General features: G+C 38.0%; 2 protein-coding genes across 2 annotated transcripts; one reads left to right on the top strand and one right to left on the bottom strand.

Moving 5' to 3' along the window:
* Positions 1 to 21,649: 21,649 nt before the first annotated feature.
* Positions 21,650 to 22,153, bottom strand: LOC142179789 (serine/threonine-protein phosphatase 7 long form homolog). The gene has a single exon (XM_075250665.1). It carries the CDS (start codon positions 22,151 to 22,153, stop codon positions 21,650 to 21,652), a length of 504 nt encoding a protein of 167 aa, XP_075106766.1.
* A 9,580-nt stretch (positions 22,154 to 31,733) lies between these two features.
* Positions 31,734 to 33,200, top strand: LOC107823035 (protein CDI-like). The gene is made up of 2 exons (XM_016649619.2): positions 31,734 to 31,886; positions 32,055 to 33,200. The coding sequence occupies exon 2, from the start codon at positions 32,075 to 32,077 to the stop codon at positions 32,906 to 32,908; it is 834 nt and encodes a 277-aa protein (XP_016505105.1). The 5' UTR covers positions 31,734 to 31,886; positions 32,055 to 32,074; the 3' UTR covers positions 32,909 to 33,200.
* Positions 33,201 to 72,089: the final 38,889 nt, after the last annotated feature.

The raw sequence follows: 72,089 nt of genomic DNA, 5'->3' as shown, positions 1-72,089 counted from the left end.
TTAATTGGGTTTATTGAATTTGTAGTTATTTCGATCCAATTGTGATTAGAGTGTGCTTGAATATTAATTGGAAGTTGTGGTTATATTTTGAATCAATTTGGTGGAAATTTTGAAGTAGATTTTAGAATTTTGGGTTGAACTAGCGAAAAAGACGAATTTATACTGTATAACAAAATGGTATATTATATATCATTTTGGTATATACTTAATTACAACAATATAATGTTATAGTATATAGTATAATATAATAGTATAATGTTGAATGAAGAACACGAGATATTATTTTGATATATTGTATAGTATTTTAGTATATAATATATAATTTAACAGTATATAATTTACTGATATTATTTCAGTTTAATAATTGAATGAAAAAAATCTTTTTTAAACTCTTTGCGTAAAATTGTATACCATGTTGGTATAGCTATATACTATACGGGTATCATATGTTAGTTGGAATATTTTTTGGTTGTATTAGCTACATTTAATTGGTATACTATTTGATTTTTCTTTAGTAATAATAGAATAGTACATTATCTTGATTTTTTTAAATTTTCCTTTATGCATGTGTATTATATAATTATTTTGATTTTTTATGCGTTTTTTTAATATAATAGTATTATAGTATAATATGTTGAAATACATTATTATATTAATATATGGTACACTATTTTTTTATTTTTCTCTTTATGCATGCGTGTTATGTAATAGTAGTATAGTCATATATAGTTGTCTGGAATTAATTAGTAGAACTGTATACCCTATTGGTATAATTATATGTCATATTGGTATCATATGGTAGTTGGAATATTTTGTTGTTGTTTTAGCTGCATTTTTAAGTGAATTTTATTCTGAAATGATTTATATGATCATGTTTTGTTGTGTTAGATTTTCTTGTACCTATGGACATAAATTTTGTGTATTATGTAATAGTTTTTATAGTTATATGCAGTTGTTGGAACGATCTCGTACAACTATATACCCTATTAGTATAGCTATATACTATATTGGTATCATAAGCTAGTTGAATCATTTTTTTGGTTGTATTAGCTGCATTTAATTGGTACACTATTTGATTTTCTTTTAATAATAGTAATATAGTATAATATCTTGAAATACTTTATTATATTAATATGTGGTACACTATTTTTAAATTTTTCTCTTTATGCATGTGTGTTATGTAATAGTAGATAGTCATATAGTTGCCGGAAATTAACAAGTAAAATTGTATACCATGTTGGTATAGTTATATGTCATATTCGTATCATATGGTAGTTTGAACATTTTTTTGGTTATTTTAGCTGCATTTTTAAGTGAATTCTATTCTGAGATTATTTTATATGAGTATGATTTGTTGTGCTAAAATATTTTTGTGCCGATGGACATAGATTATATGTATCATATAATAGTTTTTTTTTTTTATAGTTATAGGAATTGTTGGAACGACCCCATACAACTATATACCCTGTTAGTATACGGAATGAACAAGTTGCTTTGTGAATATTTAGCTTGCAATGCGAGCATGTAATTTTCTCATACTTTTATTGCATCCTTTAATGTTTTGGTACAATAGTATAGTCGCAGATAGTTGTAGCAATATTCTAGAGCAATCATATACTCTGTTGGTATACATGTATACCATATTGGTATCATATGGTACTACAAGTCTTTTTTTTTACTTATAATTTTATTGCATTTTCCAATATTTTATTATCATTTCTATTCTAACTAGTATATATAGAGATTTGGTGACCGTAGATTATGTTTTCTTACTCCATAACTGGTTGTGTTACTGCTAATGGTAGAGTGTGTACTGATATTTGTAGGGAAGGAGATCAAGGTTTGCATGGCAATCACGTATTGATTCTTAGAATCTGATTATGTAATTTATGGTGCTCAGCAGTAGTGAGTGTGATATTCAGTGAATTAGATCAAGTGACAACTGATATTATTTCAGTTTAATAGTTGAATTAAAAAAATGAGAAAAGGGTATATTATACTAGTTATATTAAAAAAAAAAGGTGAACAAATATTTACTATGTCAGTTATTTTTTCTTATTGTATAAAAATAAGAATATTAAAAAATAGTGAAAACGGTAAATGAAATTAGATTATGAAGAGAAAAAGAATTTTAAAAAAAGAAGTTAAATGAAATTAGAAAATGAAAAAGAAATAAAGAGAATAAAAGAAAAAGGGAGTTAAATGGAATTAGAAAAGGAACAAAAAATAAAGAAAATAAATAAAAAGAAAAAAATTAGGAGTCAAAATTGAGCGTGAAATAAGTTATGGTAAAAATAACAATAATACGATTTGGCCAAAAATAAATGAATAGAAAAAGAGAAAAAAAAAAAAGAATAAAACGAGAAAAAAGAAAAGGAGAAAAGAAAGAAAAAAAGGAAAAAAGAAAAGAAGCATAGAAATAAAAAAAAATTGGAGAAAAAAGAGAAAAATTCCCACAAAAACTACTATGGGTAGGAAATGTAATTAGTTTGATGAGTAAAAAAATAAATGGGCACGTAAGAGTAAATATAGACGTCAATGGCAAGACTAACGGTTTAAGGACATTTGTGGTCCAAAATATAAACGACAAGAATATTTTTGGTACCAAAAAACAAACGGAGGGCATTTTTGAGCTATTTCAAATAATTCAAGGACATTTTTGGCTCTTTTCCGAAAATTATTATCGTCTATACACTCCCGAGGATCAGTGATGGATGGAGCATACAGTCATACGGTTGAACAAAATTCACAATTTTCAACACAAAATATAAATATATACATTTTAAAAATTACTAAGAATTTAAAATATATTCAATTCTCACAGTTTCAAAACTGTAATGTATTCAGCAATAAAATCTAAAAATTTAAAATTAAACACAACAAATTTAAATTTTGAATCTTTCGCTAAAGACCCTACTAATTAATAATTATAACCCACAATGTCTTCGGGCCGCCAGCATCCTTGAAGTCCGCGTTTCACAAAGATGAAAATACTTAGATGACAGTCTTTTTAAATACAATTAAAAGAGTCAACAAAAATAATTGTGTTTACCCTTAAAATTGGATAACAATTAAACTTATAATGTGGGTTTAAGAATACGTGATTTCACTTAATACCAATTGAAATATATGAAGATTAATGATAGAATTATACAATAAAGTAAATCAAACCGGTATTTGAGTAGAACTCAACCCTTGAGTTAGAGTATCCTCGAACTGATTGATGCAAGGAAAATAAAAACACAATAAGTTGAAGAACAAGAGTGTGAGCGAGAAAGAAAATTATATTGCTTTTGTATCAGTTGTCCCTACAAATGGTTGGAACCCCCCTTTATATAGTAGAGAAATTCTATATATGGTACAATTCTAATTACAGAAGGAAATCCCATGATTAACTAAACAACCGTTCTTGATTCGATTCGTTCCGAGATTTCCGCTATGATCTTCGACCAGTCGCGGATATCTCGCTTTTTCGTTATTACGCTATCTTCGGTATTGCTCGATACCTGTTTCGTTTGGTCTCGATTGCTGTCGGCCTCGATCTTGGCACGTGCCTCGAATCTCGATCTCGGTACCTTGTCTTCGTGCTTCGATCCGATCCACTTCGGAGTCGTCCTTCGATGCAAACTTTCGGTCTCGGTCAAACAGTAAAATCGAGTGGGCTCTGTTTTAACCGTATACAGATAGTTCCCTCGTTTTTTTGGAGTGTAATGACAAGAAACGAACTGAGCCTTCGATTTTCTACCTCGACCTGTCATGACATCATCCTTGTGACGTAAGCGACGTAAACGACTGAAACGTCCTGTCTGTACAGTTTTCTAGGCATTAAATACGCGTCAGTCGATGGTCGGCCACCGCCAATATCAAACCGTCGTTGTGAAATTTATAAATAGCCCCTATCTCTACCATTTCGAACTTTCACTTTCAAATTCTTAATCTCCAAAGCTTTTATATCTTCTAACTTCTTCATCTGCAAATTCACGATTTTTACTGCTACCATCTTCTCAAAACACCAAACATTATCATCTTCATCTATTTTTAACTTCAAATCCATACAAAAATGGCAAAAACATCAAAGACTGTTCCTCAAAAGTAAAACGCTTCTTCACCGCGGCTGGCCGGCGACAAAACATCGGTGGAGCCACGACCTGAATAATGTGTTCCAGGGGGTGTGTTATCACTTCTGACTTCAAAATCGATAAAGCCTCGTCGATTCCTGGTCGATGCGAGCCAGTGTTGAGGTACATATGCTCGATAATTGAGGGGTACCTTAAGCAGGTAAGGAAAGATTGCAACTGGAAAGGCAAAGAAGTGGTGATCCCGACCTCGGAAGAAGACATTACCACCCATGTGAAAGGGTTTTTAAATGTTTACACTTACCCTTTCACGCTGGGCCCCCTCGACCCCGTCATCACTGATTTTTATCGTCAGTACCAAATAACCCTAGGCCAAATCCATCATTCTTTTTGGCGAATTGTTATTCTGCTCCGATTCTTCGTGAGCAAAGTCGAGGGGATGCCTTTCACCCTCAACCACCTCATCAGGTTATACAGCCCCCGCCTCTATCGAGGCGGGTTAATAAAACTCCAACGCCGGGCCACCAAAGTGCTGTTCTCGAGCATAGACGAGGACAAGGACCGAGGCTGCATGGGCCGGTTCATTCGAGTGAGAACTTCCGACCTAATCCAGGCCGAGAAGATGCCATTTCCTGAGAAATGGAATATGAAGCGTAAGTATAATCCCATTGTTAGTTCATATTTATTGTTTTACCCCTTTGCTTCTTCTTATCGATATCCTTTTCCGTGGTGTAGCGGTCGCTTGGATGCCCGGTGCAATTCCTAACCTTAAGAGCTGGGTTCGGGACCTGGCCTCGACCTTTACGTACGCGGAGTGCTCATGGCGCGATTTGTCAAAGGGTTGATGAGAGGCCAAAAATCATGGTAAGCCCCTTTCTCATGTCTTTGATGATTCGATCAAAATGTCTTCTTATACTTAAACCAATTTTCTTGCACGTAGGCCTGGGAAAAGATGCGGTCATGAGGCCCCCGTCTGGTGAGAAAGAGACTTCGGCCCTGGTTCCGAAACCGGCGAAAGACAACAAGAGAAAGAGGGCCTCAGTTTTCGAGGACCTAGAACTTAAGACAAGACCGGCTCGTAAGCCGAGGAAGAACACCATCCTTCTGACCGAAGAATCTGTTCGGCGTCTAAGGGATGAAGAAGAAGAAGAAGAAGCGCTGTCGGCCCAAACGAAGAAGACCACCAACGTTCCACAAGAAGCTGGATCGATGGTGGTTCATAAGCTCCGCTTCGAACTGAGGATACATCGGAGAAAGATTCGGGCGGAGTCCCCGAGTTGTTGGAGACCGAAGATGCTTCCCATCGAAGCCAACAGCTGGGGGATATGTCTGAAGGGGCTCTCCTCGAATCTCTTCGAACCGAAAAGAATGCTCCAAGTGATTCACTTGGGGCAATAGTAATCGGAGACTCGCCCACTCTCCCTACTTTTTCTGAAGGGGCAATTCGGGAAGCTCGAGTTTTGGGGACCTTCGAGGTAGACGGAGCTCATGAGGGAGAGGACCCCTTCCGTGATTTCTTTACAAGTATCGAGGATGCTGCCGGCCCAAGTGACGCATCGAGTCTTTTCTTCGAGGCTCAACGAGACCTGAATCGGGTAAGTCTCGATTCCCTTTGTTGATGTCATATTCTTCCATTTTATGCCTAACTTTTCCTATTTTTCATATAGACTTTAGCTCTTTATCAGGAGGAATTTTCCAAGTCTCGGGCAGAGCTGAGCCGATGTGAGGCTGACTTCTGAGGGCTTTCGGAGGTGAGAAATGCCCTCAAACTTCTTAAAGGGCAGAAAGAGGACGAGATGAAAGATCTTCGAGCCGAGTTGGCCAAGGCTCACCAAGATCAGACAGACCTGATCGAGCAGGTAATGAAAATCTTAAAAGCTCATGGGCTCGATTCGGGAATTGTGGCTAACATTTCAATCTCACAGCTGCAGCAGAAGATCGAGAGGATCGAGCAGTTCTGTGAGGAGTTCGACATGATAAAGGTGGAGTCCTTGGGGTGGAAAGAAGGTATGGACCGCTTTGCTGCAGAAAAAGAGACTGCTCGAGCCCAGTTATCATCGATCGAAAGTCAACTTAAAGGTATGAAGGAGAAGAGCCCGGCTCAAGCAAGGAAAATAGAGGAGCTCGAGGCTCGGTTGGCTTCCAAAGTTGCCAAGGCCAAATCCGAAGGCGAAAATGCAAATGCCGAGGCGGATGCGATCGTGGCCTTCTATCGGGCCGATGCTAAAGCCGCTCAAGTCCAAGCGAGAGAGACATCTGAGACCGCACAAACTCGAGCATATTGGATTGCTGAACTCCCCAGATGCCAATCTCGTAGGGAAACCCTCGAGGATATTCACCCTCTAGGTTTCGATCTTACCAATGAGATAGCAAAGGCTAGAGAGCATGAAGCTGAAGTTGGAGCGCTGGCCACTTCCGATGATGATCGCAGCAAGAGCGGGTCCGAGAATGAGGAGGACCTCGATGTAGAAGAAGCTTCCCCCGGAGGAGGTCAGGAACCTTAGGATTTTTTACTTTTGATATTTTGTATAGGATCCTGATCGGACCTTGTAAATATTCATATATATAAAGATCTCTTTACTTTCCGACTTGTCTTTATTTCTTTTATGCCTTGTGAAAGTTTTGTTCATAAGTTCGAGGCTTAGGCATTTTGATCGAAACCGAACTAGTGTAGTTTTTATAATCGAGTGAGTACTTGCTCGAACTCGGAATAGGGTGACCCTTAGGTTTTAATTGAGTGAAGATGATTTCTTCGAACTCAAAAATAAACTTGCCCTTTAGGCTCTGAAATTAGGCCGATACGGCTATAGCAAAAAGAATGGCTTTCTCCCCTTTTTCGGCTTGATAAGTTTATCATTTAATCATATAAATTATGTTGTGCCTTAACACGAAATAAAAGATTTGCTCGAGAGTTCGAACGGTTCCGTACCCATTAAGATTTTCAAGGGTCGATATTATCGAGACCCTTTGATTTGCAATGCCTTAGCATAAAATAAATAATTTTTTCAAGAGTTCGAACGCCTTTGTATCCATTAGGGTTTTCGAGGGTCGATATTATCGATACCCTTAGAAATTTAGCCGAGGGTAGCCTTTTTTAACCTGTTTATGAAAATATTCGAAGGCCTGTTTAATAACGAAAATCGGACGTCTCCGAACCGTGTTGATTTGGCCGTAGCCTTTAACTTGGGATTCGCCTTTTGGGCTAGTTCCCCTGTTATACTTCGAACTTGTTCGAAGTATCAGCTCCCGAGTGGGGTGCCCGTGGCCTATAAAATCGAGGATTGCCTTTTTAAGGTCTTACGATCTCGAGGTTTAGTAATTCAATCGTGTCGGTTTTTTGGACGGTAGTCCCCGAGTATCAGATAAATTGGTTGAACTTCAGTTGTGATCGGCCCTTAAGCTAGTTTCCACCATAGATCATAAGTATGAAATTGCAAAGTATAAATTTTTCTAAAATATGGAGCATCTGGTAAGGAAAAATACTTCTTCCAATAAATTATACATGCGTACATGTTTTGCCATTGGGGCTCGAGTAATCTACACGGACACGGTTCATTTGATCGTTTGGTCCTCTATAAAATTTACCTATCGAGACCCTGTCGACACAAAGTATTTTCCTTGTAACTATCCGAGGCTGATGCGCCCCCAGTATTCGAGGTTGATTGTAAAGGAGCCTCGGATACTGTTGAATTGCTCTAAGTTAGCACGAACAATGGTTGCCTCGTTAAAAACCTCGCCGAAAAAAATCCATTTAGGATAAAAACCGGTCTAAGGGAAAAAGTGTGCAATGCATGCTTTCATATCTAAGGACTGTGTTTGAAGAATCCTTTGATGTCTTTGATTAAACACCTGGAAACGGTTAGTATAAAATATAAATGAAAATGGAGAAGGTTGTACCTTAGCAGCAATATCGTTTGAGGAGTGACACGTTCCAATTATTTGACAACTGTTCGCGGTTCAACGTGCCGAGTTTGTAAGATCCTTTTCCGACGATATCGAGGATCTGATACGGCCCCTCCTAATTTGGGTTGAGTTTTCCTTCGTTTGGGTCTCGAGTATTGAGGGTGACTTTTCTCAATACTAAGTCCTCGGTTCTAAAATGTCGAAAATTGGCTCTTCGGTTGTAGTACTTTTCGATCTGTTGCTTCTGTGCGGCCATTCGAATGAGGGCGCTTTCCCGTTTTTCATCTAGAAATTTGAGACTTGTATTCATAGCCTCGTGATTCTACTCTTCCGTTGCATATCGAAACCTGACGCTAGGTTCCCCGACTTCGACTGGTATTAGAGCTTCAGTGCCATATACTAAAGAGAACGATGTTGACCCCGTACTGGATTTTGACATTGTTCGATACGCTCAAAGGACCTCGAGCAACATTTCTCTCCATTTTCCCTTAGCATCGTTCAACCTTTTTTTTAGATTTTGAATGATGGTTTTGTTCGTCGATTCTGCCTGTCCGTTCCCACTTGGGTGATATGGCGTTGACAAGATCCTTTTGATTTTGTGGTCTTCAAGAAACTTTGTTACTTTGCTGCCGATGAATTGCTTTTCATTGTCGTATATGATCTCGGCAGGCATTCCGAATCGACATACAATGTGGTCCCAGATGAAGTCGATAACTTCTTTTTCCCTGACTTTTTCAAAGGCCTGTGCTTCAACCCATTTGGAGAAATAGTCAGTCATAAATAAAATGAATTTAGCTTTACCTGGGGCGGACGGTAGAGGGACGACGATATCCATTCCCCATTTTATAAACGGCCATGGGGATATGATCGAATGGAGTTGCTCCCCTGGTTGGTGGATCATCGGTGCATATCTTTGACATTTGTCGCACTTTCGAACGAATTCCTTCGTATCTTTTTCCATATTGGCCCAGTAGTATCCTACTCTGATGACTTTGTGAACCAATGATTTGGCACCGGAATAATTTTCGCAAATTCCCTCGTGAATTTCCCGGAGGACGTAGTCGGTATCTCCGGGATCCAAACATATTGCCAATGGTCCATCGAACATCCTTCTATAGAGTGTTCCATCTTCGGCCAATGTGAATCATGCGACCTTCATATGTAGAGTCCTTGATTCCTTAGGATCCGACGGAAGCTTTCCGTTCTTTAGGTACTCGATATATTTATTCCTCCAATCCCAAGTCAAACTTGTGGAGTTTATTTCAGCGTGGCCTTCTTCGATCACTGACCTCGAAAGTTGCACGATAGTCCCTACACTAATTTCGTCGTCTTCGACTGACGACCCCAAATTTACAAGGGCATCGGCTTCACTGTTTTGCTCTCGAGGTACATGCCATAAGGTCCATTCTTGAAACCGATATAGTGTCACCAGTAATTTATCCAAGTATCTCTGCATTCGATCATCCCGAACCTCGAAGGTTCCGTTGGCTTGGTTTACCACAAGTAAGGTGTCACATGTAGCTTCGATGACGTGTGCTCCCAAACTCTTAGCTAGCTCGAGACCTACAATCATGGCCTCATACTCAGCCTCGTTGTTAGTTAACTTGGAAGTTTTGATAGACTGTCTAATTGTATTACCTGTGGGTGGCTTCAAAACGATGTCTAGCCCAGACCCCTTCACGTTCGAAGCGCCGTCTGTGAATAGGGTCCACACCCCCGATGTTGTACCCAATATTAATAATAGTTCTTATTTGACCTCAGCTACGAGGGCTGGTATAAAGTTTGCCACGAAGTCTGCTAAGATTTCAAACTTGCTGGCCGTTCGGGGTTGATACTCGATATCGTACCCGCTGATTTCGACGGCCCATTTGGCCAATCGACCCGAGAGCTCGGGCTTATGCAAAATATTGCGAAGAGGATAAGTGGTCACCACACAAATTGGGTGACATTGATAATATGATTTTAATTTCCTAGAGGTGCTTATTAGGGCAAGCGCAAATTTTTCTAAAGTGTGGGTACCGGGTCTCAGCCTCGCCTAGAGTTCGAGTAACATAGTAAACAGGAAATTGCGTACCTTGCTCTTCTCGAACTAGGACTCCACTTACCGCGATTTTCGAAACTACTAAGTACAAATAGAGTTGCTCGTCTGCTTTCGGAGTATGAAGCAGTGGCGGGCTCGAGAGGTACCACTTTAACTCTTCCAATGCTTGTTGGCATTCCGGGGTCCATGCAAAATTGTTCTTCTTTTTGAGCAGCGAGAAGAACTTATGACTTCTATTTGAAGACTTTGAGATAAATCGGCCTAGGGACACTATGCGCCCTGTTAATCTTTGTACGGCCTTAACATTATCCACAACTGTGATATCTTCGATCGCCTTGATGTTATCGAGGTTGATTTCGATACCCCGATTTGATACCATAAAGCCGATGAACTTGCCCGAGCCGACCCCGAATGCACACTTCTCTGGGTTGAGTTTCATGTTGTATTTCCTTAGTATATCGAAGGTCTCCTGCAAATGTGTCAAATGGTCCTCTACTCGCATGGACTTAACTAGCATATCATCAATATAAACTTCCATTGACTTACCTATTTGCTCTTTGAACATTCGATTTACTAAGCGTTGATAAGTGGCACCAACATTTTTTAGTCCAAACGGCATTACATTATAATAATAGGTGTCGCACTTAGTGATGAATGAAGTCTTTTCCTGATCCTCCGGGTTCATTTGTATTTGATTGTACCCGGAGTAGGCATCGAGAAAACTAAGGATCTCATGGCCGGCCGTGGCATCGATCATGCGATCGATATTCGGCAGAGGAAAAGAGTCTTTAGGACATGCTCTGTTTAAATCTTTATAATCTACGCACATCCTAAGTTTATTTCCCCTTTTAGGGACTACGACTATGTTTGCTAACCATTCAGGATATTTTACCTCCCGAATAGATCCTATTTTGAGAAATTTGGTTATCTCGTCCTTGATGAATGTATGTTTTACCTCGGACTGGGGTCTTCTCTTTTGTTTTATCGGGCGAAACTTCGGGTCTAAGCTCAGTCGACGTGTAGCGATTTCCAGCGGGATCCCTGTTGTATCTAAATGGGACCAAGCAAAACAATCCATATTATTGATAAGAAATTTAATGAGTTTTTTCCTAAGCTCGGGGGTTAACCTCGTTCCTAGGTATACCTTTTGATCGGGTAGATGCCCGATCAGTACTACCTGCTCCAGCTCCTCGATCGTTGATTTGGTGGCGTCAGAATCCTCGGGGATAATGAAGGATCGAGGGATCCAATAGTCATCATCCTCGTCCGTTCCCTGCTTCTCCGTTGAGTCGAGGTCGGCAGCTGTGGTTGCTATTTAGCTTCCTGTTTTCCTTTGGACTCCGATCCTTTTGTTGACGAAAGTGCCGATATCGGTATCACATCGTCGACCGAGAACATCTTTTTGGCAACATGTTGTTCCCCGTACACCGTTTTTACACCATCCGGTGTTAGGAACTTCAGAATTTGGTAAAGTGTTGAAGGGACTGTCCTCATATTGTGAATCCAGGGTCTTCCGAATAGGGTGTTGTATCTCATATCGCCTTTGATTACATGGAACTTGGTTTCTTGAATAGTCCCAGCTATATTTACTCGTAAAATAATTTCTCCTTTAGTTGTTTCGCTTGCCATGTTGAAACCAATGAGAACTGGAGCTGCGGGCATGATCTGATCTTGTAGGCTGAAATGTTCCACAACCCTCGATCGAATAATATTGATCGAGCTTCCTGTATCAATTAAAACACGTTTAACCTGTATTTTATTCACAAGGATAGAGATTACCAATGCATCATTATGGGGTTGTGGGATCCCTTCTGCTTCCTCATCGTTGAATGATAAAGTGCCTTCTGGTACATAGTCTCGAGTTCGTTTGCCCTTGGTGATCGATACCTTAGTGCATTTGAAAATGGGCCCTTGTGGAATATTGACCCCACCAACGATCATGTGAATCACGTGTTGTGGTTCTTCCTGCTCATTTTTCCTGTCTGCATCCCTGTCTCTAAAATGATTTTTAGCTCAGTCGCTCAAGAACTCTCTAAGGTGACCCTCGTTGAATAGAAGGGCCACCTCCTCCCTTAGTTGTATGCAGTCTTCGGTTCTGTGACCATGCGTACCATGGTATTTACATATTTGATTGGGGTTCCTTTGGGATGGATCAGTCTGTAGGGGCCTGGGACATCTAGTATCTTTGATTCTCCCAATGGCTGACACAATACCTGATGTGTTGATGCTGAAGTTGTATTCTGATAATTGTGGTGCCTCTGTGGGATCGGCACATTTATCGAAACCATTTTTGCTCATGATCACTCGAGAGCTCTGTCCTCGATCGTTTCTTCGATCATTTCGAATGGGATTGCGTCTGGGGCCAATATTTCTACGATCTGCATTGTATGGTTGATATCGGTCTCTGTTCGATCGAGGTTCTCTGTTGATATCTCTCTGAGTTCTTCCAACGGGCCTGATCGGATAAGCGGAACCGGAAGGGGTCCCTAATTGATCATCCTCGACCCTGATCTTTGACTGGTATCGATTATGTACATCGGCCCAGGTTACCATTGGGTATTCAATTAAATTCTATTTTAGCCGTCGTGAGGCCACTGAACTCCGATCGTTCAAACCTTGAGTAAAAGCTTGAACAACCCAATCGTTTGTGACTGGTGGTAACTCCATGCTTTCCATCTGAAACCGAGATACAAACTCCCTCAACATTTCGTTATCTTTCTATTTTACCTTGAAGAGGTCCGACTTCCTAGTCGCAACCTTTATTGCTCCAGCGTGTGCCTTTACGAAAGAATCTGCAAGCATGATGAAGGGATCGATGGAATTAGGTGGCAGATTGTGATACCATATCATTTCCCCCTTCGATAGAGTTTGTCCAAACCTTTTTAGTAGAACCGATTCGATCTCATTATCTTCTAAATCATTTCCTTTTATCGCACATGTATAGGAGGTGACATGCTCATTTGGATCGGTGGTCCCATTGTGCTTGGGGATTTTCGGCATGCGGAATTTCTTCGGAATGGGCTTCGGAGCCGCACTTGGGGGGAATGGCTTATGCACGAACTTCTTCGTGTCCATACATTTTAAAATTGGTGGTGCCCTCGGTATTTGGTCAACCCGGGAGTTATACGTCTCTACTTTCTTGTCATTTGCCTCGATTTTCTTTTCTCCCGTCTCAATTCGTTTAGTGATCTCCTCGAGCACTTTCATAATGACGGGGGTCAGTCCCCGATTCATTGGCATTCGACCTTTTCGGCACTGGCGCTCGATGTTGATTTTGTAATTGCGCTATAGCGGTTTGTTAAGCTTGTAACATTTCAAATATCAATTGGAGGCTGACTCCACCATCTCCTCCGCCCTGCGTACCTCGACCACCAGATCGACCTTCCCTGCATACGCTACCTTCGGGATTAGCGCCCAAATTTGTATTTTGGGAAATATGTGAACTGACGTCGATGTGATTTGCAATTGGTAATCCCTCGAGATCAGCCTGAGGCACCTCGATTCCTGGGGCAGCTATATTATCATTCTCCCCGTGAAATCTGAAACCATTGTCACCATGTGTGGGTGTTGTTTGTGAGTTTGACATGTTTTTTCATGAAAATAAAAACACTTACAAAAACAAGCGTAAAGTAGTGTGTGTTATCGGAATCAGTATTAAGCAATCACTATTATCCTTAGCCCCACGGTGGGCGCCAAACTGTTTACCCTTAAAATTATAAACAATTAAACTTATAATGTGGGTTGAAAGATACATGATTTCACTTAATAACAATTAAAATATATGAAGATTAATGATAGAATTATACAATAAAGTAAATCAAACCAGTATTTGAGTAGAACTCTACCCTTGAGTTAGAGTATCCTCGAACTGATTGATGCAAGGACAATAAAAACATAATAAGCTGAATAACAAGAGTGTGAGCGAGAAAGAAAATTATATTGCTTTTGTATCAGTTGTCACTGCAAATGGTTGGAACCCCACTTTATATAGTAGAGGAATTCTATATATGGTACAATTCTAATTACAGAAGGAAATCCCATGATTAACTAAACAACCGTTCTTGATTCGATCCGTTCCGAGATTTCCGCCATGATCTTCGACCAGTCGCGGATATCTCACTTTTCCGTTATTACGCTATCTTCGATATTGCTGGATGCCTATCTCGTTTGGTCTCGATTGTTGTCGGCCTCGATCTTGGCAGGTGCCTCGAATTTCGATCTCGGTACCTTATCTTCGTGCCTCGATCCGATCCACTTCGGAGTTGTCCTTCGATGCAAACTCTCTGTCTCGGTCAAACAGTAAAATCGGATGGGCCTGGTTTTAACCGTATACAAGTTCTTCGTTTTTTGAGCTCGACTTATATGATTATTATATCAAATAAAATAAAAGTGATAGTGAAAATAAATTAAATATATAAAAATAATAGTAATAATAATATTTAAAATTCTCTGACAAGTCTAAAATATATTCTCAATTAGTCGGTATCATTTGTATGGATCATTTTCTTAAATTGTGCCCGGCCTTTATTTAAGCTGCGTTTGATTTTAATTTATAGGTCTTTCGAAACAACTTTCTTACATTGTGAATTTAGGTCTACTCCCAATTTTTAAAATAGTGTAATTAAAAGAAAATTACTTTTGTTCGCAATTAGAAGGACGAACCAATTCGCTTAGATCTCATCTGCTAATCTGTTCCTCGAATGTGAATAACATGAGCCTACTTTAGTTGGTTGGGGGCATGCTACTTTCATTTAGGTACATTCAGGAGAATCAAAACTAGAGAAGGACATAGAAATATAAAATTCTAAATTTTTTTTTTGGTTCAATATAAAGACCAAGTGAAGCTACGACGAGTCCAAAATCAAAATGTGGTTCTTTTGGATTCAAAGAACCAAAATGTGTGGAAAATAATATAGTGATCAAAATATATATAACGCCCTTTTAAAGGGCGCTATACCTTAACGGTCGTTTGTCCGTTATGGTATAGCGCCCTAATATAAGGCGCTACATATATAAAGCCCTAACATACAGCGCTATATATATTATGTGGGCCCACCAATAATTCTTCTGGGCTTAACTGACATAACAATAATTCAACTGGGTATAGCGCCCATATTTAAGGCGCTATACCTCAAATAATTGTACCCCGAAATGGTTTTTGCTTTATTTAAAGAGGTTAAATATTTTGTAAAAATCCATTCATAAATATTTTTAAGTCTTCTGAAATATTTCTTCGTTTACAATATCCATTTAAAAAATGTCACTAATATTTAATAAGTGGTTCCTTATCGCGCTATACATATTATGTGGGCCCACCAATAATTCATCTGGGCTTAACTGATATAACAATAATTTAACCGGGTATAACGCCCTTATTTAAAGCGCTATACCTAAAAATATTGTACCCCCTGATTGATTTTTGCCTTATTTAAAGAGGTTAAGGATTTTCTAAAAATTCATTCACAAATATTCTCAAGTCTTCTGAAATATTTTATCGTTAAGTTGTTTTGCATTTTGTCATAATTTCTGAAGAGCGAAGAATAAGGGTTTCATTATATTGGAGGGGGTGAGGTTGTGGTGGCGAATAACTCAGTAACCTATAGTTTATCTCCACAATGTCATATTAAGTTGTCACTTACAATAGAGTACTATACATTGGTATCGTTGTTATGGAAAAAAATGAGTGTGAGCAAACGTTCGGTGAACCTTAAAGTAACCGGAAGATATCCGTATTCTGTCACTCCGCAAGGGGTTACTTGTTATGCTGAGTTTAACATTGAGGACGATGAAACTCTGAGAGATTTTTTGAGGACTCCGGATTAATACCGGGAATTTCTTGTGATAAAAATATTGAAAATGTACGTCAAGGTTGAAGACGTTCGCAATAATGAGGTTGCGCAAAGCAGGGATATCCCTAAGTCATCGGTGGTTATTTTGGAGCAATTTTAGCCGAACAGGTTCCGGCTAAAAGAGTTTGCCCTAATCTAAACTTATTTCCACGGGCGAATGAGGAGCGAGGAAATAATTTCTCTCCTGGTTTACATAATCCACAAGACGAGTGGTAAACTTTAATTTTCCTTTCCATCCGGGAGTCATCACCAACAGGATAATGTCCATCATGGGATGTCAACACATTACGATTGATAAGTGAAGTGATATAGCTATATGTAAAGTATTTATCAATTTGAGTAACTCATTATTTTGTTGGTTGTGCAGTGAAAACAAGCATCCTGAAGGTCCGGTCCTTACTCAATTGCCCAAAGACGACATATTTAATCGGGATCTAGCAGATGCACAGATTCAGGAAGAGAATAGTGATTATGACAACAATGCCGATGAGTCTGGAGATGACACACCCTTCCCTGATGAGGGTGATGATGAGGAGGAAGAGAATGTTGGACCTGATTTGACGAGGGAGTATGCTCCACCCCCTGTTAGACCAAGAGTGTACGAGTCCCACGTGCCATTTCATTCAAGGGAGATTATCTACCTTGATCATTTGCCAAGTATGCCGGATGCGGATGCCCTCACAAGAGATATTGATGAAATTCGGACAGCAATGTGGGATGAATCTAGAGCAACGATGATGTCAAAGGGCATTATTTTTCCCGATAAAGCGCGCCTAACCAGGGCGATGCTAATGTACAGCGTAAAAGAGTGTTGTGAGATCACGGTACGCGAGTCATCTCCAGATCTATACAAGGTAGCCTACCATAGATGGTTTACGGGTTGTAATTGGATGCTGCATGCGAGGAAGAAGAAAATAAATATGTGGGTTGTGGGTAAATACATTGGCACCCACAATTGTGAAATAGGCACATTCAGTGAGAATCATTTTAACTTGAATGTTGACTTGATTTCTCTTATCTTAATTCCACACATTGAAGCGTCCATAAGGTACAAGATCAAAGAGTGTATAACATCCGTCCACCAGGAATATGGGTGCACTATTACCAAAAACAAAAGACATTTCTCGGGCGCAAATGTGCGTTTGAAACATCTCTACCCAGGTACATGGCTGCATTGCAACACTTTAACCCCGAGACTGTTGTTAAATGGAAGCTTGAGCGGAGTCTGGGAATACCAGAACATATATTCAAATATGTGTTCTGGGCATTTAAACCAGCAATTTATGGTTTTTTGCATTGCCGGCCGGTAATATCCATAGACGTCACTCATGTCTATGGAAAGTATGATATTAAGTTGTTGATCCCTATTGCAGTAGATGCTAATGGAAGTATATTTCCTTTAGCTTTTGATATTTGTGCCAATGAAATCAAAGAGACGTGGACACTATTTTAAACCACTTGAAAGAGCATGTTATCAAAAAACGTTCAGGTATATGTCTAATATCTGATCGGCATGGTGGTATTTTAAGTTCTGTACCGAATTTGCGTGCATGGCAGGAACCGTATGCCTACCACTGTTACTGTGTGAGGCACCTGAAGGCCAACTTCCAGAAGGCATATCCCAACAAAGATTTGCATGATTTAATGTGGATGGCTGCAACAGATCACCAAGAGTGTAAATTCAGGAGGCGCATGGAATCTACCAGGAAGGAAGATGAGGGAGCTTATCATTGGTTGATCCGACATAAGCTTGACACGGGGACTTTGCATGCGGATGGTGGCAGAAGATGGGGAACTCTGACTACAAATGTGTTAGTCTTTCAACGGGTTATTAAAGTCTGCACGTGGATTGCCTGTCACTGCCATGGTGCGGATGTCATTCAAGTAGATGGCGAAGAGGTTTGTTGAAAGGGCTAGAGGTGCATCGTCATTGATGAAAAGGGGTATTGAATTTATGCCAATACCAATAAAAAGATTTGAGAAATATAGGCGGCAAGCACATTGGCATTCATATTTACAGTATTGCAACGAGCGAAATATTTTTGAAGTTCGCATCGCTATCCATCAAAACTGGGGGAATAATACACACACCGTAAATGAAGCCAAAAGGTTATGCTCTTGTGGGAAATGGTCCATCTACAACATGCCGTGCTCGTATGCCATCAAGTGCTTTCAACATACAGGTTTAGGGGCAACCAACTACATTGATAAGGAATATAGTGTTGCTGCATACTTAAACACCTATAGTGGGCAGTTACAGCCAGTAGGTGCTGAGCATTATTGGCCGCCAGAACCATTTAAAATGGTGTGTAACAAGGACTATGTACGTCAACGACAAGTGGAAAAAAGAACGCGTATACGGAACCAAATGGATGTTGGTGATACCGGTTATGCGCGCAAATGTGGCATATGCTCGCAAATAGGACACGACCGTTGTAAATGTCTTTCAGCTGGTTTGGGTGGCGGTGGTAATCCAGCTCCTGGTGGAAGTTCATCTAATGTGCCCAACTATTAAGGATACACATAGTGTTTTGTTTCCGTAATGTGGTTGTAATAAGTGTATGTACTTGTTTATCTTGCAGAATGTATGAAATAAAATTATGTTTTCATTGCTGTTAAATCTTATTGATATTTAACATTAATACTTCAGTACAACAATCTAACATAAACCCATTAAAAAAAACAATTGTCTTGTCGACCTGAAAAGCTGCTCGCCTGCAAAAGCTATCTTCTGGAAAAGCTGTATTATACCCGAAAGAATCTTTAACACGCGAAGCATAGCGTGGTGAAATACTACGTTATGTGTGTTGTCTTGTCGACCTAAAAAGCTGCTCGCCTGCAAAAGCTATCTTCTGAAAAAGTTGTTTTGTACACGAAATAATCTTTAACACGCGAAGAATAGCGCGGTGAAGTACTACGTTGTGTGTGTTGTCTTGCCTATAAATAACTAGCACATTTTAGTTATTATCTGCACTTAACCAAAACAAATAGCAAAACTTTCCATAAATTTTCCATTTTTCTTGCATTAACAAATGTCTGGACGCAATGACCAACCAAAGTGCTATTGTGGCAAACGTGCGATTTTGAAGGCATGTTGGTCAGATGGTAATGTTGGGCATAGATACTGGATATGTCAACAATTGTTTGGACGCAATGACGGAAATAAATGTATGTTTGAGGAATGGTATGATGAATCCATTAACCAGAAATACTACAAATCATGTTTGCAGTATGTTTGGAATATGAACGGTGAATACCAACGCCAGATCTCTGAAATGCAACGAGAAATTGCGGCAGTGCAGAAGAAACTAAAAGAGGCGGAAGAAGAAAAAAATAGGCGGGAAGAGAAATTTAAGTGGTTGGAGCATAGAATAATAGGCGCTAGTAACTAAACAAACACATGTATGTGTTGAGTGTAGTATTTTATCTTTATGTTTTTCGTATCATGTATTTTCATTAGTTGTACTGAATTTAAATTATGTTAGGTTGCTATGTTTGTGTTTGTGTTGCAGTATTAAAATAACGAAGAATCAGAGAAATAAAAATATAATGCGCATATAATGTAAACAATAAAAATTGTTGTTATTATTTACTGAATGTCATATGTACATAAAATACAAAAAAATCAATGTGTCCCACATCCTGTATGCTTTAATGCAGCCGTTGGCCTGAGGCGCATCCCATCCCGCCCGGCTACACTATCAGGATCATCCTCATCACATCGCCTCTTTATCGAAGGATGCGTTGCACCATGATCGTCAGTAAGGCTGGCAGGCTTGATAGAAGGGGTCGTCGATCCAGTAGTAACCTAAAGAATAATAAGATATTTTAGTATATGATATATTTATATATTAATAATGTACGTGTTAAGTCACAAAAATTTAAATTGTCTTACCATGGTCTCGTCGGACTCCTGAATATAATCATTCGTCGTAGCCAGGTCAGTATCGCACAAAGTGGCCTCCGTGACGGGCGAGGATGAAGCCTTAAAACAAAAATAAAGATAGTAATGCAAACAAACCTGCGCCTGTGAAAGATCCTCAGCATCCCTCGATGATGAGCCATAACTCAGCCGGCGCCCACTATCCACATTTCGTGTCAGACGATCATCAGCAACGGTCGATGGGTCTGGAGGATCAGGAAAATACTGATCCCAATCCTCTCGCATAATGGTCGTGCCCGCGATCAACAATAGAGCTGACGGGGTCACCTGCGAAGTCCATGGAGTAAGCTGAAGGCTGAATGACGGCATATCACTATGAGCATGGTCTGGCTCATGGAGGTCACCCGGCTATTCAACTCCAACATCCTCAACAGGTGCCTCAATGCCCCCTTAATGGGGACCACCTCCTCGCCGACCCCCACGACCTCGTGGGACATCCCTACTTCGTGGGATATCCCTACCTCGTAGGGAATCCCTACCTCGTGGGGGCACTCTTGCCACGTCGACCACGTTTCGGCTCCACTGCTGGCCCACGACGGTACTGCTCTGGCACCATATAATAATCTTGGTATCCTAAGTGCTCATCATTTCGGGCTCGCCTCAATGTCTGGGAAGCCAAATCGGTAACCTGCCGGCCATACTCGTGCGGCTGCTCCCTCGCTGGTATACTGCTATATCTGCAGCCCCAACTGGTGGAACAAATGTAGGCCAATAGCCTGCACAACATGTAAAATATAAATTATGGAACGCTAGGTTAACGTTATAAGTAAGTATACCAAATAACATACCAGTGCCTTGTGCCTCTAGACACCATCCACCGCCAGCGCGATAAACGGAATTCCCGACGAAAAGTCGGGTAACGCTGCAGTACCAGGCCATATACTCATGCTCACCATCCGTCAGCTCAGGTGGGGGGGGGGGAATCAGGTCATGTCGCTAGTCCCAAGTATCGATCTGCATCTCTAGACATGTCATATATGTATGGTCCACAGTGGAACGATCATCCCACTGGTAATGTGTCATATGCCAAGCGGGCGGTGGCGATACAAGTTGCGGGCGGCCAAACTGGTGAAGTACTCGCTCCGTGGCATGATGCTCGACAATATCAAGGCATATCAACGGGACGTTAGAGCTCCACATAATTTGGTCGGCCGAGCAATAATCGGGCAAACAACCTATTAGCTCGTCGTTGTATGCCTCCAAATTAACTATTAAGTAACAACAAAAAACGTGAGTATACGCAACACATATGAATCCAGGCCAAGTAAACTTAGGTATACATTTACCTGTGCGCCCTCCAGCAAATCCAACAAATCCCTGCAATAGGGGAGATTATGTCGAGCCTCGTACTCCCGTCCATATCCTCGCCTATCAACCCACCTCCTAGCTAAAGGGAGAAACGGAGGTGGTGCATCCGGAGCGATAGGTGGTAGAGGTGGCTGCAACTGCAGGAACTGCTCCCAGGCCCAAACCTAATATACAATGTGGACGTAAAATTTAAGGTATATTTTTACTATATATGTTATAATCATTAGAGTATTCGACTATGCTTTCACCGGTAGCAGCGGCAAAAATCCAGCAACATCTCGCTGGGTGCCCATGCTCACCCGGCACATCTGCTTGTACAAGTAACCGAGAACAGCAGCACCCCAGCTATAATGATGTAAATCATCTAGCCGCTCAAGATGATGAAAAAATCTCAAGCTGACTAAGTTCCCCGAAGTGTTTGGGAAAAAACCCTTCCAAACATAAGCAGCAACAGCAACCTCGTGTACCGGCGAATATGAAGCTTCGGTGTATCATCTGTGATGTCAGCGTTTATCGCCTCCAAATGCTGTCAGACGGGCGTCAACTGCAGATGACTGGCCCTAACCAATACAGTCTCATCCGGTGGCTGGAAACCGGTGAGACGCTGCAGCATCTCCAGGTACTGCAAACCCGTATACTCTCTAATGGCATTCGGCAAAGCAACAGGTTGTCCATCAACGGGCAGCCCATATAGGACCTCCACATCCTGAAGCATGATAGTGGCCTCGCCAATGGACAAATGGAATGTGTGCATCTCCGGTCGCCATCGCTCTATCAGGGTCGTGATCAACGACCAATCCAGCTGCAGCCGGCCGATCTCTACAATCCTATTAAAACCCGTATCCTGGAGGCATCTGACTATACGGGGAGGGAGATGGTGGGCCCTAAGAAAGTCCCACATATCGTCTACTCTCCTGGCGCAGAACGTCTGGGCCAGTATCTGTTCCTCCCATATGTAGGACGACATATTCTCGCCTTGTAGCAATAGTAGCTCTAGCGTGGCAGGTCCGGGATGCAAAGGCGGAACTTCCATGTCGGCTACTGTAAATTGAACAATATTAATTACATTATTTTACTTTAATATGTTAGTTTTATTATTTTATATGTTTGTTTGTTACTCACCTATTTTTGACTATAATAAAATTAAATAATTAATTTTCATAATTATACAAGATTTAATTATTAAATATTCACATATAGGTTCCAGGCTCGATATTTGAGGCCCAGTAGCACCAAGTGTAACGACCCGACTTGTCATTTTAAGAATTAACGTCTCGTTCGATGACTTAGGTGTTGAGCAACTTCGTAATAAGTATTATGACTCACGTGTGTGGTCAAGTTTGATTTTTTTGGAAGATTCGAAATTATTAAAATAAACAATCCTTAATTAGGAGCTTAAATGGAAAGAGTTGACCGGAGAGTTGACTTTTGAGCAAACAACTCCAGAATAGAATTTTGATGATGTCAATAGTTTCGTATGGTGATTTTGGACTTAGGAGCGTGTCCGGAAAATTATTTAGAGGTCCGTAGGAGATTTAGGCTTGAAATGCCAAAAGTTGAATTTTTGGAAAGTTTTACCGAGGGGTTGACTTTTTGATATCGAGGTCGGAATCTGCTTCTGGAAATTGGAATAGGTCTGTTATGTCATTTATGACTTGTGTGCAAAATTTGAAGTCATTCCGAATTGATTTGATGTGTTTCGGCACAAGATATAGAATTTGAAAGTTCAAAGTTCATAGATTTTGATTTGAGATGCGATTCGTCGTTTTGATATTGTTTGATGTGGTTTGAAGCCTCGACTAAGTTTGTATTATATTTTGGGACATGTTTGTATAATTGGTTAAGTTCCCGGGGGCCTCAGGTAGATTTCGGAAGGTTAACGGAATGGATTCGGACAAAAAGGAGCTGCTGGAAATTTTCTACTGAATCGCAGAGCCGATGTTGGAAGCTTATATCTTGAAATATATAAGGAATATGAAACTTTCAAAATATGAAAGCTGTAGCCCTTTGATTCTAGTTTCCAGAATGTTAAACCACACATCATTTGAACATTTTTAGAGAAAGTTATGATAGATTAAATGAAGGCAGGTAGGGCAGTTTCGCCAGAAATTACTGATGCGTGGAGCCGACTTTGGAAGCTTATATCTCAAAATATATATGGAATATGAAAATTTACAAAACATAAAGGTTGTAGCCCTTTGATTCTAATTTCCAGAATATTAAACCACATATCATTTAGACATTGTTACAAAAAGTTATGATGGATTGAACGAAGGCTGGTAAGGCAGTTTCACCAGAAATTTCGTCAGAAATTACTGATACGTGGAGCCAATTTTGGAAGCTTATATCTCGCAATTCATAAGGAATCAGAAATTTATCAAAACATGAAAGTTGTAGTATTTTAATTCTAGTTTCCAGAATGTTAAACCACTCATCATTTGGATATTTTTACAGAACGTTATGATGGATTGAATGAAGGTTGGTAGGGCAGTTTCGTCAGAAATTTCCGATACGCGGAGCCAATTTTGGAAGCTTATATCTCGCAATTTATAAGGAATTAGAAAATTATCAAAACATGAAAGTTGTAGTATTTTGATTTTAGTTTTCAGAAAGTTAAACCATTCATCATTTGGATATTTGTACATAAAGTTATGATCGATTGAAAGAAGGCTGGTGCAAGCAAGTTTTGGTATAGACTTTTAGTGACGGAAAATGGATTTTTAGTGACGGATGGGCAGAAACTTAAGGATCAAAAATGGTCATTTCCTTCATTTCATTTTGGATTTTTGGAGCACAATTCTTGGGCGATTTTTGGGCGATTTTTACGGGAAAATATTGGGATAAGTGTTCCTTATCCTATATTGATTATATTTCATGATTTCATACTCATTTACATCATGAATCCGTGAATTTATGGAAGAAAAATCAAGATTTTTGCAAAATCTTCCAAAAATAAAAATTTGAGATTTGGAGGTCGAGTTGTTATCGGAATTTAATAAAATTGGTATGGATGGACTCAGAATTGAATGGGTTATCCAATTTTGTGAGTTTCATCGGATTCCGAGACGTGGGTCCCACGAACAATTTTTGAGTTAAATTTCGGATTTTATTAAAAAATTAGTATTTTTATATGCAATTAATTCATATAATTAGTATTGACTAAATTGAATTAATTTGAATAGATTTGAACTGTCCGGAGATTTATTCAAGCAAGACGGCTATTTTAGAATATCGACATAACTTCAAAAAGGTAAGTATCTTACCTAACTTTGAGTGGGGAAAATTACCCCTTAGGCATTGAATCTTATGTGAAAATTATGTAATTAAAAACCATGTACGCGAGGTGAAGAGTACATACTTGTTTATATGTACATATTATATCGGTTGAAATTCGTAGACGCCCTTAAATATTAAATTGAAAAATTGTTGTACCTTATTATCCCTTATTTGTCATGCCTCATTCCTTGTTTGCTGAGGTTGTTTTTATATGATAATTTGGTGTGATTGTCACTTGACTTTTACGTGAATTCTGTGTTTGTTTGAGTTGCCATTTTTATGAAAAAACTTTCATTATTGATTTTACTTATAGATAATTTAAATGAAAAATTTAGTTAATAAAATGAATAAATCTATTTATTTCTTGAAGTTGTGATTTAAAAGAGGTGTTGTTCCTTGATGAATTACTTTTCAATTCACGTTGTTGAAAATTTAGTATTGAATTAAAAAGGCCGTGAATTATATTGAGGCAAAGTGCCAAATTGTGAAATATTATTCGGTTGAGTTGTTCACTCCCGAACATTTTGTTAAGATGTTGTACCCATTATGATCGAGTCGTGGGCTCCTTATTATGGAAAAATAATGTATTGTTGATTTCTGTGGAAAGTTGTAATATTTGAGCACTTGATGTGCAATTTGTGATATGTTGTAATATTTGAGCACTTGATGTGCAATTTGTGATATGTTGTAAGATTTGAGCACTTGATGTGCAATTTGTGATATGTTGTAATATTTGGGCACTTGAGGTGCAAGTTGTATTATGCTGTGATATTTGGGAACTTGAGATGCGATTTGTGAAATATTGTGATATTGATACGCATGCGGTGAGATAAGGGTGGCTTGAAATGCGTGGCTAGTAGGGGAACTACTAGAAGTCATACGGTGATATAAGGTCAGGGTGTTGAAACGCATGCGGTGAGATAAGGGTGGCTTGAAACGCGTGGCTAGTAGGGGAACTAATAGAAGTCATGCAGTGTGATAAGGGTGGCTAAAACGCGGGATGCTATTTCGGAAAAAATAATTTCTTTAAAATTAAATATGAAGGCTCCCGCGGTGATATAAGAAAATGAGATATTGTGAATTTATTTATGATTTTGGACTACGAGGCGGTACCTCGGGAGTGCCCTGTTAATATTTCTTTATTTATGTTCTTGTCTTGGGTGATTTTGTTTCATTTAATATGTAAATTCTTGTCTTCTTCCGTGATGTACTAGTTGACTTTATTATTATGTGTTTTGTGCTCCTAGTTGTATTGTGTTGGCTTTAACTTTTTAGCACGAGACTCTGAAGAAGTATATTTCTAGTTTAATTTTTGATGATTGAGTTGATTTAAATAAAAAATATTATTATTATATTTTACATTAAAAAGTTTTATATCCAAATCAGTAGTTTATCTGATACTTTAATTTAGGTACAATGTTATTTTCTTCACCCAAATAATTTCTAAAATAAATTCATTACTTTGTTGATTTCTTACTTGATTTAAAAATTATAAACTCACTTTAGTGAAAATAAATTGATCATGTGGATCTTATATACATTGATATTATTGGCAGGTGAGTTGTCCATGCAGTTTTGATAGAAATATGGGTACGAGTGTAAGCACCTAATTTTTTTACTATATTTGAATTTTTACCACCTTCTACTATGTAAATATTATTAGAAATTTAATATATAATTTTTTAGCTTTGTTACATTTTTTTAATATAGGGTAAGAATTAAAAATAATTTAAAAGGTCAAATTATTACTATTACTATTAGTATTATTTTTATTTTTTATCTTTATTTGTAAAATAAAAAACAATTAAAAACAAATGAATTAAATATTTTTTTTAATTTTCTGATGGGAATAAAATAACAGGAAAATTAAAAGTATGGAATAAAAAAGTAAAAGTAAAAGTAGGTGGAAATTATTTCTTTTTAAAAGTAAAAGAAAGTGGAAAATTAAAAAAATAAAAGAATGTGAAAATTTAAAAAATAAAAAATAAAAGAAAGTTGGAATTAAAAAATAAAAGTAAAGGTAGCAGAATTTATTTTTTTTAAAGTAAAAGAAAGTAGAAATTTAAAAAAAGAAAAGTAAGATAAGTGGAAATTAAAAAAAGAAAAGTAAAATAAGTGAAAAAAAAGTTTAAAAAAAAAGAAAATTAAAAAATAAAAGTAAAGAAAAATGGGGAATTATTTTTTTAAAAAAAGAAGAAAAATGGGAAGTGAGAATTCTTTTTAATTAAAAAATAATAAAATAATAAATTTTAAAAAGAAAAAATGAAAAAAATCCAAATTTATTTTCTATAAATAAAGAGAAATGTGAGGAGAAAGAGAGGGAGAAAGATAAGAGAAAAAGAGAGGAGGGAATTGAGAGAATTTTGTTTTCTTCTTCTATGCTAAGAGAATTTCTACTCGTGTCATTCTTTTTTTCGCTTCTTCTTTTCGAAAAATCTAGCTATTCATCAACCAAAACCCAACAAAAATACTTCATAACATCCCTTTTTACACGCCAAAAAGTGAAGTCAATAGTCGAGGTCGAGGATTCCGTTGGAGCTCCGTTCATTAGCTTTGATGTTCTTCTTCGCTTATGCTTGTTCGACGTTCGCCTGAGTTACTGTACTTGTTCTTGAAAACTCATTTAATTGAAAATTTTGCATTAAAGGTTTATTCTTTCCTCTATTCTTTTAATCTTATTTCATGTGATTTTATTTATTTGCCTTTAAACTTTATAAATAATAATGTAAATTAGTCCTTAAATGCTATATACTTAATCATGTTTCTAGAAATATGGTATTCAAACTTGCTTTAAAGTTGGAATGATTAGGACCCTAATAAGTTCGGGCTTCAATTGTTGGATTGTAGGGTATTGGTATATGACGGTTTATCTATTCAAATATCTAAAATCATACACTTCTTCTACAAGTAATTCCATAATTTATGACCTTACAATAATGTCAAATATATAGGAAGAATAATGAACACTGATAGAGTGCTTTAGGCACGCCTTTAATTAGTTTATCGCGATTATGTATACTTTCGCGTGGCATAATTGTGATTTTCAAAAATAAAACCGAAGTATGTGTTAACTATGGCCAAAACAATCTTAATAATAAAATTTTATTAATTATGTACACGTAGGCGTGGCAAGATTTTGGCATAATAAACAAAACGGATTCACGCACGTGATTCATTTCAAAGATAATTTTATATTTTAATAATTAAAAGCGTATAGATAAAACATGAAAACCAATAAATCACAGTTTATCCAAAATTAATTCAAGCCAAGTTGTAGTCAATAAAGCGACCGTGCTGGAACCACGTGACTTGGAGAATACCTTACACTTTCTCCCCGGTCAACAGAATTCCTTACTCAGATTTTGTTTTCGCAGACCAATAATAAAAGAGTCAAATCTTACTTTGAATAGGGATTCAAATACAAGGTGACTTGGAACACCCAAAAAATTAATTCCAAGTGGCGGCTCTGTAAATAAAATAATCCCTACTCAAATTTGTCACTTTAATTGGAAAAACTCTTTAACCGACAACAATCTATACACATATCTTTTGTGGGGTAAAAGGGGGTATGACAACGAGGTGCCGTGGAAATATGGAAGTGGGTTGAGACCCGTATTTTTATGATTATGAAATGAGGTGTCACACGATGACTTTTATTTGAAGGAATTATATTCCAAAAATATTATTTGAAAGAACTATAGTTGAAAGAAATTTATTTGAATGGAGTATATTCGAAATATATATTTATTTGACAAGGTTATATTCTAAGAATTTTTATTGAAAAACTTATATTTGAAAGATTTATACTTGAAGTATATACGTTGGAAAACGTATATTTGAGGGATTTGATTGATTGGTTGTATTTGTGTTCCTTATTCGTTTGAGCAATATTTATGGGGTTCTTGTTGCCTTGTTGTTTACATCATTTATTTATTCTTGTTGTCATCATTGCCATTTGTTTCTATTATTATTATTATTATTATTATTATTATATACTGCTACACTGCACAAGTTAATTGATTAGTGAGTGTCTTGATTGTACCTCGCCACTACTCCACCGAAGTTAGTCTTGATACTTACTGGGTACTGACCGTGGTATACGCATACTACACTTTTGCACATTTTGTGCAGAGTCAGGTATTGAAGCTATCGGACTCGGACAGAGTTAAAGTGTAATCGCAAGGATTCAAGGTAGAGCTGCTTGGTCGTCGCAGTCCCTTAAAATCTTTTTATTTTATTGTACTGTTAATTATTAATCAAACAGTATTAAGTATTCGATCCTTGAGATCATTTCATGTATTCAGTTAGAGTTCGTGACTTAGTACTACCAGTCTTGGGAGGTTGCTATATTCATATTTATTCCGCTGTTGGTTTTGATTATCTATTTAATTCAGTTTCGTTTATAAAAAAAATAGCTTCGAAATGTAATGGAAATCAACTTACCTAGTCTTAGAGACTAGGTGTCATCACGACGCCTGTGGTGGGATTTTGGGTCGTGACACCCAAGGTATCCTGAATTCTTGTGTTCATGATGAGAAAATTTTCCCGATTTATCACTCAATAGGTCTGTTATTTTAAATGCTAGTTTATTATTTATATGTTAGTTTAATATTGTATATGTTAGTTTTATTAATTTGTATGTTAGTTTTATTATTTTATATGTTAGTTTTATTATTATATATTTTTGTTTATGACTCACTTATTTTTGACTATAATAAAATTAAATAAATAATTTTCATAACTATACAAGATTTAATTATTAAATATTCATAAAACAATACTTAGTCCGGAAAATATTGTTGTTTTCTCATGTTATTTTCTTACGATCGTTGACTAGAATTGGACAGAGTTTGTGTTTGAACTATCAATTTTTTGACGTATTTTTGGGTATAAGAGATACATAAATGATTAATTTCAATAACTACAAGGATACTACGCTAAAGGACACTACATTTTACTATGCTAAAGGCCACTATATTACAAATACGAGCACTATATTAGGCCACAAGATACCACTACAGGGAACTAAACTAACAATTTATCTATTTTACTACTCATTTAGCAAATAAATAATCTAAAGCGGATAACAACAACAAATTAATTTAATAAAAAAAATCACGAAAATACATATACCACAGTAAAAAGTAACTAATTAATATTTTTTTAACAACTAATAACAATTTCTCTATTTTACTAATTTTTTTAGCACACTAATACTATAGTCCGGATAAAAAATAACAAATTAGTTAAATCGCAAAACAATCACAAAATAACATAGAGCACATTAAAAACAACTAATATGCATTTTTTTATACGAGTTTTAATAAAAATTAAGTCGGAATACCTCGATTTAAGGTTTTTGGAAAGTGGAAAATTTGGTGATTTGGAGCCGAAACGAGCAACCCACTACGAGATAACGCCTTAGTTAGGATGTGAGATCGAGAATCTATACTTTTTGTGAGATCGGGAATCTATACTTTGGGGGAGTTTCTGGTTTGGTGGGGAAGGGAAGGGGTATGTGAGTATAGCGACTTTTATCAAGACGCTATATTATAACGTCTTAATAAAAGGCGTTATACCTTCCTGCTCTTTTCATGTTCAAATATAGCGCCTTTTAAAAGGGCTCTATACTTAAATGGGCAAACGGCCGTTAAGGTATAGCGCCCTTTAAAAGGGCATTATATAGTATAAAATGATTATCAACTATTTTTTTTATACACATTATGATTCTTTGAGCGCAAAAGAATCACATTTTAGTTCCGGACTCAAGCTACGACTCTAGCATGATTTCTGTGCACGACTTATGTCATTGGAAAGTACATTTAACAACTATGACCCTGTTTATATCAAATAAAATAGGTAGGTAAGCTTTGATTCAAAAGTGCGGTAAAACCTACCAATTAGATATACAAACGTTGACAACGTTTTAAATAGAATTGAAGCTACTAAATAAAATTAGTACTTAGTTTGATAATTAGATCATATTATATCAATGAAGTATAAAGAAAAAACTACGTCTATACTATATAAACGTAATCAATTAATATACTTTAGCTCTATGAGAAATATATAAGTTATAAATTAAAATGATAATACATACTGATTTTGATTAAGTGACAAAAAATTATTGAAATACACATGTATATTTAGGTCTATGACAGAATAGATTAGGATAGAAAATTGAATTTGTTTGATCAATTATAAGTAGGTGTCTGGACATTTGGCTGACATTTACATAACATAAAAGAGAAAAAAAAAATTGAATTAAAAGTTGAAAAAGAGTCTATGAAAGTTTGCAAATAATAAGCTTTGATTGTTTTAAGTAATGAAATAATAGCTTAGAGCACATGGTTTCTATTTTTTTTGTACAGGAAACCTTATAGAGTGTCATTTCCACTGTTTATTTGTATGCTTTGTTTTGCAATAGATGGAAAAACAGTAAGTCAAGCACGTGCCGACACTCTCCATCTGCAATGAAAACGCTAAAACCCCGTGTCTTGCACACTACATTTTTAGCTGAATGGCCAAAGAATCTTTTTCTTTTTATCCCTTAATCTTTATTTTGCAATGTCAATCCGTTTCCAATATTTTTCGACAAGAGTGGAAGTATGAATTATGAGAAAAAGAATAATAGAGAAGGGAGAGTTATAAGCTAAGGGTAAGGGGTGAGAAGAGGGAGTGAGTTATATGAAACATCTCTGTTTTTCATTGAAATTGAGACACATTGATAGTTGTTTTTAATTCAAAAACTAATAAAGAAAAAGAAAATAGAAACATTAGAACCTTTATTTTTCTTTTATGACAATAACATCAAAGAAAATAAAGAAGAAGAAAAAGAAAATCCGATATTATTATATGAGATTAAGTTCGGTGCATGGACTCTGTAAAAATTACTATACAATCATGTTATTCATTATGTAATTATATGTAATTTTTTTGATAAGTATTAATTAATAATACAATAAAAATGATAATTAATATCTATCACAAATTAAAATGATTCGACTAATTTAGATATATGTCTTGTACGATCCATTATTGTAGAAGTCTTTCTATTAGGATTTTTTTTCATTGTTATGGCTCGATTCCAAATAGGAGTATTTGATTAAAAATAAGAAATTTCATATTTCTCGCCATTCCCACAAATCCTAGTTCCATCACCTCCTAATTGTAAAATCGGTTGGAGCATATTACCAAACAGCATAGCCGTACGAGAGCTTAATGCGAGATAAAACGTAAAATTACACAGATTAGGCAAAATTACTAAAGCGTAAATCCCTCTATTCATAGAATTTTTTTGTCGGTAGTGAATACAGCTGTAAAAGCCGCTATATATAAATACTCTTCCCCTCCTTCCCGGGATCCCTCACAATTACTGTACTCAGAAACAAATCTTTGACTCTTTTTCTTCCACAAAATAAGAAAATAGAAATAAGAATCCTTCTTGTTTCTCTTCCAGTCCAAACCAGATCTAATATCGCTCTCACAAGGTATAGTTTTTAATTTTTCTTCAAGCGTTCACATTTCTATAGTTTAATCCATTTCGCGTCATATTTATGTTTCCAGTTTCGTTATTATTTACCCAAATGCAACGTTTTTTCCCCTCCAGAATTGAATAAATTGTTTTGTGTGAGTTAAAAGTTTTCTTGATTTTACAGAGCTGAAATCTTTGACTGCAATGTCGTCGGTGGTGAAAGATTTGCACTCAAATGGCGTAGATGTAAGGAAATCTGATACCCCAGTTGTTGTTTCTGATCCCATTATGTGCAATGGCAATGCTCATTCAGCAAATGGCACAAATTCAAAGGCATTCAAGATTTTCATAGGCTATGATCCACGAGAAGACGTGGCATATGAGGTTTGTCGCCACTCCCTTTTAAAAAGATCATCAATACCACTTGAGATCACGCCCATTAAGCAATCTGAGCTGAGGCAACAAGGTCTGTACTGGCGTGAAAGAGGTAAATTAGAAAGCACTGAGTTTTCATTTTCACGTTTCTTGACACCACACTTGGCAAATTATGAGGGGTGGGCTATGTTTCTTGATTGTGACTTCTTGTACTTAGGGGACATTAAAGAATTGAGGGATATGGTTGATGATAAATATGCTTTAATGTGTGTCCAACATGATTATACTCCTAAAGAGACTACGAAAATGGATGGCGCGGTGCAAACGGTTTATCCTAGGAAGAATTGGTCATCCATGGTTTTATATAACTGTGGACATCCCAAGAACCGGGCATTAACACCTGAGGTGGTGAATTCTGAGTCGGGGGCATTTCTTCATCGATTCATGTGGTTGGAGGATGAGGAGATTGGTGAGGTGCCATTTGTGTGGAACTTTCTCGTGGGGCATAATAAGGTTGTCGAGGGTGATCCTGCCACATTTCCTAAGGCGATTCACTATACACTTGGTGGACCGTGGTTTGAGGCTTGGAAAGATTGTGAATTTGGTGATCTGTGGTTGAAGGAGTTGGAGGAGTGCGAGAAGGCGAAGGAGAAGGTGGGTTAAGCCAATGTAGCCAATGTTCGTTAAGTTGCAGGGTGTATTTTAAGGTAATCGGCTGCTGGTAATTGTTACAAGTATTATGTTCAGAGATTAGAAGGCTACGTCATTAATGTAATCTTCCACATTATTCAATTTGTATCATCTCACTTCGAGATTTTTCCCAATTCATGCCAATGTTTGATTGTGTATCGCCACATCTGTTAGGCAGATCTTTTAAGTCGTCTAGAGTTGTATTGTTGGACAAGGAAACTCTAGAGTTGTATTGTAATTGTAATAAATGTCTGTTAGTATAGAAGGTAGTAGATTGTATGATGATCTATGAATTTAATATTGATATCCCGCTCCGTAATTCTTACTTGGTTTTATAAATGAGAAGGCTTATCCCCTCTACACGGTGGAGGTTTTGTTGCTTTTAATTGCTTCTGCAATTTGGTTTTAGAAAATGCCCCCTGCCCCCTTTCTTTTCGCAAGATGTTTCTATTCTCTCATTGATTTTGTACTGAGCATTAGTGCATTTTTATGAGGCGCTTGTTGAGTTGATCATAAGGTTTTGAAGAAAGCGTAATTCTTCTTAGTTTGAGTTATCTGATTTTGGTCATGTTATTGTCATCTTTTCCTGGTGGGGGTTTTCTTTTGGGGGGATGGGGTTTGAGTAGAGTTGTGCTATACGATATCTTTAAGGTTTCTCAAGAAAGGCGCTTTGAAGAAGTGCAATGATCGTAATTGCTCATTTATGCTTGTGCTGCATCCACTTACAATTATTAGATTGGTTCATGTCTGTGCTTTAGTGTAATGGCTAACTGAGATGCAGTTGCCTTCACGTCCATTTACCCTTAGGATTATTCTTCTCAGACAAATTGCTTGTCCTTCTAAATCTTCTTGCTTGGTAAAAATGATGCCATCTAATCTTTAGTCCTCCTAAACACGGGGGTATCATTTGTCACCTAAATCTTCTGTCTCTTTTACTGATTTGAGATGTATTGGCCAGCCATCATTACTCCCTTTTTTATTTCAACTTTCCCTTTGACCAGGTTAAATTGATTTGTTAAGGCAGTCTGTGCCTTTGTTCTCTTTTTTGGTCATTAACTTCTGCTAGGTTGTGATATTGCTTTCCAGGTAATGAATCTGAACTTGTACACTTATTAAAACATGAAATACACCTGGAGCTTCTATTCGTATCACTTCTTAATTTGAAAGGATACACAGATTTAATTAGACATCTTACTGGAGTATGCTTGTATTAGACATCATAGCTTTTATAACCTTTTGTTTCCTGGAAGAGGTGCTCAGGTGTACTGAGTGACTAAGAACTTTGTTTCAAAATTATATTTCTGCTGGCAGTGGTTTTTCTCCATGAAAATCGGTTTAACACTGCAGATTGCAGAAGCATCATGCTGTACATGATTGTTGGCCTGTCTTCTCCTCAGAGTTCTACTTGCTTAATGTGGTAAGCCTACCTTCCCCTAAATATTGAAGCTTCGGCACTTGCTTATATTCATAGTTGAAGAGTATGTTCTCTTAGGTTTCGGTACTGGATTGCTTGATTGTGAGTTACATTGTATGTGAAGAATGTCACATTTGTACAGCTTATGTTATAACTTTGGACTGTCATCGGTAGCAAGCATGAGTCAGTAGGTATATTAGATAAACTCATTGTTACTTGGAAGCACTATGGATAAGCTGCCCTTGGCAAACCTGTTTCTGCCTTTTAACTTGCTCATTAAGTACCACATACCGCATATTCTTTTAACTCGACATGCATGCTGGTGCCATAGCCCATATGACATATTGGTATGAAGCATACTGTATCCACCTGTGTGAACTGTAGTACTCATAGATGGTCCCCCACAATTGTATTATTATCGGATCAGGACTAATAATATTTGTACAACCTGATGTGTGGATTTGCTGCAGTGGACAGAAGAAGCAAATTTGTTCTTCCGGGATATCTTTCTACCTCATAGAGCATATTCCAGTAGAACAGGGGGGCCCTTTTCAGCTTTCGCTATGCACCGGTTCTTCTGTGTCTATTGGACATCAGCTATCTATGTTGCGCGGACTCTCCAAAATGTTGCCACACTCGTATCGGATCCTTTAAAAATGAACTACTTTTGGAGGATCCGACACATATCCAGCGTCATTTTCGGAGAGTCCGGGCAACATAGTCAGCCATTAAATAGCTTTTTCCCCCTATTATTCATGTGTATTGGCTAAAAGGTCCACCATTTTTCCAAATAATCATTTGTGTTTGATGGTTGGTTTTTGTCATGCATATATCGGGGGCCTGTATGTCATCTCCTTAAAGTCAATTTATCCTGATTCCAGGAGTCAATCTAGTGTATTCCCTATGATTCATAATTCCTAATTCCAAGAGTCAATTTATGACAAATCTCGAGTTCATTTGTTCTTTTAAAGTTGAAGGGCATAATCACTCACGTTATCACCGTTGGATTTATAACATTGCATCCATAAGTGGAGTGTTTTTGCTTGTGTTAGCTATTGCAATAACTTGTACCTGTTTCAAACCCCTCATTCGCAATATCATATCACTATTCCTAAAATGGAAGTGGATGTTCTGTTGTATTAATACGGTGCTTGTTAGCTGATAGCTATAACTTTGATCTGTTTCAAACTCCTCTTAAGCAACAATATCACAATTCAAAAATATGTGTATTATGGTATCGTATGAGTATTTATTATTATACATAAGTAGGATGTTTGTGATGGTTGTTAAGGAGGTATCACTTTATCAGCCTGATTGGGATGGAAACTGCATTTGTAGAACCTGAAGTTTGGGTAGAACGGACACACGAAATGCTCTGGTTTCTGAGCTTTATTCAAAATGACTAATGAGAAAAAGAGGTAACTTTTAATGTTTTGCAGGAAACTTGAACAGAGAACAGAGGAATCACTTATTGAATGCTCAATAAGTGAGGTTTCAAACGTGAAAAATGAGTTCTGACGATCAACTAATAATACAACAATGTAAGGTAGCTCGTGATTTCATCTTGGGGGTCCCAACTCTTAATGTTAATTTGTCCTACATGTGTATGATTGAGTTTTGGCAGTTAACTCAATGGAGTTTTCTAGCCCAGACTACTTTTTTGGCTGGTGAGATCATCTGCCTGTTGAATGAGCAATTTTGCAGATCGTGAATAATTGTACTTTTACTGACATCAGATTTATTAATTAACAAGTACTCCCTTGCTCTAAAAGGAAGGTTAGGTTTGAGTGCTTCGCTTTACTGATGTAACTTAATTGCAGTCTTGCCTGTTGGTCTCGGTTGCAAAAATAATACTAATTAGTCTTGCTGATATGATGATAGTGCTGCTGTGAGACCTGTTTATTTGGTTTAGCACCTGGTGTTCGTTTTTGTTATTATGTTCTAATTTAATAATTTGGAAAAGGTCCAAAATTGCACCTGGACTATGAGAAATGAAGTAATTTTACCCTCCGTTAATAGTTGGGGTCAGATATACCCCTACCGTTACCAAATGGGCTCAAATATACCCTTATTGACTAACAATAAACTATTAAAAAAGCAATTAATCTTTTGTCGAATCAGTATCTGCCACATGTCCAAGCTTAAAATTAAACCAACCCCAAACATTAAAAATTCTTTCTCTTCCTCCTCATCTTCTCACACCACCACTCCTCTGCCAGCAACCATCGCCGGAAATTTCCCTGGTGACCTCCCCATCTTTATCCTTTCCCTCCTAAAACCACAATTAAACTTTTATTAAAAATCAATAAATAAATAATGAGGTTTAAATATCATGAAATTCACATGAACATGAAGTTGCAGATTCAAGAAAGAAAAGAATTCCACATTACAAGATGCAACATATGTGAGATAGGAGATGAATATGATTATCCGAGTGACTACTAAGCTAAAAAGATCTAAGTATATTTCTTCAAAGATTTCAATAAAGATTTTTTTGATATGTAGTTTATGTGGTGAACTTGTGATAATGGAGAAAGCTTTAACCGTGGGGGAAAACTAACACTGCCAGAAGCAGCATAAGAAAACCAATTGGCGTCTTGGATAGATAAGAAAGTCATTAACTTTCCTTGTCCGCAAGGATTCATTAATTTTGTTCCAAAAATAATATTACTTTTCCAATAAAGAACAGATGATTTACATATCCACTATAAATAGAAAATATTGTCTGAGAATCAGGGAAAATTGTGAGCTACTTTGCTAAATAACCAATTGAGTTATAGATTATAGTTCTAATATGAGCTCGAAATTGCCGGCGAAATTTCCGACCATGGCCGCTGGTAGAGAGGAGTCATGGTGTGAGAAGATGAGGAGGAAGAGAAAGAATTTGGTTTAATTTTAAGTTTGGACATGTGGCAAATACTGATTCGACAAAAGATTAATTACTTTTTTAATAGTTAATTGTTAGTCAATAAGGGTATATTTGAGCCCATTTGGTAACGGTAGGGGTATATCTGACCCCAACTGTTAACGGAGGATAAAATTACTTCATTTCTCATAGTTCAGAGGTAATTTTGGACCTTTTCCGTTAATAATTTATACATAATTAATGAATTTCTTAAGATTAATGCAAAGATTGGACCAAATGCAAAGGTTGAACCAAAACTACCGAATTTAGCTAAACCTGTAATTTACATTCTAGCCTTCGTATGCATAAGGCTTAGGGGTGCGCATGATACAAACCAAATCGAAAAATCGATGGCAATATTGGTTTATTTGGTTCGAGTTGTTCGGTTTTTTGGTTTGTTTGCAATTTATATTTTTAAACCTTGATTTCCGGTGAAAAAAGAGAATACCTACCTGAATTACGTTTTCTTTGTTACCATATTACCATCTCACCGACATCGACACAAACAAGTTCATCCACAACTGAGATTAACCCTAAATCCCCATTAACTGCCATCTCACCGACCGAATCATCTTTGGAGAAAGGTATTTTTCGGGGGCCAGTCTCATTGCAATTTGAGTTCATAAATATTCACATTCCATATTTATCCCTTTCTTCTTCTTCCTATCACAAATACTCACTATCCCGTTTCCCTTCATTAGAATTTTGTATGTTGTTTAAAAAATAATATTTTGAAAGCTTGATTATACATAGTCTAAACGAATAAAATAATTTCTGCTTTCGACCTTAATTTGATAACAAAAAGTACGACTATTATTTTTCAAGGTGGCTTGTATTATTTAGATAGATAGGTGAGAAAAGAGTATGGTGTCTGAATAAAATGATGAAGAGGAGTGGTGTTTAGGCCTTTTTATAGGATAAATAAGAAGAAGACAATATAATTATTGTATTTTAATATTGTATGGGATTCAAAAGAAGAAGCAGAAAATGAGTCGGAGAAGATGACGGAAAAAGCAGTTATCGAAGATAGTGTTTTCAGTAAACGCGCTCAGTTTTGGGTGAAAGACACCTATGTGCCAAGTCAGCAAGTTCTGTCTAATAGAAACAATTTGGCTCAAGTTCAGGTGTTCAATATGGTAAACTTTACATGTGGCACCCAACTTTGTGTCATCCATTGAATTTGTACCCACTTGTTAAAAAAAAAAGTTTAACTGATATTCAATTTTTGAATAATTTCAGATACATACACTTTTTTCTTCTTTTTTAATGCGTGTTCTTCTTTGTGCTTGGAGTTTCTTCTTATTCTTCTTAGTTGCAAAATTGGTTTGTCAAATTTGTTGTTATTTTGACAATTTGATGATTGAGATTTGTTCTTTATGATATTTGAAAGTTATGTTTCAAATTTGAGCTCATTTGGAGTAGATTTGGGCATTGAATCATGTATTGGATTGTTGAAATTCGAATAACAAGTTTATGTTTAAAAACTTAAGATTCGAAATCTGAAGTTGCATTCAATAGATTGAACTACTTAAGATTCGAATTTGTGAAGTTGTATTTTTTTTTAATCAAGGTCCATCGTGTCGATGGAGGAGTTATGGCCGACTCCAACCTGTATATACCAAAAATAATAATTACACGGTGGAGGACATAAACCTTAGCTTCGATTACATTGTGTAAATATCACGACCCAAAATCCAACTAGTCATGATGGCACCTAGCCCAACCCGCTAAGTAAGCCAATTACCAACTATCCAATTCCAATGAAATTAATAAGGCAATTAATTAAAAGAAAATATCTAAAACCAATACATTTCCCCAAGAACTGGTAGTACAAATCATGAGCTTCTAAGAATAGAATTTACAAAATTGATATGAAATAATACATCATATGTTCGAAATATACATGAACAGATTGTTATAAATCTAAGGCTGCCATGAACAAGAGGCAGCTATAACCGGAACACAGATACATCCTCAAATCCCGCTCCCATCGAACACATCAACATCAGCAGCCAACATCTGCACGCAAGGTACAGAAGTGTAGTATCGGTATAACCGACCCCATGTACTGAGTAAGTAACAAACCTAACCTTAGGTTGAAAGCAGTGACGAGCTTGTACCAAGGTCGGGTCCAAAACTAATAGTCCACAACAGTCCATAACCACGTAAAGCAAATAATACAAGAAGTAACTCAGAGATAAAATGCTCAGCTAAATCATGATTTCAAAAATAATAATTCTTCCTTTTAAGTACATCAGCGAAAACTCAAATCGTTTACCGAAGTTGTCAAAAATATGAATAAGTTTGAAAACAATAATTTTTTCGAAATTCTTTCAATAATAAATTAGATGTTTTATTTTCTTTCCATATAAATCGTGTAAAACAAATGCATCACTATGTCCATCTGTCAACATGTGTGAGAAATTATGAATGATGTGATACTGTACAGCATGAGAAAAATACATCTCTATGCATGTATGTCATGTGTGCATGTCAATGCGATACAACTCAGTGATAAAATCATATGCATACTCTCACGGTATCATTTCATTCAGTCCTCCCAGTCACTCAGTTCTCCCAGTCACTCAATCCTCCCAATTGCTCGGTACTCGGCACTCACATTCAGTAGGTACGTGCGCTCACTGGGGGTGTGTATAGACTCCGGAGGGGCTCCTTCAGCCCTAGCGCTATAATCTATACGGACAACTCACGTGCTGCACGGACAACTCACGTGCTATAATAATATCTGGATCCGCACGGACAACTCACGTGCTATAATAAGCCAATCTGGCCTGCTGCGGCGTGCAGCTCGATCCCATAATTATCCTCATAATCAGGCCCTCGACCTCACTCAGTCATCAATCTTTTCAGTCTCTCGGGCTAACAATGTCATGAAAATATCTCGAATATGATGATATGATGTATCAATAAATAACAACATAGACTAAGATATGATATGCAATGAAATAAATATGACTGAGTATGAATTTTCAATTTAAAATAAATAATTCATAGCAATATGACCTATGTGGGTTCCAATAATACTGGCACATAGTCTCAACATGATTTTCAATATGATTCTTGTCACGACCCAATTTCACCTATAGGTCGTGATGGCGCCCAACACTACAGCTAGGCAAGCCAACTAATAAGTCAAACATACATTGGTTAAACTTTTATTCCAAGAAGATAATAAAATACCAATTTCTACCAATGTGTGTGCCAAGACCCGGTGTCACAAGTGCATGAGCATCTAGTAGATTATACAAAACTTCAAATACTGTCTGAAATAAAATAGACAGAATATAAATATCAGAAGAGACACTGGTAGCTGCAGAACGGCTCAGAAAGGCAGCTCGCCACTATGTCTCGGTATGACGTGGGTATGTGATGATAGGTCCTCCACTAGTACCTGTCTCAGATCCTGCACAAAAAGTGCAGCAAGTATAGTATGAGTACGTAAACAACGTGTACCCAGTAAGTATTAAGCCTAATCTCAAAGTGGTAGAGACGAGATGGCCGACTTTGACACTCACTATAGGTCAATAACAATTGAAATAAAACTAGGATATTTAAATCAGCATGATTTACAGAATTTACAATAATTTATTTAATCAGCGAAAATAATCAAATTCCTTCAAATGTATCAATTTTCAATATATTAATTAAATTTCTTCAATTCAAATAAATTCCAATTTATCAATTAAATCTCACTTACAGGAGTAACAATTAATTCCTTAACAAACAAGAATAATAGTTCATTAAATTCCGAAGATTTTTCAATTTACTAATTAGCTTCACAAGCTGAAATAAATTATTAAAGCATCGTGTAATTATTATTATTATTAAGCACGATTTCTGCCGAGGACGTACGGCCCGATCCAGAGTGTCGTGTACACTGCCAAGGGAGGTGCGGCGCGATCCATAGATGCATCTATCCTGCCGAGGCGTTTGGCCCGCTCCACAAGAAAGGAGGACATTTTCTTATGTACCTCCGGAAGGAGAGTATATTCATTATAAGGTAAATTCGGGATGAGAACAATTTCTTTTAACAATTAATTGATTTAAACAGACAATCAAGCCTATGAGATTTTCATCCTTTAATATCTTTATCTAACAATTCACAATATATTCATATAGATATCAATTAATATAAATAAATCAAAGAATACAATTTACACAAGTAAGGCATGCTTTGAGTCCTAAACTACCCGGACTTTAGCATTAATAGTAGCTACGCACGGACTCTCGTCACCTCGTGCGTACGTAGCCCCTCCCTCCCCCCCCACAATTAGCAACAATTATTTAATTTTAATCACTTATGAAGTAATTTCCCCCTCACAAGATTAGATAAGAGACTTACCTCGTCTTGCTCCAATTTATTCCACAATTCTGCCTTTTCCACGATTATCCAACTCTGTCTGGCTCGAATCTAGCCAAAATAATTCGATACAATCACTAAAAATTATAGAAAATAAATTCTATAAGGAAATACTACATTTTTGATAAAAATCTCGAAATTAATTAAAAATTCGCCCGCGGGGCCCACATCTTGAAATCTGGCAAAAGTTACAAAATCCGATAACCCATTCAATTACGAGTCCAACCATACCAGTTTCACTCAAATCCGACTCCGAATCAATACCGAAATCTCAAAATTTCGTTTCTATGAGATTTCTAAACTTTTCCAAATTTCAATCTCAAAACACTAATTAAATTGTGAAAACAATGATATACTTGTATATGTAGACCAAATCCGAGTTGAAATCACTTACCCCAATATTTTTCTCTTGAAAATCTGCCAAAAGTCGCCTCTGCTTAAGCTAAAGTTAGCCAAAAATGGCAAATGAGACGAATGTCCTCTGTTTTTATAACTGCCCAGCAGCCTTCGGAACTGGTCCTCGAACTGGGCCTCGATTGCGGCATCGAACATGTGCCTTCGATCAGGGCATCGAGCTTGGGTCTCGATCCTAGCCTCGAGCCATACCTTCGATCATGCCCTCGAGCCTTGCCTTTGATCGCGGCTTCGATCACAGGCTCGAGCCTGGACCTCGGTCATGGCCTCGATCAGGGTATCGAGGTTGGGCCTTCGATCATAGCCTTAATCATGGCATCGAGCTTGAGCCTTCGATTGTGACCCTCGATCTTGGGTCTCGATCCTGGCCCTCGGGCTGGACCTTCGATCATGGCTTCGATACACTAGCTCGAGCCTGTACCTCGTCAACTCTGGGGTCGATACCTGGGCTCGATATCTGGCTCGATATCTGGGCTCGATATCTGGGCTCGATCACAGCCCAGAATGTCCAACAGAAGAGGAAAAATTGCAGCAGCTTTTAACTCAAATTTTTGATTCGTTAACTATCCGAAACTCACCCGAGGCCCTCGGGACCTCAACCAAATATACCAACAAGTCCTAAAACATCATACGAACTTAGTCGAACCTCTAAATCACATCAAACAATGCTTAAACCATGAATCATACCCCAATTCAAGCTTAATGAAACTAAGAGTTTTCAACTTCTACATTCGATGTCGAAACCCATCAAATCAACTCCGATTGACCTTAAATTTTACACACAAGTCATAAATTACATAATGGAGCTATGAAAATTTTCGGAATTGGATTCCGACTCCGATATCAAAAAGTCAACTCTCCGGTCAAACTTTCAAACTTTAAATTCCTATTTTAGCCATTTCAAGCCTAATTTAACTACGAACTTCCAAATAAAATTTCGATCACGCTCCTAAGTCCAAAATCACCATACGGAGCTGTTGGAATCATCAAAATTCTATTCCGGGGTCGTTTTCTCAAAATGTTGACCGAAGTCAAACTTAGCACTTTAAGGCCAACTTAAGGAACCAAGTATTCCGGTTTCACCTCAAACACTTCTAAATCCCGAACCAACCATCCCCGCAAGTCATAAATCATTACAAGCACCTACGAAAAGTTTTATTTTAGGGAACGGGGTTCTAAAAGTTAAAATAACCGATTGGGTCATTACATTCTCCACCCTCTTAAACAAACGTTCGTCCTCGAACGGGTTTAGAATTATACCTGAAGTGCTGAATAAGTCTGGATATCTGCTCCGCATGTTTTCCTCGGTCTCCCAAGTCGCTTCCTCGACTGGTTGGCCCCTCCACTGGACTTTTACTGCAGAAATCCTCTTGGATCTCAACTGGCGAACCTGTTTATCAACAATGGCAATTGGCTCCTCTTCATAACCCAAGCTATTATCTAACTGAAATGTGCTAAAGTCTAACACATGTGATAGGTCGGCATGATACTTCCGGAGCATAGATACGTGAAAAACCGGATGAACTCCCGATAGGTTGGGAGGCAAGGCAAGCTCATAAGCAACCTCCCCAACTCGTTTCACCACCTCAAATGGGCTTATAAACCTTGGGCTCAACTTGCCCTTCTTCCCGAATCTCATAATTCCCTTCATCGGCGAAACCTTCAAGAGAACTTTTTCACCTACCATAAATGATATATCACGCGCTTTCTGATCCGCGTAACTCTTTTGTCTGGACTGTGCTGTACGAAGTCGCTCCTGAATCAACTTTACCTTTTCCAAGGCATCCCTTACCAAATCAGTACCATATAACTTAGCCTCACCTGGCTCAAACCATCCGATAGGTGAACGACATCGTCGACCATATAAAGCCTCAAATGGAGCCATCTCGATGCTGGATTGGTAACTGTTATTATAAGCAAACTCGGCCAAAGGTAGGAAACGATCCCACTGACCTCCAAAGTCAATCACACATGCCCTGAGCATATCCTCCAAAATCTGAATTGTCCTCTCTGACTGTCCACCGGTATGCAGATGAAAGGCTGTGCTGAGCTCTACACGGGTCCCCAACTCACTCTGTACTGCTCTCCAGAAATGTAAAGTAAACTGAGGGCCTCTATCTGATATGATGGAAATTGGCACACCGTGCAACCGAACTATCTCCTGAATATAAATCTGGGCCAACCTCTCTGAAGTATACGTAGTCACAACAGGAATAAAATGTGCCGACTTGGTCAACCTGTCAACAATCACCCAAACTGCATCAAACTTCCTCAAGATCCGCGGCAACCCAACTACAAAATCCATAGTAATTCGTTCCCATTTCCACTCTAGTATAGTCATCTGCTGAAGTAGGCCACCTGGTCTCTGATGCTTATATTTAACTTGCTGGCAATTTAGACACCGAGCTATATACTCAACTATGTCCTTTTTCATTCGTCGCCACCAATAATGCTGCCTCAAGCCATGATACATCTTCGTAGCACCTGGATGAATAGAATATCGAGAACTGTGTGCCTCCTCCAGGATCTTTTTCCTCAATTCATCCACATTAGGAACACACAGACGATCCTGGAGTCGTAGAACACCATCTGCACCAATAGTGACTTCCTTGGCACCACCTCGTAGTACCGTTTCACGAAGAACCACCAGTGTGGGTCATCATACTGGCGAGCCTTAATCTGTTCAAATAGTGAAGACCGGGCCACAACACATGCAAGAACTCGGCTAGGCTCTGAAATATCCAGCCTCACAAGTCTGTTAGCCAAAGACTGAATATCTGAGGCTAATGGTCTTTCCTCTGCTGAAATGAAAGCCAAACTACCCATACTCTCCGCCTTTCTGCTCAAGGCATCTGCAACCACATTTGCTTTGCCCGGATGATACAAGATAGTAATATCATAATCTTTTAGTAACTCCACCCATCTGCGCTGCCTCAAATTTAGATCCCTCTGCTTGAACAAATGCTGCAAACTGCGATGATCAGTGTAAACTTTGCAAGACACCCCATAAAGATAATGCCTCCAAATCTTAAGAGCGTGAACAATCGCAGCTAACTCCAAATCATGTACCGGATAATTCTTTTCATGGGGCTTCAGCTGACGTGAAGCATATGCAATAACTTGCCCTTCCTGCATCAATACACAACCCAAGCCAATGCGCGAAGCGTCGCAATACACTGTATACATCCCCGAACCAGAAGGCAACACTAACACTGGTGCTGTAGTCAATGATGTCTTGAGCTTCTGAAAGCTCACCTCACAATCATCGGACCATCGGAATGGAGCACCCTTCTGGGTTAATTTGGTCAAAGGTGCTGCAATAGATGAAAAACCTTCCACGAACCGACGATAATAACCTGCCAAATCCAGAAAACTCCTGATCTTCGTCGCCGAAGTGGGACGATGCCAATTCTGAACTGCCTCAATCTTTTTGGGATCAACTTTAATACCTTCGCCCGATACGATATATCCCAAAAATGCTACAGACTCTAGCCAAAACTCACATTTAGAGAACTTAGCATATAGCTTTTGTTCCCGCAATGTCTGAAGCACTACTCTCATATGCTGTTCATGCTCCTCCTTACTACGTGAGTAGACCAAAATGTCATCAATGAAGACAATGACAAATGAGTCAATATATGGCCTGAATACCCTGTTCATCAGATCCATAAATGCTGCCGGTGCATTAGTTAAACCAAAAGACATTACTAGAAACTCATAATGACCATATCTAGTACGGAAAGCAGTCTTCAGAACATCTGAATCCCGAATCTTCAACTGATGGTACCCCGACCTCAAGTCGATCTTAGAGAATACCATAGCACCCTGCAACTGGTCAAATAGATCATCAATACGCGGCAACGGGTACTTGTTCTTAATAGTGACTTTGTTCAATTGGCAATAATCAATACACTTCTTTTTCACAAACAATACTAGTACACCCCAAGGCGATACACTCGGTCTGACAAATCCTTTGGCTAGTAACTCTTCAAGTTGTTCTTTTAATTCTTTCAATTCTTTCGAAGCCATGCGATACGGTGGGATAGATATAGGCTGGGTATCTGAAGCCAAGTCAATACAGAAATTAATATCACGATCAGGTGGCATACCTGGAAGATCTGACGGAAATACATCGGGGAACTCCCGAACTACAGGCACTGAATCAATAGTCGGAGTCTCTGCAGTAGTATCCCGAACATAGGCTAGATAAGCCAAACAACCCTTCTCAACCATGTGTTGAGCCTTTATAAAAGAAATAACTCGATTAAATGAACTAACAGGCGAACCCTTCCACTCCAGCTTAGGCAATGCTGGAATAGCCAAGGTAACAGTCTTGGCATGACAATCTAGAATAGCATGATATGGAGATAACCAGTCCATACCTAGAATAATTTCAAAATCGGTCATCTCAAGCAATAGGAGATCTGCTCTAGTTTCATAACCACAGAATATAATAATACAAGACCGGTAGATCCGGTTCACAACAACAGAATCGCCCACAGGAGTGGACACATATACAGGAGTACTCAAGGAATCACGAGAAACACCCAGGAATGGAGCAAATAAAGATGACACATATGAATACGTAGATCCTGGATCAAATAATACTGAGGCATCTTTGCCACAAACAGAAATAATATATGTAATCACGGCATTTGAGGCCTCTGCATCTGGTCTAGCCGGAAAAGCATAGAACCGAGCTGGAGTGCCAACTGGCTGGCCTCCGCCTGGCTGACCTCCACCTCTAGGACGGCCCCTACCTACCTGTCCTCCACCTCTGGGTGGTCAGACTACTGGAGGAGCAACTGATCCGGTAAGCATAGGCTGCTGACCCTGCTGTACTGGTCTACCTTGAAGCCTGGGGCAAAACCTCTGCATGTGACTGGGATCCCCGCACTCATAACAACTCTTCGGTGTGATGGGCTACTGACTAAGTGTCTGACCTTGGGGACCTGAATACCCACTGGAAGGACCCTGAATAGCTGGTGGGCGGTAAGAACTCTCTAGGATAGCACTGAAATAAGGTCGTACTAGAGCACTTCGAGGAGGTGGTGGTGCTGGATATGGGGGTCTGCTGGACTGTCCCCTCACGAACTGACCTCTGCCCCCGGACGGAGCACCTCTGAACTCTCCAGAGTACCTGAACCGCTTATCTCTCATAATCTGCTCTCGGCTCCGCTGACGTACACCCTCAATCCTCCGGGCTATCTCCACAACTCGCTCATAAGAAGTACCCATCTCAACCTCTCGAGCCATAGTAGCCTGAATACCAGTATGTAAACCGGCTACAAACCTTCGCACTCTCTCCGCCTCAGTAGGGAGTATCATTAGTGCATGGCGAGATAATTCAGAAAACCTCGCCTCATAATCGGTCACTGACATCTGACCCTGCTGGAGCTGCTCAAACTGAAACCGCAACTCTTCCCTCTGGGAGGGTGGAATATACCTGTCCAAGAAGATACGGGTGAACCTGTCCCAAGTCATGGGAGGAGAATCTGCTGGTCTGCCAAGAGCATAAGACTGCCACCATCTACGGGCTCTACCCTCTAGCTGAAAAGTAGCGAAATCAACCCCATGGGATTCCAATATCCTCATGTTGTACAGTCTATCCTTGCAACGATCAATGAAATCCTGTGGATCCTCATGTCGCTCACCCCCGAAGACAGGAGGATGTAGTCTAGTCCATCTATCCAATAGTTTCTAAGGATCCGCGGCTACAGCTGGCCTGGGCTCAGGTGTAGCTGCTGCCACTGGCTGGACTCCACCCATGGGTAGTGCACCCTGGGTCTGATATACAGCAGCTGCTTGTCCATGAGCCTGCGCAGTAGGGGTCTGTGCTCCTCCGCCCGCCTGAGATGTGGCTGGGTCTGCCGGAAATAAACCGGCCTGAGTCATATTATCCATGAATCGCAGCATACGACCCAAGACATCCTGAAATCCCGGTGCAGATGTGAAGTCCACCGGAGCTGGCTCTGCCACAGGCACCTCACCCTGCTCCTCAATAATGGGATTCTCTGCTGGATCCACTGACGGCATAACCGGAATAGTCCTGGGACGTCCTCGCCCTCTACCACGGGCTGGATCCCTCCCTCGGCCTCTAGCAACTGGAGGCGTAGCTCTTCCCTGGTCTGGAATCTCATTAGAGCGTGTTCTCACCATCTGTGAGAGAATAAGAGAAGGATATTTAGTACTACATCAATTGCACGATAGAATATGAAGAAAGGTAGTTTCCTAACACTATATAGCCTCTCGAAGATTAGTACAGACGTCTCCGTACCGATCCGCAAGACTCTATTAGGTCTGCTCATAACTTGTGAGACCTACGTGAACCTAGTGCTCTGATACCATGTTGTCACGACCCAATTTCACCTATAGGTCGTGATGGCGCCCAACACTACAGCTAGGCAAGCCAACTAATAAGTCAAACATACATTGGTTAAACTTTTATTCCAAGAAGATAATAAAATACCAATTTCTACCAATGTGTGTGCCAAGACCCGGTGTCACAAGTGCATGAGCATCTAGTAGATTATACAAAACTCCAAATACTGTCTGAAATAAAATAGACAGAATATAAATATCAGAAGAGACACTGGTAGCTGCAGAACGGCTCAGAAAGGCAGCTCACCACTATGCCTCGGGATGACGTGGGTATGTGATGATAGGTCCTCCACTAGTACCTGTCTCAGATCCTGCACAAAAAGTGCAGCAAGTGTAGTATGAGTACGTAAACAACGTGTACCCAGTAAGTATTAAGCCTAATCTCAAAGTGGTAGAGACGAGATGACCGACTTTGACACTCACTATAGGTCAATAACAATTGAAATAAAACTAGGATATTTAAATCAGCGTGATTTACAGAATTTACAATAATTTATTTAATCAGCGAAAATAATCAAATTCCTTCAAATGTATCAATTTTCAATATATTAATTAAATTCCTTCAATTCAAATAAATTCCAATTTATCAATTAAATCTCACTTACAGGAGTAACAATTAATTCCTTAACAAGCAAGAATAATAGTTCATTAAATTCCGAAGATTTTTCAATTTACTAATTAGCTTCACAAGCTGAAATAAATTATTAAAGCATCGTGTAATTATTATTATTATTAAGCAAGATTTCTGCCGAGGACGTACGGCCCGATCCAGAGTGTCATGTACACTGCCGAGGGAGGTGCGGCGCGATCCATAGATGCATCTATCCTGCCGAGGCGTTCGGCCCGCTCCACAAGAAAGGAGGACATTTTCTTATGTGCCTCCGGAAGGAGAGTATATTAATTATTAGATGAATTTGGGAGGAGAATAATTTCTTTTAAAAATTAATTGATTTAAACAGACAATAAAGCCTATGAGATTTCCATCCTTTAATATCTTTATCTAACAATTCACAATATATTCATATAGGTATCAATTAATATAAATAAATCAAAGAATACAATTTACACAAGTAAGGGATGCTTTGAGTCCTAAACTACCCGGACTTTAGCATTAATAGTAGCTACGCACGGACTCTCGTCACCTCGTGCGTACGTAGCCCCCCCACAATTAGCAATAATTATTTAATTTTAATCACTTATGAGGTAATTTCCCCCTCACAAGATTAGACAAGAGACTTACCTCGTCTTGCTTCAATTTAATCCACAATTTTGCCTTTTCCACGATTATCCAACTCTGTTTGGCTCGAATCTAGCCAAAATAATTCGATACAATCATTAAAAATTATAGGAAATAAATTCTATAAGGAAATACTATATTTTTGATTAAAATCCCGAAATTAATTAAAAATTTGCCCGCGGGGCCAATATCTCGGAATCCGGCGAAAGTTACGAAATCCGACAACCCATTCAATTACGAGTCCAACCATACCAGTTTCACTCAAATCCGACTCCGAATCGATACCGAAATCTCAAAATTTCGTTTCTATGAGATTTCTAAACTTTTCCAAATTTCAATCTCAAAACACTAATTAAATTGTGAAAACAATGATATACTTGTATATGTAGACCAAATCCGAGTTAGAATCACTTACCCCAATATTTTTTCCTTGAAAATCTGCCAAAAGTCGCCTCTGCTCAAGCTCAAGTTAGCCAAAAATGGCAAATGGGACGAATGTCCTCTGTTTTTATAACTGCCCAGCAGCCTTCGGAACTGGTCCTCGAACTGGGCCTCGATCGCGGCATCGAACATGTGCCTTCGATCAGGGCATCGAGCTTGGGTATCGATCCTAGCCTCGAGCCATACCTTCGATCATGCCCTCGAGCCTTGCCTTCGATCACAGACTCGAGCCTGGACCTCGGTCATGGCCTCGATCAGGGTATCGAGGTTGGGCCTTCGATCATAGCCTTAATCATGGCATCGAGCTTGAGCCTTCGATTGTGACCCTCGATCTTGGGTCTCGATCCTGGCCCTCGGGCTGGACCTTCGATCATGGCTTCGATACACTAGCTCGAGCATGTACCTCGTCAACCCTGGGGTCGATACTTGGGCTCGATATCTGGCTCGATATCTGGGCTCGATATTTGGGCTCGATATCTGGGGTCGATCACAGCCCAGAATGTCCAACAGAAGAGGAAAATTTGCAGCAGCTTTTAACTCAAATTTTTGATCCATTAACCATCCGAAACTCACCCGAGGCCCTCGGGACCTCAAACAAATATACCAACAAGTCCTAAAACATCATACGAACTTAGTCGAACCTCTAAATCACATCAAACAACGCTTAAACCATGAATTATACCCCAATTCAAGCTTAATGAAACTAAGAGTTTTCAACTTCTACATTCGATGTCGGAACCCATCAAATCAACTCTGATTGACCTAAAATTTTACACACAAGTCATAAATTACATAATGGAGCTATGAAAATTTTCGGAATTAGATTCCGACTCTGATATTAAAAAGTCAACTCCCCGGTCAAACTTTCAAACTTTAAATTCATATTTTAGCCATTTCAAGCCTAATTTCACTACGGACTTCCAAATAAAATTCCGATCACGCTCCTAAGTCCAAAATCACCATACGGAGCTGTTGGAATCATCAAAATTCTATTCCGGGATCGTTTTCTCAAAATGTTGACCGAAGTCAAACTTAGCACTTTAAGGCCAACTTAAGGAACCAAGTGTTCCGGTTTCATCTCAAACACTTCCAAATCCCGAACCAACCATCCCTGCAAGTCATAAATCATTACAAGCACCTACAGAAAGTTTTATTTTAGGAAACGGGGTTCTAAAAGTTAAAATGACCGGTTGGGTCATTACAATTCTCAACTTAATTTCTTTAGCACATGAAACTACATTGAAAATGCCAAGATTATTTGACTACAAAATTCCACGGAGACAATTATGTCAAAATTTCCATGGTGCACGCCCACACGCCCGTCACCTAGCATGTGCGTCACCTCCCAACAATTCACATAATACATATATTTAGGGTTCATACCCTCAGCTCCAAGATTAGAAGAGTTACTTACCTCGAACAAGCCAAATCCAATATCGAGCAAGCTAAACAATGCTCCAGAAATTCCATTCTGCGCGTATCAACTTCCGAACAGTTCTAATCTAGCCACAATTAATTTAATTCAGTCCACAAAATTATAGGAATTAATTCCATATCAAAATACTAATATTTTCCAAAAAAATTCGAAATTACACCCCAAAAATCACTCGTGGGGCCCACGTCTCGGAACCCTACAAAAGTTACAAAATATGAACGCTCATTCAACCACGAGTCCAACCATACAAATTTTACTCAAATCCGACATCAACTCGACCCTCAAATCTCCAAATTAAACCAAGAGGGTTTTCACAATGTTTCAACTTAATTCACCAATTAAATGTTAAAAACAACCATGGATTCGAATAATTTGACTAATATTGAGTTACGAACACTTACCCCGTTGTTTTCCTTGCAAATCTCCCAAAAATCGCCTCTTCCCGAGCTCCAAATCGGTAAAAGTCACATTTTCAGAACTTAAACTCTCTGCCCAGCATTTCTTTTATGCGATCGCGGTCCAAGTCCCGCGATCGCGAAGCACAATATTTCCACTGCCCAAAATAACCCTATGCGATCACGTACAAGGTTATGCGATCGCGAAGACCAAAATACACTGCCCCCAAAACTTCTCTACGCGACCGCACCACAACACACGCGAACGCGAAGCACGAGCTTCACAGGCCTACGCGATCGCGGACAGCCCACGCGTTCACATAGAACAATGCTCGCAAACCCCAGCTGCCTCACCTCCTCTTCGCGAACGCAGCTTGATCCACGCGTTCGTGATGCATTCCTTCTTCCGAGCTACGCGGTCGCGGTCATCCCCACGCGATCGCATACAACAAAAGTCAGTAGCCCCCCATTAACCCTATGCGATTGCAGATCTTCTCACGTGATCGCATAGAAGGAAACCAGTTACAGATATCAGAAAATTCCAGCAAAATTCCAAGTCCAAAAATTGATTCGTTAACCATTCGAAACTCACCCGAGGCCCTCGGGACCTCAACCAAATACACCAACAAGTCCTAAAATATCATACGAACTTAGTCGAGTCTTCAAATCACATCCGACAACAATAAAAATACGAATCATACCCCAATTCAAGCCTAATGAACTTTGAAATTTCAAGTTTCTACAAATAACGTCGAAACCTATCAAATCACATCCGATTGACCTCAAATTTTGCACACAAGTCATAAATGACATAACGGACCTATCAAAATTTTCAGAATCGTATTTCGACCCCGATATCAAAAAGTCAACCCCCCCGTCAAACTTCCCAAGAATTCAACTTTCGGCATTTCAAGCCTAATTCAACTACAGACCTCCAAAAAAAAATCCGGACATGATCCTAAGTCCAAAATCACCATACGGAGCTACTGGAATCACTAGAATTCAATTCCGAGGTCGTTTACACATAAGTGAATATCCGGTCAACTTTTTCAACTTAAGTTTTCAATTATGAGACTAAGTTTCTCATTTCACTCCGAAATCCTTCCGGGCCCGAACCAACTAACCTGATAAAACATAAATCAACTGTAAGGCATTAATTGAGCAGTAAATGGGGGAACGGGGTTGTGATACTCAAAACGACCGGTCGGGTTATTACATTCTCCCTCACTTAAACATACGTTCGTCCTCGAACGTGCCAAGAGTTGGCTCCAAGCCATCAAATCACTATTCCATCTTACCACGCACTTACCCGGGGGTGATCCGACGTCACTCTATTCCACATAGGCCTAACAACACAATATAACTGAAAATCCTTAATTTAACCTTAGCCCAAAAACCTTGGAATTCAATCCCCAACCTTCAGAATTTCTTTTCAAGACACGAATCTTACATTTACACACTGTATGAGTCTGAACAAGCTGCATCGAGCCATAACCATAACCACGGATATAATATAATCACCTAACATATTACACAACTCGCATGCTCGTAGCAACATTTCTGATCACAGTAACTACTCCTAAACCAACCAAGTACTAGTATTAAACCCCATATCAAACAAAACTTCATTCCAAAACCTCTGTACACTGTTGATAATAAAAGAAACACGCAGAATCATGTAACCCCTTATCAGATCAACAAGTCATGGAGCTCTCTCGCCCCAACCAGAACCTTAATCCCCTTTTTAGCCGACTTTCAATGTCATCTCCCCAAATATACCGTAATCAAACTTGACAGCACCCATTCTGGGTCCAATGACCTTATATTATTAAACACAACTATCCCACAGACATGCCACACCAATATAACTCAGAGCCTCAAACCGTGCCATCCGTGCACCAACATGCAAAAATTCAAATGTACTCAGTCATGGAAAAATGACTTAAATGAGAGAACTGCCCCACAAGATTAACAAGTACCGCCACAAAGAAATGCTAAAAATCCATCACACACCGTAGAACCATCACGCAATTCTGACACAAGGTTCATACCTTAACATAACACCGTTAGAATGCGTGATCCCATCCAAATGTTGGTTCATATTATCTACCTTGAGCCACCCTGCTAAAAAATCAATAACCCCGGAGTGGCAACTGACACAATGTGACACAAAACCTGAAAGAATATAACCAATACACAATCAATAATGCAATACCCAAATACTCATCTCGCTCAATTTCCGCCATAAGGCCCCCAATAGAACTGCTCCATGTGGACGTATAACTAATGAATCACAACTCCTTGTAGCATGGAAGGGTAACTCACATATCATTTCAGAACACGAATAAGTCCAACACAAATCAAATGTCACATCCCTTAACAATAGCAGTATGGTGCCAACCAATCCGACTCGGTGTAGAATACACATCCTAATTGGGCCTACCAATGGACCCCAAATCAACTCTAGTCACCCACAAATAGATAAATAACCCTCCGAAAATCCACAACGACTGAGTCATAATACATATTATTATCTGGCTAGCTTCGGCCACGACTTCACAGTCCGCAACCATGAAACAATCTACTCCTGACAACTCCAAATCTCCCAATCCCTAGAACACGCGAATCACCATTTCTGATCCAATCTCCACCACCCGAATGACTATCACATCCTTCATGCACGATCATCTACTCGAAATATTTCCATAATTCTTCTGTGCCACATAGCAATAATTTGAATATCAATAGTCTAACAACCAGGACAGTGCCGCAATACCTATGAAATATCCATGATTCAAAACATAGTGCGCCTTCTGAAATGTACATTCTACTCACGCAATACCAATTAGTTATTGCATTCATCTAAACATTGAAAACCGTTCATGACCTCTAAGAATTTATGACCTCCCTTTTAAAACTAAACTGTGACCTTGCACACGCCAACCTTAATCCCACGCAACACACCGCATCTATCATGCCATCATATGAAAATATGAGAAACTCATAATCATTCTGAGTCAAAAGTAGAGTACATATCCGATCATCCAGAAGCCTTCCATTTGATCCCATCCGGTAGAAAATCACAATACTTAACATGCTCCTCAGGCCGGTAGGAAAATACCCATCTCAAACCGTGGTAGAAATCCTCGAGGATACTTTGGAATCCATTTGCACATAATCAAGCCATCAAAACTGAATCTTTCTAACTCAACCAAGCCACGTAGGTCACCAAACCTAAGAATATTGCCACCAAAATATTTGTAAAGTCTTACCACATCGTAATTACCCAAAAGAACCATCCTACCATTATCATACTGGTCCAGTCTACTACCCAGTTGTCATATTTCTCCGAGTCCCTTCCGAATTTGTCTTCAGATTGATACTTCTCCTTGCTAAAACACCATGATCTTTAACCACAACTCACTATAAGACACCCTAACATAAAACTACACCGCCCTAAGGCCCATAAGTCAATGTATTCTTCTTAAGCACCTCCATAATTGCCACAATTGTAACACTTACTCTGAAAATACCTTATTTGAGTCTAAGGCCGTTTCATTCACCTTCCTAATACCGAAATATAAAATCCATAATGATATACAAAAATGCCACCAGTATCGACACCAAACAACTTAAATCTCAGAATTTAGCTATAAACAAATCCGCCAAAAATTCTCAATTGTTACATATTAATCTCGAATCTATTAGAACTTTCTCGAGAGTCACCCCCTTTGTTCAAATCCAAATTGCACCGCCCAAATGGGCTGAAAGACACGTGCCCCATTAGCACATCATCACTCAAAGAGGTAATCCTGCCTTAACACCACTAATCAAATTCATACTACATCATTCACGATTAACAACTCACTCATCCCATGATTTTCATATTTTCATAATGTGCCATAACCCGTATCCAGAAATTTCCTTACTCGAGTCATTCTCGAACTCCACCTTTACAAGTCATAACTAAGCCACAAGTATACCTCTGACCAAAACAAACAAATTTGACACAAAACCATAAATTGAATTGTCAATAGCAGACTCCCCCACTTGGCTCAAAGCCATAATTTTAAACACTCGTTAACTCACAATATCCATACTCTATTACCGCCATAATACCGCAGTCAGTTCAATGAAAATTCTTCTCAAGCTCATGTAACACCAACCATAAAATACCTCGATCATCCTCTAAGCTCGCATTTATTCTCTTGGCAGTCAAGTTAACTTTCTCAACCAGATTCAAATTCAAATCTCAACACATATAACCCGCTGGTAGAAAAGAAACTCTCCAATTAACATTATAAAGAACACACCTACGTAGATTACACTGCAGGAGATAACCCACCTGCTTAGCCTCAAATTAGCATCTTGTTATACCCTTTCGCAGCCACAATTACTATGAAATCACTTAATCTTTCTGAGTCCAAACTCATTAACCAGACACGAGAATTAATTTTCCCCAAAATTTAACAACGCGAAAGATCTTTCAAAATATTCACACTAGAGACTGTACTTCACATCAAAATGAAAATCAAGCACCCATTGGCCTTCCTTTACACTTTAAGGAAACATTTTTTGCCACATTTACATCATCTTAACACATCCCACAGTTACATCATACTCATCGCAAAGCCATTTTACCGCTCATCGAGCCACAAATTCCACTCGTAGGGACATTACCGGATATATGAGTCCAAATGTATAAGTTACAACTGAAGCTACCGAGCCTAAGCTACGGTCCAAAACTGGCCTCAAGTCCTCCAGACTGGCCTATCACCAAAACACCGAATACACATCTTGTACCTCATTCATAGAATCACAAGCCGGCAATGCACAGCTGATACCGAGCGCTCATGTGCGCATACGAATGCGTGAAAGGAATTCAAAGAGTTATATTTCAAGCTGAATCAATTTCGCACGATAAGGAAAGAAATATGGGAAATTATCCTAAATGCCATGTAGCCTCTCGAAGATAAATATAGACGTCATCATACCAATCCGCAAGACTCTACTAGACACTTGCTCAAGACTTATAGAACCTATGAACCTAGAGCTCTGATACCACCTTGTCACGACCCAAAATCTAACTAGTCGTGATGGCACCTAACCCAACCCGCTAGGTAAGCCAATTACCAACTATCCAATTCCAATGAAATTAATAAGACAATTAATTAAAAGAAAATATCTAAAACCAATACATTTTTCCAAGAACTGGTAGTACAAATCATGAGCTTCTAAGAATATAACTTACAAAATTGGTATGAAATAATACATCATCTGTTCGAAATGTACATGAACATATTGTTATAAATCTAAGGCTACCATGAACAAGAGGCAGCTACAACCGGAACGCAGATACATCTTCAAATCCCGCTCCCATCAAACACAGCAACATCAGCAGCCAACATCTGCACGCAAGGTGCAGAAGTGTAGTATCAGTACAACCGACCCCATGTACTGAGTAAGTAACAAACCTAAGCTTAGGTTGAAGGCAGTGACTAGCTTGTACCAAGGTCAGGTCCAAAACCAATAGTCCACAACAATCCATAACCACGTAAAGCAAATAATACAAGAAGTAACTCAGAGATAAAATGCTCAGCTAAATCATGATTTCAAAAATCATAATTCTTCCTTTCAAGTACATCAGTGAAAACCCAAATCATTTACCGAAGTTGTCAAAAATATGAATAAGTTTGGAAACAATAATTTTCCCGAAATCCTTTCAATAATAAATGAGATGTTTCATTTTCTTTCCAGATAACCCGTGTAAAACAAATGCATCACTATGCCCATCTGTCAACATGTGTGAGAAATCATGAATGATGTGATACTGTACAACATGAGAAAAATACATCTTTATGCATGTATGCCATGTGTGCATGTCAATGCGATGCAACTTAGTGATAAAATCATATGCATACTCTCAGAGTATCATTTCATTCAGTCCTCCCAGTCACTCAGTCCTCCTAATCGCTCGGCACTCGGCACTCGGCACTCGCAGTCAGTAGGTACCTGCGCTCACTGGGGGTGTGTACAGACTCTGGAGGGACTCCTTCAGCCCAAATGCTATAATCTGCACGGACAACTCACGTGTTGCACGAACAACTCACGTGCTATAATAATAAAGTATGCTGCAGGCGGGCAGCCCCCGATCCTGCACGGACAACTTACGTGCTATAATAATATCTGGATCCGCACGGATAACTCACGTGCTATAATAAGCCAATCTGGCCTGCTGCGGTGTGCAGCCCGATCCCATAATTATCCTCACAATCAGGCCCTCGGCCTCACTCACCCTCAGCCTCACTCAGTCACCAGTCTCTCGGGTTCACAATGTCATGAAAATAGCCTGAAAATGATGATATAATGTATCAATAAATAACAATAGAGACTGAGATATGATATGCAATGAAATGAATATGACTGAGTATGAATTTTCAATTTAAAACAAATAATTCATAGCAATATGACCTCAGTGGGTTCCAATAATACCGGCACATAGCCTCAACATGATTTTCAATATGATTCTCAGCTCAATTTCTTTAGCACATAAAACTACATAGAAAATGTCAAGATTATTTGACTACAAAATTCCATGGAGACAATTATATCAAAATTTCCATGGTGCACGCCCGTCACCTAGCATGTGCATCACCTCCCAACAATTCACATAATACATATATTTAGGGTTCATACCCTCAACTCCAAGATTAGAAGAGTTACTTACCATGAACAAGCCAAATTCAATGTCGAGCAAGCTAAATAATGCTCCAGAAATTCGATTCTACGCATATCAACTTCCGAACGGCTCGAATCTCGCCACAATTAATTTGATTCAGTCCACAAAATTATAGGAATTAATTTCATATCAAAATACTAATATTTTCCACAAAATCTGAAATTACACCCCAAAAATCACTCGTGGGGCCCACATCTCAGAACCTAACAAAAGTTACAAAATATGAACGTCCATTCAACCACGAGTCCAACCATACAAATTTTACTCAAATCCGACATCAACTCGACCCTCAAATCTCCAAATTAAACCAAGTGGGTTTTCATTATTTTTCAACTTAATTCACCAATTAAATGTTAAAAACAACCATGGATTCGAGTAATTTGACCAATATTGAGTTAAGAACACTTACCCCATTATTTTTCTTGACAATCTCCCAAACATCGCCTCTTCCCGAGCTCCAAATCGGTAAAAATGGAAAATAGGACGAAGTTCCATTTTCAGAACTTACACTCTCTGCTCACCCATTTCTTCTATGCGATCACGGTCCAAGTCCCGCGATCGTGAAGCACAATATTTTCACTGCCCAAAATAACCCTATGCGATCGCGTACAAGGTTATGCTATCGCGAAGACCAAAATACACTGCCCCGAAAACTTCTCTACGCAACCGTACCACAACACACGTGAAGCACGATCTTCCCAGGCCTATGTGATCGCGGACAGCCCACGCGTTCGCATAGAACAATCCTCGCGAAGCCCAGCTGCCTCACCTCCTCTTCGCGAACGCGGCTTGATCCATGCGTTCGTGATGCGTTCCTTCTTCCGAGCTACGCGGTCGCGGTCATCCCCACGCGATCGCATATAACAAAAGTCAGTAGCCCCCCCATTAACCCTATGAGATTGCAGATCTTCTCACGTGATCGCATAGAAGGAAACCAGTTACAGATATCAGAAAATTTCAGCAAAATTCCAAGTCCAAAAATTGATCCGTTAACCATCCGAAACTCTCCCGAGGCCCTCGGTACCTCAACCAAATACACCAACAAGTCCTAAAACATCATACGAACTTAGTCGAGTCTTCAAATCATATCAGACAACACTAAAAACACGAATCATACCCCAATTCAAGCCTAATGAACTTTGAAATTTTAAGTTTCTAGAAACAACGCCGAAACCTATCAAATCACGTTCGATTGACCTCAAATTTTGCACACAAGTCATAAATGACATAGCAGACCTATCAAAATTTTCAGAATCGGATCTCGACCCCGATATCAAAAAGTAAACCCCCCGGTCAAACTTTCTAAAAATTTAACTTTCGGCATTTCAAGCCTAATTCTACCACGGACCTCCAAAAAATTTCGGACACGCTCCTAAGTCCAAAATTACCATACAGAGCTACTGGAATCATCAAAATTCAATTCTGAGGTCGTATACACATAAGTGAATATTCGGTCAACTTTTCCAACTTAAGTTTTTAATTATGAGACTAAGTGTCTTATTTCACTCCGAAATTCTTCCAGACCCGAACCAACTAACCCGATAAGTCATAAATCAACTCTAAGGCATAAATTGAGCAGTAAATAGGGGAACAGGGCTGTGATACTCAAAACGACAGGTCGGATCGTTATAGTAAATTAGTGTAGACCAATGTAGTGCGTAGTTGATTACAAAAGTATGATCTCAGACTTGAGGATTCATCAGAAACTGTTAGAATATACATAGTACAAAAGGCTTACACTACATACACTATACAATTCTCCAAACTAGCCAAAAAGAATTCAAAGTGTTGGCATCGTCACTAACAAATTGGTTTCTCTTAGGCCTGAATCTGAAGCATGGAAATCCTTCTTGATCTAACTTCATTGAAGCTCTAATCTTTCGTGGAAGTGAAACAGCTTCATTGAAGATAGTACAAGTCTTTGATTCTTCTACCATGTTGGCTAACCACTCCGCAACAATATTACCCTCTCTAAAGATGTGTATGTAACATCCCGAAAAATTTTGAAGTGTTTTCAAGACCATTAAGCAGATTGGCATGTGCTAATTATATTAATTCAAGTATGAACAAGACTAATAATATGAAGGATATCAATTGATCATGATAATATATGTATGAGGTGCATTAAGAATGGTTTATGGTCTAAGAAGAGCCCTAAGGCTAAGTCAAGTTGGAAACTATATGATTGGCTAAAGTTTCAAATGAGTTTGCACAAGATCTAACTTCAAACGAGAACAACTCCTAATGTATGAAGATTTATGTGGTGTACGACTTATCAAATTAAAGATCTATGAGTCTAGTTTTCAATGCTTCAAACCGTTTATTATTTGAATATTCTTACAAGAAGTTATGATCCTTTTACTAAAGGGTATCACATCATCCACGTAGCTACCCGAGCTGTGCATAGCTAGGTTGCCTTGGGCGTAGCTAATTTCAGCAAGGTATTCAAATGAAGGGAAGATGAAGGGGAAGGTAGCGTATCTACGCTGGAGATGTACGTAGCTACGCATGCCATCAAAATTATAAAAGTGACTATTTGGGGAGAGAGAAAGAGATAGAATTTTGGACAAAGGTCTTAAATCTAGAGAAAAAGAAGAGCACATCCCTCAACAACACACTTCAAGGTAAGTGTTTAAGATACATTTGTGGCTATATAACACCATTTAATGTTAGTTTTAACATCATTCTTAGATCAAAATCCATAAAAAATGTATTGAATCTTCAAGAACACCAAAAAGAGGAAAAGAGAGATTCTTCCACCAATAGGTAATCCCTTCACTTGAGCTTTACATATATGATATATTGAAGCATGAGTAGCATGTTTATGAGTTTTATTTGAAGTTATAATGGGATATTGTATGAACCCTAAGGGTGGGTCTTGAAATGATATTTGGGCAAAGAAGAAGATGAATAGTGATGCTTTGATATAAATGGATATGTCTTGAGTTTCTAATGATTCCTATAGACTTGATAACTTAATTGATGAACGAATTGAATCGAGAATCACCATTTGCATAAGATACAAAACTAGTTCTTGAAATGGGTGTTCTTGAACCTAGGGTTTTATTGGAGAAGACAATGAATAATGACTTGATAATGTTGGGTAATTAACGTGGTATCATTAATGACTCCAAATGAGTATTAGATAATAAGAATAGAATTAAATAGGCTAATGGGTAAACCTATTGGATGATTTGAGATGGTTGAAGGCTTGTTGCTTAATTGTGAAGCCTAAATAGATATTTATGAATCTTTTCGTATTTGTTTTGATGTAGTTGGGATATCTAATGATAGATATTAAATTGTGGGCGATATTTGGGCATTTTAATCAATTGGGGCATTGTAGTATTTTTGGAGCTTGAAGGTTGAGGTAAGTTGATTATGACTTACTCTCCTTGAGGGATTTTCCCTAAAAGGCATGATTTATTAATACATGATATTACTTATAAATGTGCATCCGTACTTGTGGGGACAAGAAGGAAGGATGTCACCATGTTTTTCTAAGTTTGTTGATTTTGAAGTGTTATGTGATGATTAATCTGCCATGATTGTTTCATCTTTCTGTTAATCATATTAACAATTAACATTGAATCTGATTCCACCACAACATTCAGAAGAGCAGAGATGCTACATAAGCCAATACCTTGTAGAATTACTTTTGCTTCTGCCAGGTTATTATTGTACTGCCCATAAAATTCTGTAAATCCTTGCAACACATGACTATTATGATCCCTGATAATACCACCACTACCCCCTGAGCATAGATCACCCTTACTGCAGCCATCCACATTCAGTTTGACCCATCCTAGGTCTGGTTTCCTCCATCTAATTGCTTTTAAGTGAATCGAAAGTTTTAGTTTGTCAACAAACGCACAATTGTCATTCCAAAGTACATGAAACTTTAAGGAAGGAAATGACAATTAAGGATCAAAGTTAAACAGTTTGACACTTGCTGAATAATATGCCACGTAGACATGGTTCTATTATCAAGTCTAGCTGAACACCTGCTCCTCCAAAATTCCCAACAGATGATTGATGGTAAGCATTGAAATAGAGTTGAATGAAGTTCAATTCTACCTTTATATAACCACCAGTTCATAGCTCTCTACCTCAACTGGCCATTAGTCACTTTGATGCCACGAGAATTACAAAAAAAAAGTCCAGACTTGTCTTGTTATGTGGCTATCACTGAACAAGTGAGAAATAGTTTCTTCTTCATGCTTATTGCAACAGTTACATATGGAAGAAATCATAATTCCAAAGGATATCATCATCTGTTGGAACTTTATTCTGTAAAAATCTCATCATGAAGAAAGAGATTTTAAAAGGAACATTCTTGTGCCAAATCTTACTGTTAGACAAAGTTATTTCTTTTTTTCCCTAACAATTTGCCATGCAGACTTACAACTGAAGACCCCTATGATTTCAGGCATCCAGTATGGCCAATCCATTTTATCTTCATTGATCTCAACTTTCTGAATACTATTGACCACATTAACTGAGAGCTTCTCCAATAGTTTCTCAGTCAACTAGGTTCCTTCAGGAGAGAAATCTTTCACTTTGATATTTTTGGATGTCCTTATGCCCTGAACCAAATTAGCTAAAGGCCCAAGACCAGATTAATTGTCCCACAAAAAGGACATTTTTCCACTTCCAAGTTTCAAGAAGATGAGTCATTCAACATCCTCTTTGATGTCCATGAGCCTCTTCCATGTATGTGATTGCCCATATGCCCACTTCTTAGCCACTGGATAAAATTTTTTGCAATACTTAGCCTGCAAGAAATGATTAAATAAAGTCTTTGAGACCTATATTTCTACTAAATATTGATAGCAAAAACCTTACAAATATCATGTAACGACCTGAATCCAACTCCCCCTTTAGCTACTGGAAAGTATAGGTCCTTCTAGGATTTCGAGTACCTTTTATTATTATTCTCATCCTTCCCCAAGAAAAATTAGCAATAATTCTCTCAATTTATGAAATCACATAGTTTTTTAGGGGGGGGGGAGGGGGGGGGGAGGTTGTGGTGGAGAACAAATATAGAGACAATGCATGTAGAACTGATTTGATTAAAACTGCCTTCCCTTCTTAAGAGAGAAGTCTGCCTTGCCATCCTTGCAATATTTTGGCAACCTTAGCCACCATGTTGTTAACATATACTACCTTTTTCTACCCACATAAATTGGACACCCAAGATATTGCATAGAAAATTGACACCGATAAAAACATGTGATTCTCCTAATGTCATTGATAGTTGGATCATCATCATGCAAGGTGTCATAAAAGCCAAATTTCTCTTTATTCACCAGCTGGCCTGACACTTGTTCATATACCCCTAGCTTTGTCATCATCAGTCTCAAAGATGCAGAATCACATAAGGAGAAAAAGGATAGTGTCATCTGCATAACATAAATGAGTAATATCTGGCCCATTCTTATCTACAGAATATGAGATAAAGTCTGATTCCAGTAGAATATCCATCAACCTAGATAGAAGATATGCCCCTATAATAAATAAAGAGGGAGAAAAAGGATCCCCTTGCTTGATTCCTCTGCTAGATTTGAAGAAACCATGTCTAACACCATTAATATTGACAGAATACCATACATTAGACATAACCTCCAAACATTCTCAATCCAGCATTCAGAAAATCACATCTTTCTAAGGACATGACAAAGATACTCCCAAGAGATCCTGTCATATGCTTTAGCCATGTCCAACTTCAATACAACATTACCACATGGAGATGGTTTTGTTATATTGTGAACCATATCCTGTGTCAACATGATATTATTTGTGATTGACCTTCCTTTAATGAACCCTGTTTGATTAGGGGATATAAGCTTCTGCATCAAAGGAGTTAATTACTGATTCATCAGTTTGGGAATGATCTTGCATGAAAAGTTGCTAAGACTTATAAGTCTTAGCTCACCGAAAGATTGTGGGCAATCCACCTTAGGCAATAGGATAAGGCATGTATGAGTAATTGTCTTATTATAGATTTCTTCAGATTTGATTTCTAAAGTTACATTAAAGAGATTGAACTACTTCAGATTCGAATTTCTTTCGATTTGATTTCTGTAGTTGCATTGAAGAGATTGAACTACTTTATATCCGAATGGGTACACTTTACAAAATTTTGTGCAATGCGCGTATAACTTCAATGGTGGCCCCAAAAGTGGTATATATGAAAATGCCCCTTCAGTAGGTACAAACATTAGTTCAAGTGTTTAAATGAAAAATTGGAACAAGTTTAAAGGGCTGCATATATATTCAGTCTTTTTTTAAGTATGAGTCCTATAGCCTCTTAGCTCATCTTAATTCTCAAAGTCTAACATAGGGGTGGCATGTGGGTCGGGCCCGGTCCTAAGTGGGCTTCGCGGGCCCGGTCCCAAGTAAGCCGGTCCTAAGCGGTCTCGGGCTTCGCGGGCTTCTCGTTGGAACCGGTCCGGGACCGGGACCACGAACTAACGGTCCCGTGTTAAGTGGGCCGGTCCCGGCCTAAGCGGGCCCAAACGGTCCTAAGCGGGCCCAAGTGGGCCCAACAGAAACTTTTTATTTTTTAAATTATTTTTATACAAGTTAGAGAAAAAAATGATAATAAAAATATCTAAGGCAATTCCTAGTAAATTATATTATAGAATTGTCACCTAAATTTTTTAATTCAAATTTAAAGACAAAAATATTGTAAAGAGATATTCAAAGCAATGTGTTATAATATATATACTATACTATACTATATATACATCTTAAGATATATAAGTTATATTCGATTTACTATATATACATCTTAAGATTTATACATTAATATTCGATTTATATACTATATATACATCTTAAGATATATATATATATATATATATATATATATATACCTTAAGCTATACATATAGTATAATATAGTATATAAGCCATATTCGATAGTATACATCTTACGATATACTATATATACATCTTACTATCTTAAGATGTATATATAGTATAGTATATATATAAGCTATATTCGATATATATATTTATATACTATCGAATATGGCTTAAGATATATATATATATATATATATATATATATATATATATATATATATATATATATATATATATATATATTGAGAGAGAGAGAGAGAGAGAGAGAGTATAGTATATACTATATTATACTATATGTATAGCTTAAGGTATATAAAAAGACAAAAATATTTTAAAGAGATATTCAAAGCAATGCGTTATATTTTTATTATAGCATTAAAAAATCATGGCAATATCTTTCTTAGTCTTCCTCCCCCTATGGAATGAGCACAACAAGGTGTTAATACCACCATTGAGAAGAAAAAGAAACTAATCAAGATGTGCCAAAATACAAGTTACATATTAATTTACATGGTATCTCTTACAAATTTCATAAATCCTTCAATGTCCAGAGGAATTTCCGTTTGTGGTGGCGAAAATGAAGCTTGGTCATCACCGCTTCCAGGCGAAGCATCATCCTCCGCAAGTTCAGCTAGCATTTCTTCATAAGTTTCGTCTACCTCTGGTTGTGATTCAGCAAGTTCAAAATTTCTTCTTTCCGAACGGATCCAATCTCTGAAAAGTACTGATTTTTCCAAGCTCTCCCTCATAGACGCTCTATAATCACCGAGTTGAAGTCTTGCTTGACTGAAAGCGCTCTCTGATGCCACTGTTGAAGCTGAAATAGTTAAAATATCTCGGGCCATCCTTGAAAGAATCGGAAAGTATTTTTCTTTGTCCTTCCACCATTCCAAAATATTAAAGGAGCCGTCGGGATTCACTTCCTCAATTTCCTGTGACAAATAATCTTCAAGCTCATTTAGTTGTGAAAAATCACTAGTACTAGAACCTTGAGAACCCCTGAACCCTTTCCCAAGCACTAAATGCTCTTACTCCCGCAGTTCTTTTAGATGATTGAGAACTAAAAGAAGAAGGAGTTGGAACATTTGGTCTAGCATGATCTAATGCAACTTGATAAGCATTATAAATAGTTTGAACATTTATTTTAATTGAGGCTATTGCGTCCACAAGTGTAGACAACTCCTCATCTTCAAGTGCTAAACCATTATAAATAGTTTCATACCAAAATTGAGGACCTCCTAATTTCATAGTAGGATTTAACAATGCAGCAACACCATAAATAGGGGGAATAGGGAAAAAATATTTTTTAAATTTTTTTCTCATGGAATCAATAGCAAGTTGATAAATTTCCCCACCTTCTGAAAAATGATCAAACAAATTTGCAAGTTCTGCAATATAAACTAAACAGTTAGAAATAGTAGGATAATATTGCCAGAAAATTCATTTGAAGCAATATGAAATTTTTTAAAAAACTCTACAAGTATTTTAACATTAGCCCAATCCGCATTTGTAAGGTGCTCATCATCATCACTTACATGAGCATTAAACGTTGAGTTTATGGGGTTTCTATATTCATATGCAACAACTAAACTTTCATACATGTAACTCCATCTAGTTGGACAAGGTTTAGGAACCTTTCTTTCTCTTAGGCCAAATTCATCGCATCTTTTAAAATATTCTCTAAGTCTACTTCTACGGTTTGAATAAAAAAGCCAATTAAGAGCCATTTTAACCTTTTCAATTTCAACATTTAAAATTCGCATACCATCACCCACAATTAAATGGTAAATATGATAAATACATCTAACATGAAAAATGTTACTAAATGCAGGACTTAGTGTAGTGGTAAGCAAGGCTACAACATTTGTGTTACTAGTAGCATTATCCATTGAAACTGACATTATTTTATCACTAATGCAAAAATATCTACAAATATCCGTAATCGTGCTAGAAATAAACTGCCCTATGTGACGTGAATTAATTATTCTATAAGTAATAATGCGCTTTTGCATTATCCAATCCTCATCAATCCAATGACTGGTAACAGTAAGGTAATCACAGTCATTACCACTTCTACCAATATCAGTTGTAATAGCAACACGCCAATTTATATGAGTAAATAAATAGCGCAAATATTGTTCATATTCATATTTATATTTATAAATATCACTCTTTACGGTTGTGCGAGGAAAACCTTTATAAGTAGGATTATAAACTTTTCTAATATAATGCACAAAGTAAGGGTTAGAAGGAAAACTATTGGGTAAGCACATAACAGTAACCATTTTTGCCAATTCTTTCCGATCTTTTTTTGGATCATAATATAAAATACCACCGGTAACAGTGTTAATTCCCGGTTGAGATTGATTTGACTCGGTACTAAGGTCAGCTTGACTAGGTACACTTGTCCCCTCGGCCAAAGCTTTCATACGAAAATATCTAACTTTATCTTGAGGGTGTAGCAATATGTGTCTAGTCAAACTCCCCCCCTCCCCCCCTCCCCGACTTCCAACATATTTAAAAACTAACTCTTTGCCACAAGTTTTACACTTAGCCCTATTTTTTTCTCTTAGTTGAGTAAAAAATAGCCAAACAAGAGATGTTTCTGCCCGTTTAGAAGGTTGTCTAGAAAAAGTAGGGGCAGTAACAGGAGGGTCAGATGGGGAATCATTTGGATTATTATTAGTTGGGTTAACTTCAGGAGCAGGACTAGTGGCGTCATCCGGTTGCGTTTCATCAAAATCTATTTCTTCATCAGCATTTTCATCAATAGTTGGATTACCATAAAGAGCATTCATATATTCATGGTTTAATTGTTCACCGGGTGCAATATTATGGTAAAATTGACTCTCGGTAAATTGTAATAAACTATTATCGCTATCAAGAATAGCAGGTGTAGGACGGGTAACAGGTTTTGGCCGGGGAGCCGGGGGAAGTGGAGGAGGAACAGATTGGCCACTAGATTCACCACTCTTGGATTTTTTCTTATTTTTACTAAATATTTTTTTTAGGAAATAAGCCATCTTAATTAATCAAGCAAAGTAAATAAAACAAATAAAACTATAATATTAAAACTTAAGAGTTGGAACGAGTTTACCGAATTGATGAACAACTTGTTGAAAAATAATTATCGTTGAAGATTTCAATTCACCAACTTCACAATTTTGCACAAATTGTAACAATTAAGTAAGTAATTATAGAAGAATATTAGAGAGAGATTGAGAGAGATTGATGATTTTGTGAGAAAAATAAAAGAATGAGGGAGTATTTATAGTTGAAAATAGGGAAAAAGTGTAATTATAAAAAGTTTGGGGTTAAAACAAAATTTAGGGGGTTAAATGGCTATTTTGCAAATAGCCAACGACTATTTTGGCAGACCAAACGGCTAGTTTTTAAATGGACAAACGGTCAAATTTTTTTTTTAAATTAGCCGTTGGGCCCGTTTAGGACCGTTTGAACCGGCCCACTTCTGAGCCGGTCCCGGTCTCGCGGGCCTCCCCTATGAAACCGGCCCACTACCCGGCCCACCACCCCACGGTCCCGGTCCTATCCGGTTAGGACCGTTTAGGCCCACCGCCCATGTAGGCTTGCGGTCCTGGGCCGGTCCCGGTCCTAACCGGCCCACATGCCACCCCTAGTCTAACATATTAAATGTGAGCCCAATCATTTATTAATTGATAATGAATGTTGAAGCCCACACCTTAAAGTGCCAGACCTTTCAAACATTCGTCCAACCTATACCTGTTAATCGGGCCGGGCTGACCTGTTTATAACCTGGTTCAGCTCGGTACTGTAGCGTGGGGCGCGGGCTGGGACGGGTTGGGCAGGGAGCGGGTTTCAAACGAACAGTTTTTTGATACCGGTGCACCGGAACCCGCTAAGCACGTTAACCCGTTAACGGGGTTTTAATGGGCTACAGCCCGGTTCAGCCCGATTTTTAACGGTTTTTTTTTATTATTATTTATTTATTTTTGATCGTTGCCAATCGTCAAATTCAAATATGACCGTTGGCCAACGGCCCTTTTTTTGCAGAAATGGCCATTTCGGCCAACCCCTTAAGAAAATAGCCCCCACACCCCTAATATTTGATAAATTATAATTTTAACCTTTTAAAAACTATAAATAACCCCCCTTATTCTTCATTTTTCCTCACAATTCACTCTTTTACTACTCTAATTCTCTCTCATTTCTCTCTTGATATTATTGATTATTGTTCTTAAATTCTCAATTACTTATTATTTCAAGTTTCATCAAATATTTAGTTTAGCCATTACAAAATTATTATTATCAAATATCAAGTATTCAAGTGGAGTGTGGTATCAACTATCAAGTATCGATCTATCAATTGAAGTTTGATTTTTGATATCAAATTTAGTGCGGCATCCGGAATCCCGGTACACTCGTTCCATATCTTTCTCTTCTTTGGTGTACACTTATTTTATTATTTAGAATTATTAATTTAATTTACATAATGGATATATTTAGAGCAGCCAAAAAAGCGTGCACTAGTAGAGGTGGTAGTAAGAAAACTTTCAAAAGATCAAGAGGTGGTGCTTGTTCTTCTAGTAGCTTTACACATATTTCTGAAAGTTCACCTGAAAATTTAAATGTAGATTATGAGCGACTTCAAGAAAATTATGGTATAGATGATGATTTAGATGATAATTTAGATGATACTCCATCACCTGATAATCTTGAAACACCACCAGCTACACCTGGTAATGCTAGTCAAACTCAAAATATTAGGGGTGGAAGTCGTGATAATACAAGTAGACTTCCCCTCCCTATTAAGAAGAATCGAAGATTAAGAAGTAAGTGTTGGAATTTTTTTGACAAACTAGAAGAAGAAAAAAATTATGTAAGATGTAGAATTTGTAAGGATATTTATAAACATGAGACCGGTAAGGGAGGGGGAACGGGTCAACTTCATAGGCACATGGTAGACAACCACCCTCTTGATTGGGGAGTAGATGAAGAAGATGGGCAACAAAAACTTAACCCGGATACTGGAGGGTTAATGGGTAAATACGATATTAAGAAAGATCGGGAAGAATTAGCTAAAATGATTATTTTAGATTGTTTACCTTTTAATTTTGCTGCTTCACCATATCTTGTTACTTATATTTAAAGAATTTATAACCCTTTGTTTAAAGGTATTCCTAGAAGTACTTGTAGAGCTGATATCTTTAGGCTTTTTGGACAATATCATACATATATACGTTATTTGTTTGACAGTCTTTCTTGTAGAATTTTCCTTACTTCTGATATTGGTCGTGTTGTAAATGGTAATGATTATTTGACTGTTACATGCCATTGGATAAATGATAATTTTTGTATGTAAAAATGTATTATTGCTTTTAAATATGATGAAGATCAAAGGTATACTGGTGCATTTATAAGTAATACTATTCATGAAATTTTTTGTAGCCACTTACTTTCAAATTTCAATTTTAAAATTGTAAAATTCAAATTTTAAATTTAAAACTTTAAACTTCAAAGTTTAATTCTAAGCCTTAAAAGTTTGCAAACACTTAAGTATCAATAACATTGAATAAGAAAAATAAAATTTACTTTAAAAAAAAATGCACGCCCCGCTAACAGCCCTCTAAGCCTGAACCCGGACTGACAAAAAAAACCCGAAAAAATACAGCCCACAACGTTAAACGGCAAACGAACAGACTGATTTTTTTTGCGTCCAGCCCGTCCCAACCCGCCCGTTAAACACCCATAGTCCAACCCCACAGTTGCGCTGTCCAAACATTAATAACCTCAAGCACACCATAATCATTATTCCATAAACTATGATATTTATTGGTTCTCCTATGATAACATAAATCTCTTTCTTACTTTCAGTTTAATGTGCAAATCATAATGGTTGTTACTAATAAAATATTAAATTGCAAATTCAATAATAAAAAAATACGCATTACTATAGAAACAGTAATATTCTTAGCAAATACAATGAGCATATATTCTTAGTGTATATTTTATTATTTTCTAATTAAATTTTATGTTATAGCATATTACAGTAGGACAATTTTCCAAACATATGCATTGAGCCTCAGAAACTTTATAAGAATTTAATTTGAAGCTCTTTTATTGCTTAAGAAAGAAGTCCAATTTAACAAGCCTAAAACTGAAAAACCAAATCGAAATTAATCGCGCCAAACCGTAAGAAAATTGACCCAAAAATACTTTGGTTCGATTTTAGTTATTAAAATCATAAATCGAAACAAAAAAAATTGAATCGAACCGGCGAACCCACCGACACTCACCCCTAATAAGTCTCACTAAAGAGGGAAGCGGTCCCTATATAGATTCTTTTATCATTCTTATAATTCACAAAGGAGAGTTCTGATTAAGGATAGAAATATTTCACTATAACCCTTAGTAGTGTGGGACCTATTATTTAACATGATTTTACGTCAAAATCCTGTAGCTTTCCTGCCACCTAATCACTTCACATTCCTGTCATTTGACATAACCCCCATTGGTCTTTCTAGGTTTTGTGAAGACTACTAATGTCACACGTTTCACGTTTG

This window comes from Nicotiana tabacum, chromosome 4 (assembly GCF_000715075.1).
Source record: "Nicotiana tabacum cultivar K326 chromosome 4, ASM71507v2, whole genome shotgun sequence".
Classification (NCBI taxonomy): Eukaryota; Viridiplantae; Streptophyta; class Magnoliopsida; order Solanales; family Solanaceae; genus Nicotiana; species Nicotiana tabacum.
The sequence above is the reverse complement of the archived record's forward strand: the minus strand, read 5'-3'. Positions and strand labels throughout refer to the sequence as shown.

Excerpts from the sequence above, each read along its gene's own strand:
- LOC142179789 (XM_075250665.1), bottom strand. The coding sequence starts at position 22,153 with ATGGAAGTTCCGCCTTTGCATCCCGGACCTGCCACGCTAGAGCTACTA.
- LOC107823035 (XM_016649619.2), top strand. The coding sequence starts at position 32,075 with ATGTCGTCGGTGGTGAAAGATTTGCACTCAAATGGCGTAGATGTAAGG.